At 49.2% G+C, this 66,011-nt stretch overlaps 1 protein-coding gene and 1 pseudogene across 1 annotated transcript; both read right to left on the bottom strand.

Annotated features, from left to right (window-relative positions):
• Nucleotides 1–18,548: 18,548 nt before the first annotated feature.
• On the bottom strand, nt 18,549–18,678 carry LOC119976883 (annotated as a pseudogene).
• A 4,780-nt stretch (nt 18,679–23,458) lies between these two features.
• On the bottom strand, nt 23,459–59,103 carry LOC119976149 (protein CutA homolog). Its single transcript, XM_038816354.1, has 7 exons — nt 58,993–59,103; nt 50,988–51,066; nt 48,152–48,300; nt 44,758–44,817; nt 41,670–41,715; nt 25,854–25,903; nt 23,459–24,075 (listed from the first exon to the last, which is right to left on the bottom strand). The coding sequence occupies exons 2-7, from the start codon at nt 51,060–51,062 to the stop codon at nt 23,967–23,969; spliced, it is 489 nt and encodes a 162-aa protein (XP_038672282.1). The 5' UTR covers nt 51,063–51,066; nt 58,993–59,103; the 3' UTR covers nt 23,459–23,966.
• Nucleotides 59,104–66,011: the final 6,908 nt, after the last annotated feature.

The following is a 66,011-nucleotide window of genomic DNA, read 5'->3' as shown; positions in this document are numbered from 1 at the left end:
ACAGCGGGGACCTGGATTAATGCATGCGCAACTCATTCAAGGTTGCAGGGGCTAGGTTATGAGCACAGATAATAAAGCATACGAGGTCCAGGGCTTTAGAAGGAGGGGCACAGAGTACAAAAGACAGAAGTTACCATGAAACCTGTGCAGAAAACCCACGGCTCTGGCCTTTCTGACCACCGCATTTTAAGGACGAATGCTAAGGCATTCGAGGGAGGTGCCGAATTCATTGGCGAGAATAATAATAATCGCTTATTGTCACAAGTAGGCTTCAATGAAGTTACTGTGAAAAGCCCCTAGTCGCCACATTCCGGCGCCTGTTCGGGGAGGCCGGTACGGGAATTGAACCCGCGCCGCTGGCATTGTTCTGCATTACAAGCCAGCTATTTAGCCCACTGTGCTAAACCAGAGAATGGCTTCAGGGGTGAGGGACTTCAGTTATGTAGCTAGATTGGAGAAGGTGGGTCTGCTCTCCTTAGAGGAGACGGTCTGGACAGGAGTGGATGAGGAGAAACCTTCCCCACCGGTGAAAGGGTTGAGAACGAGAGGACACCAATTCAAGGTGATTGGCAACAGACACAACAGCATGAAGGAAAATCTTTTTTACACAGCGCGTGATCTGGAATGGACCGCCCGCAAGTGCAATAGAGGCAAATTGAACCGTGGATGGCGAAATGGAATTAGATTGGTATCTGAAGAGGAAAGATTCACAGGGTTACGGGGGGGGGGGGGGGGGGGCTAGGGGTGTGGGAAGACTGGGGAATGGCAATAGGTGAATTGCTCTTGCAGTGAGCAAGTACAGATAAAACAGGCCAAATGGCCTTCTGTGCCAATGATCTATGATTCTATGGTAAAAGAACCAGAATAAAAACAATCTTCCCAACAGTAAGACAATACTGAGGGATGAAAATTCATCTTGGGTGGGATAGCAAATAATAATAATCTTTATTGTCACAAGTAGGCTTACATTAACACTGCAATGAAGTTACTGTGAAAAGCCCCTCGTCGCCACATTCCGGTGCCTGTTCGGGTACACTGAGGGAGAATTCAGAATGTCCAAATGACCTAATAAGCACGTCTTTCGGGACTTGTGGGAGGAAACCGGAGCGCCCGGAGGAAACCCAGGCAGACACAGGGAGAATGGGCAGACTCCGCACAGACAGTGACCTGAGCCGGGAATCGAACCTGGGACTCTGGTGCTGTGAAGCAACAGTACTAACCACTGTGCTACTGGGCCGCCCATGTTATTGGGTAAATGGGTGTTATTGTATCCGCTGCACATTATGCATCCTGTTACCGAAGTCAATGGAACTGGACATCGAGTAGGATGTAGAATGGGTAACTGATTCAATATCCTTGGTTTTATGTCTCCGCCCTCCAATTCGCCAGTCGTTGGGACAACCCGTTGAATCTACAAGTTGCCATTGAACTGGATGTTTTCCTGGTGAACGAGACGTGCTGGAGCCAGTCACAACAATCTGACTTCCAGTTTTCATACTTTTGCCAAAACTTTCAGCCAACCATTTGTAAGATTAATTGTTATGTCTACATTTAGAGTGAAAACACTCCTACAAATTGATTTCTGAAACTGGTCGATAGGATGATAATAAATAGGAGCAGGAGTAGGCCCATTGAGTCTGCTCCGCCATTCAATAAGACAATGGCTGATGGGAAGAAGTGAGGGGGAAGGAGGGTTGGAGCGGGGAAGTGGTACTCAGTGAATTGTTCCTTCAGAGAGCCAGCGGAGAGACAATGGACCACCCCTCTTCCACAGCTATGGTCACTAGCGGGGTGTCCCCGGAAAGGGAGCACAGTGTCTGCCGACACCATAGAGGCCCTCTGTGCCTGGTGGGGACAGGGGTGCCTTATCGATTCCTTAAATCACATTTTGTTTCGCCATTCTAAGTTTCCTTTGGGATTCATGTAATGTTCTATGTTCTATAGTGTAGAGGGACTTTAGAGGGGTTTCACAGGACGGCGCAACATCGAGGGCCGAAGGGTCTGTACTGCGCTGTAATGTTCTATGTTCTATTTAGTTTGATGCAATATACCTAGAGGAGACTGCATTTTTAATTTATCCCACAGTGTTACAAGTGTCAGAATAACGTGGCTAAATTGATCCATTATACCATGAAAGCATTCACTTGAAGATTTCAGTCTTTCCCAAGAGCCTGGGCTTGGTGTTGTGACTCTGTGAGCTGAGTTCAGGTTGCCCAGCTCGGCAGCTGACTTAAATGGGCAGTATAATCTTGCAGGGCTTGGCTGATCCTGTACCAGCCACGGTGCGTCGCCAAGACTCCTGAAGCAACTGCTCCACTCGGCAGTCCTTCCACAGCCCAAAGATGTGCAGGTTAGGTGGATTGGCCAGGCTAAGTTGCCCCATAGTGTAGGTTGTGTGGGGCTACGGGGATCGGGGGTGGAGTGGGCCTGGATGGGCTGCTCTTTTAGAGGGTGGGTGCAGGCTCGATGGGCCGAATGGCGTCATTCTGCACTGTAGGAGTTCTGTGGTTCTAAGGCATCAAATCTGTAGAGTCTATTTTGGGAACACACAGAGGTGAAGTTGAGGCATTGGGCACACAAACCTCCCAGCAACTCATTTACCTGACCCGGTAATGCATTTTGGAAGGTCGAATGCAGGTGGGGAAGATACAGTGAATGGTAGAACCCTCAAGAGTATTGAAAGTCAGAGAGATCTAGGTGTACAGGTCCACAGGTCACTGAAAGGGGCAACACAGGTGGAGAAGGTAGTCAAGAAGGCATACGGCATGCTTGCCTTCATTGGCCGGAGCATTGAGTATAAGAATTGGCAAGTCATGTTGCAGCTGTATAGAACCTTAGTTAGGCCACACTTGGAGTACAGTGTTCAATACTGGTTGCCACACTACCAGAAGGATGTGGAGGCTTTAGAGAGGGTGCAGAAGAGATTTACCAGGGTGTTGCCTGGTATGGAGGGCATTAGCTATGAGGAGCGGTTGAATAAACTCAGTTTGTTCTCACTGGAATGAAGGAGGTTGAGGGGCGACCTGATAGAGGTCCACAAAATTATGAGGAGCATAGACAGAATGGATAGTCAGAGGCATTTCCCCAGGGTAGAGGGGTCAATTACTAGGGGGCATATGTTTAAGGTGCGAGGGGCGAGGTTTAGAGGAGATGTACGAGGCAAGTATTTTTACACAGAGGGTAGTGGGTGCCTGGAACTCGCTGCCGGAGGAGGTGGTGGAAGCATGGACGATAGTGACATTTAAGGGACATCTTGACAAATAAATGAATAGGATGGGAATAGAGGAATACGGACCCAGGAAGTGCAGAAGAATTTAGTTTAGATGGGCAGCATGGTCGGCACGGGCTTGGAGGGCCGAAGGGCCTGTTCCTGTGCTGTACTTTTCTTTGTTCTTTGTTCTCGCAAGCACCACCTGCCCTGCCTGTGGCAGAGTCTGCAGATTGCACACTGGACTTATCAGCCTTCTCAGAACCCATCGAACCGGAGTGCAAGTAAGCCATCCTCGATCCTGAGAGACGGCCAAGGTCTTTCTTGATACCCATGATGTGGAGATGCCGGTGTGGAACTGGGGTGAGCACAGTAAGAAGTCTTACAACACCAGGTTAAAGTCCAACATAATGACTTGTCGGACTTTAACCTGGTGTTGTAAGACTTCTTTCTTGATACCAGAATGGAACAGAGCATTAAAGCGTAACAAAAAAATACATTTCAGTCTTTAAAAATATTTCATATTCCTGTGAACATTTCGCATTTTACAGAAAGCTATATCAAAACACATTGTACGGGTGGTACAAATGGTTAGCACTGCTGCCTCACCGCCCCAGGGATCCAGGTTTGATTCTGACCTTGGATGACTGTCGGTGTGGAGTTTACACTTTCTTCCCATGTCTGCGTGGGTTTCCCCCGGGTGCCAGATCCGGTTTCCTCCCACAGTCCAATGACGTGTAGGTTAGGTAGATTGGCCGTACTAAAATTGCCCTTTAGCGCCCGAAGGTTAGGTGGGGTTACGGGGATAGGGCGAGGTATTATACCTGGGTAGGGTGCTCCTTCACAGGGTCGGTGCAGACGTGACAGGCCGATTGGCCTCCTTCTGCACTGTAGGGAGTCTATGATTATATGTCCCTGTGATTCAAGTGTGAGGTATACTGCTGAAGTCCATTGATAATAAATACACTTTGGGCAGTTTCCACTCCCCATTACCCACACTGTGGAGTTTGATGTGCTTCCCACATCTGGAAGGGAAGCAACTCGAGGGACTCCCGTTTACAGTAGATGCTGAAGAAAGAGTATATCTTCTCTGTGAATGTGCCGGTGAAAGTGACAGATCAGACAAGTCATCAGTGTTGCTTATTTACACTTGTCTCCTTCACAATCCAATAAACAAGGAAAGCCCAGCGTCTCGCTTTCAGGTCAAGAGGAGCTGGTGGCAGAGTGTGAGCTATATACGTCCTACCCCACAGCCCAGATTCCAGCCTTGCATAAAGCTCCTTCCGCTCTGTGGTGAATGTATTCACCATAATATAAGTTGTCTGTATAGTACTGTGGCCTATGGCCAGGAATGGTAAATATGATCTCCTTCCACGTATTGTACTGGAACCCTGGTGGACTCCGCCTCAAGCTCCGCCCCTCCCCTGGGACGGTACATAGACCTGCCGCCTCTGGGCGACACTCATTGTTACAGCAGTCACAGGCAGGCAAGTTCTTGGATAATAAAGCCTATGTTCACTCGTTCTCATCGTCTTGTAGTGAATTGATGGTACATCACGCGCGGCACGGACCCCCTTGTCATCCCACTCCCGACCCCGTGACGTCTCCTACCCGCACGCCTCGGTAATATGTCCCCGATGTGAATCCCTCAGACCCCAGGGCGCGGGAACCAGTCGCTGAACCTTCCCGGGTTGCCTGCCCCCTGCTGCTTTCTGTCCTTCAATCGTCGGACAGGAGGAGCCAGGGATTTGCTGCGATTGCTATCCAGGATCAGAGAAGCGGGAGCTGGAACTGAAACAGAGAAATATATCGACAAGTTGTTCCTCGCGAGGCTAACAATTACATAGCCGCTTTTTTTTCTATCAGTGCTTTAAGGGAAGGTGATGGCATAGTGGTATTGTCACTGGACTAGTAAATCAGACACCCAGGATAATGCTCTGGGGACAGGAGTTCAAATCCCACCACTGCAGAGGGTGGAATTTGAATTCAATAAAAATCTGGAGTTGAAGTCTAATTGATGACCATGAAACCATTGTCATAAAAACCCACTGGTTCAGGGAAGGAAATCTGCCATCCTTACCTGGTCTGGCCTACATGTGACTCCAGACCCACAGCAATGTGGTTGACTCTTAACTGTTCCCTCAAGAGCAATTAGGGATGGGCAATAAATGGTGGCACAGTTGGCGATGCCCAATATCAATGGAGCCAAACAGAGTCAGGGCTGTTAGCTGCAGATATCACGTGCACGAGCGTTATATTATGGTTAGACTTTCTAATTGCGGCCTAGCTGGAGACTAGCTGGGAACTTGTTTATAGAAGTAGATGAGGAGAGAATTTGGGTATGGAGTTTGGAGGGTGTTTAAGAGTCAACCTCGGGTAGAATCATATTGGCCCAACAGGTCTGCACCAGCCCTTGGAAAGAGCACCCTACTTAAGCCCACACCTCCACCCTGTCCCCATAACCCAACCTCATCTTTTTGGACACTAAGGGCAATTTATCATGGCCAATCCACCTAACCCGCACATCTTTGGACTGTGGGAGGAAACCGGAGCACCCGGAGGAAACCCACGCACACACGGGGAGGATGTGCAGACTCCGCACAGACAGTGACCCAAGCCAGAATCGAACCTGGGACCCTGCAATTGTGAAGCAACTGTGCTAACAACTCTGCTACCGTGCAGTCCGGGTAGTCACAAGGCCGCTTTCTCTAAGGGACATGAGTGAACTGGATGGGATTTTTTTTAACAGCGCTCAAAAAAAGGTCATCTTTGGACATATTTTCATTTCTGATTTTTTTTTGGGTTCAGATTTCTGCCAAGCTAGGACTCAAACCCCAGCCTCCAGAGCCTTACCCTTGGTCTCTAGATTACTAGTTCGGTGACAATACCACTTAGCCATTCCCTCCCCACAAGGATTGACACTGGGCACGATAGAGAACCGAACGTTCACACAGTGTAGGTGCTGTGCCAGGTGTTGCCAATCGGAATACTATCCCACCAGCGTCACCAATAATGTGGCTCTTTAGAGTCGCCAATATGATACTGAGGCTCTATTTATGATATGAAGTTGTGTCCCAACAGCGTCGCCAATACTGTGGGTGTTTCTATTTCTCTTATTGGACCACAAGGCTTTCCCGTAGATCGGTCAAATGACCACACAACCAGTTAGTCAGTTCAAGTTCAAAGATGGTTTATTTACACACAAGGGTTACTTCGACATACAAGCACAATATACGACAAGTTAAACTACGCCTATCAACTACAATAACCATACTTAACTTCAGGGCGCCCAGCACTGTGCAGATTGATAAAGCCTTTATCTTGATCTCACGTGGTTGGTTTGAAGAAGTGGCTCTGTCTCTGCTGGGCTCATCCGTCAGGTAGCGATTGTTGGTCTTGAATTTAGCTGTCTGGTCGTTATGCTGCAGCTGGGCTGGCACAGGCCGGGTCCAAAGGAGGCCGAACACATGGCTGTGTCCCCCTTTTATCCCTCTCGGGTTTCGCGCTCTTGGGGTGGTCCTTAATCTTGGACCCAATAATTCGACAGGCTTCAATCACTGCCTTCCATTTTGGCCAATAAAGGGGCGGGTGCCTTGGTGGCTGGGAGGGTCCTTAGCAGTCATTGACCTTGGCAGCTGGGCTCTCTGAGTAAAGGGAGTGGCGCCGATCAGTCTGTGTCTGTATCAGTTTCTTCTGTGCAGTCCTATTGTTCTGGGGAAATGGTCCATTAGCATGCAAACAAGCAGGGGTTTCGATCAGGTCCAGCTATCTGCGTTTCAAATACACAGAAACTCTGTATCTGTCTGAGCCCTGGATTGGCCATGATTCCCATGGTCCTTTGCAGGTGGCCATCTCAGCTGGCTACATGGGCATCTGAAACAAACTAAAATTTGCACCATATTTCCTTGACATCATCACGCATGTTACGGAAAGTATTGCTTTTGTTTTACTTTGTATCGAATAAGTGTCTCAAACAATTGCCATTTGCGAACTTTTTGAACTGCACATTGTTTCCAACTAAAATTCTTACATTGATGGGATCTGTTTATCAGTATCTGCCTGTTCTATTTCACCAAGTTCACCATTTTCTCATTCAAAACATAACGCATCTGGGGCGGTATCGCAAAGCAGGGTACACCGCACCAATAGCCTGTTGCAGGCAATGCCCCGTATTGCACTCCATTGGCTTCACTGAAAGTGATTATCAGACACGGCGGTACGGTGGTACTGTGGTTAGCACTGCTGCCTCACCGCGCAAGGGACCCAGGTTCGATTGTGCGGAGTTTGCACATTTTCCCCATGTCTGCGTGGGTTTCCTCCGGATTCCTCCGGGTTCTCCGGTTTCCTCTCATAGTCCAAAGATATGTAGGGTTACGGGAATAGGGTGGGGGAGTGGGCCAAGGTCGAGTGCTCTTGGTAGGGTCGGTGTAGACTTGATGGGCAAAAAGGTATCCTTCCGCACTGTAGGGATCCTATGGATATAAGGGATGCCCCAGAGGCAATGGCGCCTATTTTTTCTATCGCTGGAAATGAATTTCTACAACAACTTTACCTGGCTTGATAATCTTCAACATTTGCTTCCAAGTTGTGTATAGCAGAGAGCTCCATTAGTCTGAGATCAGAGCAACATGGTTTGGGTTTCTGAAGTTGGACACTGGACCTGCAAAAACGATGAATGTAACGCACATCAAAGGTCCTCTCCGGTAAATCTTATCTAAAAATGCCATGTTGTTGGGGCATTAATTTTCAGTTATTTAAATTACAGTTACTGACTAGCATTCAATACTTCACTTCCGCAAAGAATGGTTTTGCAAACGAAACATTGTAGAATAATTTAAGGATGGCATGAATGTGAGCAGGTGTTTTCACAAACAGGTCATTAGGCACAGCTGTGTTGCACTGGTGCGTGGGCCCCATACTAGCCACTTTCCACCCTACTTCACCCAAATTGATCGACCAGATCACCTAATCCTTTCTCTCACATGTACTGATTTAGCTTCATGTTCAATGTGTCTGTGGTGAATATATTATGCCAATAATCCACCATTGTATTTGTATCTGTGCTATGCTGTTGCCCTTGTGGGCTTCTCCTATGGGCCACTGTATGGCATTATCCATAGGGGAACATGTTGGGGCATGAATGGGCTTCGCCCTTGGCTCGTCCCCTTGAAGGGAGGTATAAAGAGCAGACGACCTGTAGGCGGTTCTCAGTATTGGATCAGTCACAGACAGGCACTGTTCCAAGTTGATTAAAGCCACGGTTTACTTCTACTCCTGTCTCGAGTGAATTGATGGTCGTATCAGTATCTGAGGCTATTTGCTTCAAATACTCCTTGCAGTGAAGAGTTCCACATTCTAAACATTCCGAAATAAAGAACTTTGCAGTATCACAGAATTGTTACGGTGCAGAAGGAGGCCATTCGCCCATCGTGTCTGCTCTGGCTCTCCAAACGAGCATTATGACTTGTGTGAAAAAGTTTTTTTCTCACATCACATTTGGTTCTTTTGCAAATCACTTTAAATCTGCGCCCCCTCGATCTTGATCCTTTTATGAGCGGGGACAGTTTCTCTCTCTCGATTCTGTCCAGCCCCGCCTCATAATTTTGAACATCTCTATCAAATCTCTTTGCAGTTCTTCCTGAATTTCTTGTTCGATTTATTAGTAGCAGTCCTATATATTAGGACTGTCCTATATATTAGTGATTATCCTAAATATTAGCAACTATCCTAAATATTAGCAACTATCCTAAACATTAGTGACTGTCCTATATATCAGCAAGTGTCAATAAGACCATAAGACATAGGAGCAGAATTAGGCCACTCGGCCCATCAATTCTGCTCTGCCATTCAATCATGGCAGATATTTTTCTCATCCCCATTCTCCTGCCTTCTCCCCATAACCCCTGACCCCCTTAGTGTCCTATATATTAGTAACTGTCCTATATATATTGGTGACTATCCCATATATTAGTAACTGTCCTATATCTAGGTGACTATCCCGTATATTCGTAACTGTCCGATATATTAGAGACTATCCTATATGTTAATAACTTCTATATGTTTGTGACTATCTACTTTATTAGTAACAATCCTATATATTAGTGATTATCCTATATAAAAGTAACTGTTCTGGATATTAGTGACTATCCTATATATTCATAACTATCTGATACATTTGTGACTATCCTATATATTAGTTACTGTCCTAGATACTAGTAACTATCCTATATATTAGTAACTGTTCTATATGTTTGTGACTATCTACTTTATTTGATTTGATTTGATTTTGAATTGAATTATTGTCACATGTACCGAAGTACAGTAAAAAATATTTTTCTGCGGCCGAGGAACGTACACAGTACGTACATAGTAGATAAAAGAATAATCACCAGAACATCGACAAACAGTGATTGGTTACAGTGCGGAACAAGGGGCCAAACAAAGCAAATACATGAGCAAGAGCAGCATAGGGCATCGTGAATAGTGTTCTTACAGGGAACGGATAAGTCTGAGGGGGAGTCATTGAGGAGTCTTGTAGCTGTGGGGAAGAAGCTGTTCCTATGTCTGGATGTGCGGGTCTTCAGACTTCTGTATCTTCTGCCTGGGTGGGAGGGGTCTCTGATAATGGTGTCTGCCTTCCTGAGGCAGCGGGAGGTGTAGACAGAATCATAAGAACATAAGAATTAGGAGCAGGAGTAGGTCATCTGGCCCCTCGAGCCTGCTCCGCCATTCAATGAGATCATGGCTGATCTTTTGTGGACTCAGCTCCACTTTCCGGCCCGAACACCATAACCCTTAATCCCTTTATTCTTCAAAAAAACTATCTATCATTATCTTAAAAACATTTGAAGAAGGAGCCTCAACTGCTTCACTGGGCAAAGAATTCCATAGATTCACAACCCTTTGGGTGAAGAAGTTCCTCCTAAACTCAGTCCTAAATCTACTTCCCCTTATTTTGAGGCCATGGCCCCTAGTTCTGCTTTCACCCGCCAGTGGAAACAACCTGCCCGCATCTATCCTACCCTTCATAATTTTAAATGTTTCTATAAGATCCCCCCCTCATCCTTCTAAATTCCAACGAGTACAGTCCCAGTCTACTCAACTTCTCCTCATAATCCAACCCCTTCAGCTCTGGGGTTAACCTAGTGAATCTCCTCTGCAGACCCTCCAGCGCCAGTACGTCCTTTCTCAAGTAAGGAGACCAAAACTGAACACAATACTCCAGGTGTGGCCTCACTAACACCTGATACAATTGCAGCATAACCTCCCTGGTCGTAAATTGGGGCAGCAGGGTAGCATGGTGGTTAGCATAAATGCTTCACAGCTCCAGGGTCCCAGGTTCGATTCCCGGCTGGGTCACTGTCTGTGTGGAGTCTGCACGTCCTCCCCCTGTGTGCGTGGGTTTCCTCCGGGTGCTCCGGTTTCCTCCCACAGTCCAAAGATGTGCGGGTTAGGTGGATTGGCCATGCTAAATTGCCCGTAGTGTCCTAATAAAAGTAAGGTTAAGGTGGGGGTTGTTGGGTTACGGGTATAGGGTGGATACGTGGGTTGAGTAGGGTGATCATGGCTCGGCACAACATTGAGGGCCGAAGGGCCTGTTCTGTGCTGTACTGTTCTATGTTCTATGTTCTAAATCAATGGGAGGGTGGCAAGCTTGTGTGATGCGTTGGGCTGAGTTCACCACACTCAGCAGTTTCTTGCGATCTTGGACCGAGCAGTTGCCATACCAGGCTGTGATGCAGCCGGATAGGATGCTCTCTATCGCACATCAGTGGAGGATTGTGAGAGTCGATGCAGAGATGTCGAATTTCATTAGCTTCCGCAGGAAGTATAGAAAAGCATTCGGTCATGATGTTGGTTTGGTGCAGACATGATGGGCCAAATGGCCTTCTTCTTCCCATAACAACTCAATGGTGAGAGTCATAGAGTTTTTACAGCACGGGAAGAGGCCCTTCGGCCCATTGCGTCTGGGCCGGCCATCAAGCACCTATCTATTCTAATCCCATTGTCCAGCCCTTGGCCCGTAGCCTGGTGTGTGCTCTGACGTTTCAAGTGCTCATCTCAATGCTACTTAAATGCTGTGAAGGTTCCCGCTTCTGCCACCCTTTCAGGCCGTGAGCTCCAGATACCCACCACCCTCTGGGTAAAAAAGTGTTTCCTCACATCCCCTCTAAATCTCCTGCCCCCTGGTCACGGACCCCTCCGCTAAGCGTAAAAGTTTCTTCCTGATCACCCTATGTCTCTCAAATGCGTATGTACGGTGTAGGGCAGCACGGTAGCATAGTGGTTAGCACAATCGCTTCACAGCTCCAGGGTCCCAGGTTCAATTCCGGCTTGGGTCACTGTCCGGTCTGCACATCCTCCCCGTGTGTGCGTGGGTTTCCTCCGGGTGCTCCGGTTTCCTCCCACAGTCCAAAGATGTGCAGGTTCTGTGGATTGGCCATGACAAATTGCCCTTAGTGTCCAAAATTGCCCTTAGTGTTGGGTGTGGTTACTGGGTTATGGGGATAGGGTGGAGGTGTTGACCTTGGGTAGGGTGCTCCTTCCAGGAGCCAGTGCAGACTCGATGGGCCGAATAGCCTCCTTCTGCACTGTAAATTCTATGATCTACGATCTATGTCGAGAACACATGTACCCAGCTACAGCCTCAGGACAACCTTTTACAGACCATTTGTCTGTAAACCTTTTACAGACAGCATCGTGTTGTCATGGATGTTTCACACCACTGTGGGGCACTGTTGCACTTCTCGTCAAGCGATGAATAAAATAACACAATTCCTGAATCATGCAATGAAAACCACTTATTGTCACAAGTAGGCTTCAATGAAGTTACTGTGATCTGATGCAAATTAAAGAATATCCAACCATCAGCATCGCTCTCCAGATGCTGACTGGCATATGCTTTTACATGTATTAAAAATAAACGCAATGATGCAAAGCTAAATGTGCTATCGGTCCACATGTTTCGACATTGAAGGATTTGAGAGGTAGGCAATGTTTTTTTTTACTGTCTTGCATTTTAGATATCAAAATGATCATGAGTGGCATTGTGAAGTAGGTAACATGCATTTGTGACAACAAAGAATTGCATTTATATAGCACCCTCACAGCACTAAAATACCCCAAAGCACTTTACAGGATAACGGGCCACGTGAGGCGACGTGAGGGGAAGTGACAACAATCTTGGTGGAAGAGGTAGGTTTAAAGAGGGCATGGAATGAGAAAAGCGTGTGGAGAGGCGACGAGGGTTAAGGAGGGACTGCCCAGGCAACTGCAGACGCCAATGGTGAAACAGTGAAAATCAGGGATGCACGGTAGCATTGTGGATAGCACAATTGCTTCACAGCTCCAGGGTCCCAGGTTCGATTCCGGCTTGGGTCACTGTCTGTGTGGAGTCTGCACATCCATCCCCTTTTGTGCGTGGGTTTCCTCCGGGTGCTCCGGTTTCCTCCCACAGTCCAAAGATGTGCAGGTTAGGTGGATTGGTCATGATACATTGCCTGTAGTGTCCGCAATTGCCCTTAGTGTTGGGTGGGGTTACTGGGTTATGGGGATAAGGTGGAGGTGTTGACCTTGGGTTGGGTGCTCTTTCCAAGAGCCGGTGCAGACTCGATGGGCCGAATGGCCTCCTTCTGCACTGTAAATTCTATGAAAAAGGAGCCCGAATTCTAGAGGTGCGGACATCACCAGGGGTGTTGGACTGGAGGAGATTACGGAGATAGCGAGGAGTGGGACCGTGTAGGGATTTGAAGTCAAGGGTGATAATTTCAAAATTTCTTAACCACCCACAAAATACATTTTTTTTGGGGGGGGGGGAGGGTGTAGAATAAGAGGGGGTGGGGGGTGGGAGTACCAAACAGGATGTCAGCAAACCTGAGATGACTGACGTAGAAACACACATTTTGATCTCGACGTAGAAACAATGGAGGAGAATTCCTCTTGCCACTTTGTGTCAGTCACATCGGAATCATAAACAGAATTTGTTCGGAGGTTTCGACAATTTGTGTAGGAATTGCTGATTTGGGAACTGTTCTGTTCATTAACTTGTAGAATGCTCAAGCCTAGACATTGGCAATCAGTATATCCACTTACCACGCTGCTATCGCAATGCCCAAGATTATATTATATTATGCCCGATATTATTTTCATCACATTCAGCACGCACATCCTGCCAATGTTATTGGATTGGCCATGAACTGCCTTAAATTACCTGAAATGTTGATAGCTTACCCTTATGGTGATATGCATCACTGTAAATACACAAGGGGGGGGCGGTACTCTCCGTTCACGATAAAAATCCGGATGGCCATCGTGAAATCGGCCGAGGTTCACGACAGCCTCGGGGCCCGCTCCCCGCACCTAATTCACCCCCACCCGGGGGGCTAGGAGCGGGCCTCCGTCTTTCCCGGCCGCGACTTCGTCACGCCAGAAATGACGCGCAAAACGCCGGTTCCAACCTGCGCATGCGCGGATGACTTCATCGCGCAGACGGCGCGAATCGCGCATGCGCGGTGGTCGTCTTTCTCCTCAGCCGCCCGGCAAGATGTTGCGGCTTGATCTTGCCGGGCGACGGAGGGGAAAGAGTGCGTCCGTTTTGGACGCTGGCCCGACGCTCGGTGGGCACCGATCGCGGGCCTGTCCCCTCCCGAGCACAGTCGTGGTGCTCCCGTGCCAATCGGGCCCCTAGATGCCCCAAACGGGCATCTGCCACCCATTTCACGAATGCAGCAACCAGGTGTGGTTGCTGCCGTGGTGAAACGGGCGTGAAGGGCCGGCCGCTCGGCCCATCGGGCTCGGAGATTTTTCCGAGCCGGGGGGGGGGGGGGGGGGGGGGAGAATCGCTGGGGGCGCCAGGGGGACGTAAAAAATGTCGGCAGGCCCTCCCGCGATACTCCCACGCCGTGTGGGGAACGGAGAATTCCGCCCGGGGTTAATGTAAATACACTATGACTAAGGAAACACTAGAGGGAGCACCGGGGACCATGACATGCAGACATACAGCTAATGAACACACAGAATAGGACACGACCAATAGGCAGTCAAGACACCCAGAGGTGACACTACCACAAGGGGGCACTGCACAACCCATATAAAAGGCCAGGGCACACATGCTCTGTCTCTTTCCACAGGCGACACTGAGAGAGTAGGACAGGGGCAGATCAGAAGCACCACACCCACCACGTGGCTTAGAGCAGACTGGTTAGTTAGACTGAGTAACTATAGCAAGATTAGCAGGAAAGTCGAACTCACAGAGAACTGTGCTAATGGTTCAATAAATCACATTGAACTTACTTCAACGTCTGGAGTATCTTTTGGTCAAAGCTGCATCGAGTTGCAGCCTGTGTTATCCCAGAGTACATAACACATCAACCATCATAGGGTAAAACTTCCCTTAACCCCCTGTCTAAATTGCCCTCCTTAGCAGGAAGTTTCACTGTGACGATACCTTGCTGAGGCACTCGGCATTCAAATACATGGATTGGGTTTAAGAGCAGCACGGTAGCATAGTAGTTAGCACAGTTGCTTCACAGCTCCAGGGTCCCAGGTTCAATTCTTGGCTTGGGTTACTGTCTGTGCGGAATCTGCACTTTCTCCCCGTGTCTGCGTGGGTTTCCTCCGGTTTCCTCCCACAGTCCAAAGATGTGTAGGTTAGGTGGATTGGCCATGCTAAATTGCCCTTAGTGTCCAAAAAGGTTAGGTGGGGTTTACTGGGTACGGGGATAGGGTGGGGGCATGGGCTTAAATAGGGTGCTCTTTCCAAGTGCAGGTGCAGGCTCGATGGGCTGAATGGCCTCCTTCTGCACTGTAAATTTTATGATTTGTCGTCACTTATTCTCTCTGCTGGAAAAGGAGGTATGTCCAAATGTTTTTGAGTAAACAAAAGGATGGGGGGGGGAGGAGTCAATAGCTCCCTGATGCATTCGCCATGGCAACATCTTGACCAATCCGAGATGGCTGACCAACAAACCTCCTGCAGCGTAAATAGGCATTCACTTTGAAATTGGGCATTCTTGTATCTGCCCTGATCAGTGCAAGATGAAAAGCTTCAACAGCATGACTCTTTTATTCTCTTTTATACGAGTGGAAATTGTTTCTTATTGCAGATGGATCAAAAACCAGGAGATGCAGATTTAACACAATTGGCAAAACAACCGGATGCAACATGAGGGGAAAAAAAACATTCATGCAGCAAGCTGTTGTGATTGGAATGTGCTGCTTGAAAGGGCGATGGAAACAGATCCAATTAAAAAAAAACATTTGAATTTTGATAAATATCTGAAGGGGAAGGATTTGAAGGGTTGTGAGGAAAGAGAAGAGGACGGTTACGCCAAAGTAACAGCGCAGACATGATTGGGCGAGTGACCTCCGTTTGGTCTGGAAGGTTCCAAGCCTCAATAATGGGCAACATTATGTTTGGTGAAATCGAATGGGAATATGCTTAGGACGTTTTGTACAAATGATAAAATGTTCAGGATCATAAAGCCATAGAATTCTGACAGAGCAGAAGGAGGCCATTCGGTCCATCGAGTTTGCAACGACCCTCTGAAAGAGAACCCGACCGAGGTCCACTCCCCTAAGTTATCTCCGTAACCCCACTTAATCTGCACATCCCTGGACACCAAAAGGGCAATTTAGCATGGTCAATCCACCTAACCTGCACATCTTTGGACTGCGGGAAGAAACGGGAGCGCCCGGAGGAAACCCAAACAGACACGGGGAGAAAATGCACACAGTCACCCGAGGCCAGAATTGGAGAGTGCTAACCACTGAGCCACATACCACCCCACTTATTTTAGTCGTCACCTCCATGTCTCTGACCCTCAACATGGATTCACCAGGATGTAACCTGGGTTGGAGCGTTTCAGCTAGGAGGAGAGGCTGGTCAGGCTTGGGTTGTTTGCCTTAGAGCAGAGAAGGCTGAGGGGGGGAACCTGATCGAGGTGTGGAAAATTATGAAGGACATGGATAGGGTGGACAGGAAGGGGCTTTTTCCCTTACTGGAGGGGTCAATAACCAGGGGGCATAGATTTAAGGCGAGGGGCAGGAGGCTCAGAGAGGATTTGAGGAAAATCTTTTTCACCCAGATGGTGGTGGGAATCTAGAGCTCACGGATGGTGAAGGCGGGAACCCTCACAACATTTAAGAAGCATTTAGATGAGCACTTGAAACGCCAGAGCTTACAAGGCTACAGAACAACTGATGGAAAATAATAATAATCTTTATTGTCACAAGCAGGCTGACATTAACACTGCAATGAAGTTACTGTGAAAAGCCCCTAGTTGCCACATTCCGGTGCCTGTTCGGGTACACAGAGGGAGAATTCAGAATGTCCGATTCACCTAACAGCACGTCTTTCTCGCTGCCGGAGGAGGTGGTGGAAGCAGGGACGATAGTGACATTTAAGGGGCATCTTAACAAATACATGAATAGGATGGGAATAGAGGGATACGGATCCAGGAAGTGTAGAAGATTGTAGTTCAATCGGGCAGCATTGTCGGCACGGGCTTGGAGGGCCGAAGGGCCTGTTCCTGTGCTGTACTTTTCTTTGTTCTTTCGGGATTTGTAGGAAGAAACCGGAACACCCAGAGTAAACCCACGCAGACACGGGGAGGATGTGCAGACTTCACACAGACGCTGACCCAAGCTGGGAATCGAACCTGGGACCCTGGAGCTGTGAAGCAACAGTGCTAACCACTGTGCTACCGGGCAGTTAGGTGCTTGATGGCTGGCACAGACAGGATGGGCCAACGGGCCTCTGACTGTGCTGGAATGCTCGATGACTTTATGGTTCATCTGTACATGACTCAGTCTGCAAACCAAAGTGGAATCCAAATTCCTGACAAAAAGCAGAGTCTGCCAGACATTCCAGAGAGGCTGAGCAATCATCGGGCTCTCCTGGCTCCTCATGCATTGACATCAGGGACGCAGTACTGGGAGGGGTGGAATGGAGTGGGACCCAATGTGTGGTGATATGCATCTCTGTATATACACAAGGGGTTCATGTAAATACACTACAACTAAGTAACCACTAGAGGGAGCACCGGAGACGTCATGACATGCAGACAAACAGCTAATGAACACATAGAATAGGACACAACCAATGAGTAGTCAAGACACACAGAGGTGGCACTACCACAAGGGGGAAACCCATATATAAGGACAGGGCACACATGCTCTGTCTCTTTCCACAGGCGACACTAGAGAGGACAGGGGCAGATCAGAAGCATCACACACACCACGTGGCTTAGAGCAGAATGGTTAGTTAGACTGAGTTACTATAGCAAGATTAGCAGGAGAGTCGAACTCATAGAGAACTGTGCTAATGGTTCAATAAATCACATTGAACTTACTTCAAAGTCTGGAGTATTTTTTGGTCAAAGCTGCATCAAGTTGCAGCCTGTGTTATCCAAGAATACATAACACATCAGAATGGACCATTGGAGTGATCAGGGAAGCAATCAGGAGGAAAAGGTTTGCAATCGTTGAAGTCCATTAATGAATATGGATGGTAACTGGAGAAGCAGGATCGCAGAATATTTGCTAAATTCAGGAGTCTGACAGGCCCCTCGAATGCTTACCTGGAGAATCTGAAGTTACTGGAAAGCTGCAACATGACTGGTTTAACTTGACTGTGAAGATAGTCCTGCTTCGTTTTATCACGGCGAAGACATGTGCTACATCTACAGATATCAGTTCAATGAAGAACTTTAACCCATTTGTTTTTCTGCAGGCATGATAAAGGTGGCCACTCAGGAACTATAGATTGTAGCACAAAGTGAAGGTAACACCCAAAGCAATAACCAGTTCTTGATCTTTAACTGTGTAATGGGAGAGGTGTTTTCAGAACCCCAAAATGTATCACGGAGTTCAACCAACCCCCACCTTTAATGGATTGTTGCTTTTGAAGCACACGGCTTGTTCCCCTAGTGCAGTATTACAATTATGTCACGTGGTTTTTAAAACAGAACAGTGTTTATTCCATGAACTTAAATTAACCTTTTAAATAAACATTGGATCTCTTAACACCCCTGACTGCAAAGATGACCCCGGAAATAATACACTACCCAATCTTGCAAACTGTTCCTTTACACATCCAAAAGACTTAACAAACCCTTCAAACAGAAGCACATTAGATTCATATTCAAAACTGAGACCTTTTTACAATTCTAATTTCACCAAAGGATTAAGCGATAGTCCTTCATGGCAGAGATCACCAGCAATGCAGCTCACAGCCGCACCCAAGTTTTCTTCAAACTGAAACTAAAACTCCCAAAAAGCAGAAGTGAGCTCAGCTCCCCCACCCTGTGACATCACTTCAGTAATATGGCCAGCTTCATTTCTTAAAGGTACATTTCTTAAACATCCTATTTTTAATGGGTCTCTCACATAACGACTGTACTTTATTCAATAAGCAATAATCGCGCCTCGGTTACATCTCATCGGCTACGATACTGCCACTGCGCAAAGCTACGACTGTACTTTATTAATGCACGACTTATACAGTAGTGCTTTACATTTTACGGAGAGGTTACAGTGCAGGAAGAGGCCATTCAGCCCGCCTTTGTGCTTCACACAAACCTCCTCCTATCCCTCTTCATCCAACTCAGTGATGGGCAACCTAGGCTAGTGAGTGGGCCACAGGAGTGGGCCTCCTCCATCCTCGGTGGGCCCCCAAGATTGAAATTCTGCATTTTCCCTAGCCATGACCCCATGAATAAAAATTAAAAACATTTAACAGAGGCCAAAAAATTCGCAATGAGTTATAGCCATTCATGCTTTCACCAACTTCAAATGGTAAACAAAAAGATGTATGCTCTGATTGGACACAGAGGGAGCGTACAGTTCTCACAGTCAATATTGTGTGCAATCACCTCACACCCCACCACGTGCCCTTGCTTTACGTGTAAATCACTTTAGTCCATGCCGGTAGGGGGAAAAAAGCTGCATGGTCAAAAACCAACCAAATCTGGCAACCCTGCGTGTGCTTAACGGTCAACATAATGGCTTTTGGGCCGCACTCAGTACCCACATGGGGCCCACGGACCGCACGGTGCCCACCACTGATCTAACCCCATCAACACATCCTTCTACTGCTTTCACCATCATGTGCTTCGCTAGCTTCTCCTTAAAAGACATTCGCTTCGACTTTTTCACGAGGTAACAAGTTCTACATTCTCATCACCAAATTTATTAATAACTACGCCAAGCTGCCGGTTTTGTTTCAAACAATGCTCGGCAGTTTTCATAGAATCCCTACAGTGCAGGGGGCCATTCGGCCCATGCACCAACCCTTTAAAAGACCACACTACCTCGGCCCAATCCCCCCGCCTTTTTCATGCATCCCCACCCTGAGGGGCAATTTAGCATGGTCAAAGCACCGAACTCGCACACTTTTGGGCTGTAGGAGGAAACTGTAGGAGCACTGGGAGGAAACCCACGCAGACATGTACAGAACGTGCAGACTCCACACAGGCAGTCACCTGAGGTCGGAACAGAACGCGGGTCCCTGGCACTGGGACACATAGTGGTAACCACTGTGCTGCCCCAACTTTCTGACAGTCACCCTAACTGGCGCATTCTCCATGGGAAAGGCTCCACTAATCAGCGATTTCAGCCAATCAGCACTCTCTTCTCATACAGAATAAATTGTTGTTTCCCCATACATGGGTATTCTTGCGAAGCGTCCTGATGAGTGCAAGATAAAAAACTTTGGCATGTGTTTCTGAACAATACTCAAGTTCTGTTCGTGACTATGTTATATTTATGGCCCCCTCCCCAAAGTTTTGCGCTGTCTCACAATTGGAAAATTATTCTCTGTGTTGATCCTGTCAATAGATAGTGGATATGGAGAGCCTGTTCCCCCTCGGAAATCAAGGGATCAAGAACAAGAGGGCACAGATTTCGTCCGCCGTAAATCAGGTTTCCACGATTTTTATTCTGCGGGTTCAAAGGACGTTGGCTGTGAGTCAGGTCTGTCCTGGAAACTAGCTGTGCCCCAGAATCAAATTAATCACCACGGGGTAAGAAATAGGAATCTTCTCAGATAAACAGCTCAATATAGTACCTTTACCGCACTTCCTAAGCAGCATTGATTGTTCCCCCCCTAACCCCCCGGAAAGAGAATTTTTAAACACTTTGACCCCTGAATGGTCTTAGTTCAGGCTGCCACAGTGACATTTCTAAGTTGTTAGATGCCGCCCTGTGCACCCCCTTACCTCCAAAGTGTTTAGAAAAGACCGAGGCACAGCCCCTCAGCAGGGGGTAAACAGGAAAGCTGACCTGCGGCAGGGTGACGAACAGGGGAGGCAGTAGCCAGTCGGACATTTGGAGTACTCGTCCAGTATCCATTGGTTAGAATAGTTACAGGTGATTGACACTGGGTAAGCTACCATGCCTCAAATAATGGTTCATACATTGGTGCATGGACTGAGTTGCTGGTGAGGTGGCAATGCTTGTTGGGCAGCTGCCTTCTTCAATGGAAGGTGGGCCAGAGGAGGAGGCGGATCGAGGGAAGACTAGAGAGAAGACTGCTGTCGTCACAAGCTGTTATGGATCATGGACCTCTATCTAATTAGTTCATGTATCATGGGCTGCAAGGTCAATTTGGCAGTCTATGTTCTCCTGCCAGGGATCGTCTGATTTGCGCTCGCGCTGTCCGTCCCTTGCCATGCATATTCACGGATGGTGGGGATTGTGAGGGACTCCCCCATGAATCCCGCTGTCGGGCAGCCATTTTGAGGGACTCCCCCATGAATCCCGCTGTCGGGCAGCCATTTTGAGGGACTCCCCCATGAATCCCGCTATCGGGCAGCCATTTTGAGCAGTTGGCCCAATAGTGAGGTCCGACAGCTGACCCCCCCCCCTCCATGGCATTAGGAAAGTCCCCCCCCCCCCCCCACCATGATGGTGACCAGACAGCCCCCAATAAGAGAGACCCCTTTAAATAAGAGACCCCCACCAGTAACCTCCATGAGACACCCCCCCCCCAAGAGGCCCTGGCCAGATGCCCCCCCATAAGAGACCCCACCCCCATAAGAGACCTGACCAGAGTCCCCCACCCATTACTAATATCTCCCCATTACAGAGGCCCCAGCCTGGAAGCTCGAAAGCAGTCCAGATAGAGACAGTGGAAAATATCACTGCTTTAACTCACCTGGTGCAGTACAGCTGCTGGCTCAGACAGAGGAAGCAGCAGCTGTAAACTCCTAAACCACACCAGCTGGGTTTAAGCCCCCTCAGATCTTTGATCTGCCAGGCTTTCATTCGCATCAGTCGGAATTGGCTTTACTAGGCCGTGATTGACAGTTTATACACAGCCACCTGTCTGGATTATTTATTTTCACTGCCCTTCACGCTTCAGCTGTGAAACTAACAGCCAATGTTTATGAATAGCTGGCTGACTGACAGCTCTTGGACCACACAAAAGGCAGTCAAGTGCTCTGGTCTTTTTCTCTGCAGAAAGCACTAATTGCTTTCTCAGCAATGATGGGTCTATGGTTGGGGTCTCGCTTATCGATGGTCTCTAATTGCGGGGGAGGGTTCCCGTGGAGGGGATCTCTCTTCTGGAGGGGGGGGGGGGGCTTTGGTGGGGTTCTCTGATGAGTGGGGGCGTCTGTCTTATGGGGGTCTCTGGTGGGGGGTGGGGTGCAATCCAATGGACTTTTAGGGGCAACTCATTTAAAGCATTATCCCTTTGCCCCACCCCGCCAGGTCCTCGCTGGGCAATACCAGCTCCAATTCCCGCCCACCTGAATCCTGGCCCAGAAGACCGGAGAATTACAGAGGTGTGGAGAATCTGGTGCCCAGCCAGTTAGTAATAATAATCGCTCATTGACATGCATAGGCGTCAATGAAGTTACCGTGAAAAGCCCCTAGTCGCCACATTCCGGCGCCTGTTCGGGGAGGCTGGTACGGGAATCGAACCCGCACGGTTGCCTTGTTCTGCATTACAAGCCAGCTATTCAGCCCACTGTGCTAAACCAGCACCTAGTAAGCTGCTAATGGGTTAATTTGACCTATTTGCATCCTCCTGCTGGCACGGGAGGTGAACCGTGATGCATGCGCCAGCAAAGGGGGGGGGGGGGGGGGGGGGGGAGCAGCATCGGAGACTGCTCCCATCCCGTTTTCTGGAAAGACATTGGATTTTCCACCGCATCAGGAACTCCGCTACTGGCTGCGGCGGCAGAGAGTCCAGCCCCTTATCAAAATTTGTGTGTCTTAAAAAAAAAACTTTTTCAACCATCTTCAAATTACTTCTGGCTAGTTGACTGCCTCTTCAGGTACCTGTGGCCCCCAAATCTGGGGAATCTTAGATTGGTGACTTTGTGCCAAACCAATGAACCGCCAACCAGGATGAGGGCAAGGGCAGGTTCAATGGGTCAACGGCCCCTCCAGCACAGATTGATAATCCTTAAGGTTACATATCCAGGTGGAGAGATTAAGGTGGATCTGCACCTCCGCAGGGGCTGGTGTTCACACGAAGCATTAAAACGATCGATAGGGCAGTACTGCAAATAAAGGTGCATTTGTACGGTATGAATATGTTGTGAAAATAATAAATGCGTGGCAGGCTCAGCTTGATACAGTTTAAGGTTGTTCACCGGGCTCACATGACAGTGGCCCGGATGAGCAGATTCTTTGTGGTGGAGGCCAGGTGCGCAAAATGTACGGGAGGACCAGCGAACCATGTCCACGTTTTGGACATGTCCAAATCTTAGGTGATTCTGGCAGGGGGTTTGCGGACGTCATGTCCACGGTGTTAAAAACAAGGGTGGTGCTGAGTTCAGAGGTGGCGATTTTCGGAGTGTCAGAAGACCCGGGAATCCAGGAGAGAGGTTGACGTTCTGGCCTTTGCTTCCATGGTAGCCCGGAGACAGACACTATTAGCTTGGAGGGACTCAAAGCCCCTGAAGTCGGAGACCTGGCTATCTACATGGCTAGCTTTCTCTGTCTGGAGAAAATCAAGTTCACCTTGAGGGGGGTCACTGTTAGGGTTCACCCGGACGTGGCAACCATTTGTCGACTTCTTCGCGGAAAATAATCGTCAGCAGACCCAGGGGGGGGGGGGGGGGGGGGGGGGGGTGAAGTAATTTAGATTAGAGGAGGGGTCAATAAGGGTGAGACCTGTACAAAAGGTAAATAGCTTTTGCACTATGTTTATGGTTTCATGTATATCGTTTATTTTGTTGTTACTATACCGAAAATACCTCAATAAAATGTTTATTAAAAAAAATAAATGCACACTAAAAGTAGAAGATTAATCAGATTGAATTTTTAATCAGAAATGAACAGAGGGACTACCACTAAACAGGATAGTGTGGTTAGTGAGGCCCGTGCACATGATAAGTCATCGCACCACCAACATTGTCCAATGTCCTCAACGTCCTATATTGCTCGGCAGGTGACTGGAGCAGCAACATCACCACCACCACGTGTCCGGCAATGGGATGAGTGACCAGACCCCAGTGTTTTGCTGCGGGTCAAGGCCTGGCCGGCTGAGGAAATGATGAGACCCGCTCAAGCTTTTCAAACCTCAAGACGGACCGCGGATAGGAAGCAGGAATTATACCAGGTTGCTGAGTGCAGGGGGAAAGCAGGGAGCGGGGGAAAGAGAGCGATAGACTTCAAAAGAAAGGGAAAAAGACAAAAGCGGCAGGCACGTTGAGGACCAAAACAAACAAACAAAAAACCACCGGGCTCAAGAGCATGCCCGTCTCTGGCAGCCACTGCGCCCGCGTCCTTCCCTTCGGCCAAGCGCTCAGGGTTTTTTTTCCGGTACCATCTCACTCAGCCATTTCAAGTAAGGTGGGTTTCCCTGGTCGATGGGCAGACTGATAACTTCCGCCACCTCGTAAGGGTGAACTGATCTAAGAGAAGAAAGGAGGCGAAGGAGAGAGAATGGTCACTAACACGTTATCATTAAACAGCTTCTAGGCCCAGCAAACACAGGAATGGGAGGAGGCCATTCGGCCCGCTGGAGCCTCTTCTATCCGTCAATGAGATTGTGGCTGATCTGTGACTTCATTTCCTTTCCCCACCTTCCATCACATTTCTCCGCTGATGGGCAACAAATGCTGGCCAAACCGTGAAAGAATAAAAAAAAGTCCCCTCACCCCCCCGCCCCAAAATCCTCAAGATTTCCAGCACCCTTTGACCTTGATTGCAAGAAGTGCGTGGAATATAACAGTTGCATTGGAAACAGCAGAGAAGGCCCGACTAGGATGATTTCTATGATGAAGGGGGTTTGTCTTTTGAGGATAGATTTTGAAGGTTGGGCCTATACTCGTTGTAGTTTAGAAGAATGGGAATTGAAGCAGAGGATGCACGGGCAGCATGGTAGCATGGTGGTTAGCGCAAATGCTTCACAGCTCCAGGGTCGCAGGTTCAAATCCCGGCTTGAGTCACCGTCTGTGCGGAGTTTGCACGTTCCCCCCGCGTGTGCGTGGGCTTCCTCCGGGTGCTCCGGTTTCCTCCCACGGTCCAAAGATGTGCAGGTCAGGTGGATTGGCCATGCTAAATTGCCCTGAGGGTCCAAATTGCCCTTAGTGTGGGGTGGGGTTACTGGGTTATGGGGATTGGGTATGGGCTTGGGTAGGGTGCTCTTTCCAAGAGCCAGTGCAGACTCGATGGGCCGAATGGCCTCCTTCTGCACTGTAAATTCTATGATGTTGAGGGGGCTTGATAGGGTGGATATTCCCTGCCCCTCGCCTGCAACATGGTGGAAATCCAGAACTGGGGGCACCGTTTAAAAGTGAGGCCTCTCCCATCCAGGAGGAGATGAGGAGGAATTTCTTCTCTCTCAGGGCTGTTCACCTTTGCAACCCTCGTCCCCAGAGAGCAATGGGAGCTGAGTCAATGAGCGTACACAAGGCTGGGTTCGGCAGAGTTTTGATCCACAAGGGAATCAAGGGTCATGGGGGAGTGGGGTTAAGGCCAAAATCAGGCCAGCCACAATCATATTGAATGGCGGAGCAAGTTTAGGGCCGAATGGTGCACTCCTGCTCCTCTTCCTTATGGTGTTATGATCTTTGTGCAAAGGAGTGCTTAATGTGTGTCCTGGCCTGAATTTTAACACTATGACCTTGTTCTGAACTCCTCCACTGGAGGAAATTGCTTCTATCTCCCCTAACAAGTCCTTTAATCATCTTAAAAAGCTTGGGGGAGATGGTGGCACAGTGGCATTACAGTTGGATAGTAATCCAGAGGCCCAGCCCAATACTCTGGGGACATTCAATTAATAAAATCTGGAATTAAAAGTCAGTTTCAGTAATGGTGACCATAAAACCTCCCCCATCTGGACGGCGACTGTCCTTTAGGGAAGGGAACCTGCCAACCTTTCCCCGGGAGCGCAGATCCACCACAAAGCAGTTGATGCTTAGCTGCCCTCCGAAATAGCCCAGCAAGCCATCAGGTCCAAGGGCAATTAGGGATGGGAAATCAACTCATGGGAGTTTGGCAGGACGGACATACCCCACAGCAGCTTCTCCACCCCCAGAGGAAGCGCCAGGGTGGCCTTTGCAGGCACGTGCTGCATGGACCGACCCGCTCCGCTCTATTCTGGGCATCTCCGTGCCAGCTAAAGGGTTCAACGGTGACCACCCGATACAGGTTTGTGGCAAACTGAGGTGCCACCTCCCCCACTTACCGCACATACTCCGCTAAAACGCCAACCGTGGTACTTCGTGTTTTAATCATCTGTTTGAAAGACAAATAGAGGAACTGTTATAAAAACATATTTGCAGGCTTTGCCGGATTTTAATCTGTAAATTACCGGCCCCGACCCGGCGTTTTAACTCTCTTGCTTCTCGCGGTCATGGGGATCAAGGCCCAATTCAGAAACTAGAGCCTATCTCTCTAGGTTGACACTTCCAGTGTGACATTGAGGGACTGCTCCACTGTGCGAGGTGGCAGATGGATGCTAAAGCGAGACTAACCCATTGGAAAGAGTAGAAGGCATCTTCCCCCGTGACCTGGCCCATTAGCTGGCCGACATCGCATTGCTGACTGGGAAACGTTACCACGTGCCGACTGGCTTACGGGTGTAGGCCGTGTGTTGGCAGTCCGCATCACTCTTCTTCAGAGCTCACATGGACCCGAAACGCAAACTCTGTTTCTCTCCCCACAGGTGCTGCCAGGTGCTCCGAGGCTTTCCAGCATTTTCCGCCTCGATTTCAGATTTCCAGCATCCGTGATTCGATCGGTGGCATTAGAATCAGATTCATAGATCACAGTGTAGAAGGAGGCCGTTTGGCCCATCGAGTCTGCATCGACCCTCCGAAAGAGCACCCTACCGTGGCCCACCACCCCCCCCCCCCCCCCCCTTACCCCCTCCCACCCCACCTAACCTGCACATCTTTGGACTGTGGGAGGAAACCGGAGCACCCGGAGGAAACCCACGCACACACGGGGAGAACGTGCAGACTCCGCATAGACAGTGACCTAAGGCCGGAATTGAACCCGGGTCCCTGGTGCCACTATGGTGCTGCCCCTTCGCCGACAAACATGCTTCAGGTTTCAGACTCACTCCAGTCCCTGAGCACCCCCCCCCCCCCCTCCCCCCCCCCCAAAAAAGCTGACACTTAAGTGCAGTGCTGTGGGGGTACTGCACTATTGAAAGTGCTGTCTTTTCAGGAGACATTGAAAATAAATGGTCGCTCGGTTGGATGTGAAAGAAGCAACAACGCTATTATGAAGAGCAATGGATTGAGTTCTCCCCAGCCAGCATTGCTCCTCAATCAACATTGTAAAAATAGATTATCTCGTCGTTAGAGTAAGAGAGAGGCCTTTTGGCCCACGTTGTCTGTGCCGACCATCAAGCACCGCTCTACTCTAATCAGACTTGCCAGCAGTTGGTCCGTAGCCTTGTGTAAGCTCAAGTTTCAAGAGCTCATCTAAATGCTTCTTAAATGTTGTGAGGGTTCCCGCCTCCACCGTCCTTTCAGGCCGTGAGCTCCAGATTCCCATCATCCTCTGGGTGAAAGAGTGTTTCCTCAAATCCCCTTTAAATCTCATGCCTCCACCTTAAATCGGTGCCCCCTGGTTACTGACCACTCAACTAAGGGGAATAATTTCTTCTCATCTACCTTATTTATGTCCCTAATAATTTTGTCCTCCTCAGCCTTCGCTGCTCTGAGGAAAACAACGGCGGCCTAACCAGCCTCTCTCCACGGCTGAAACGCTCCAGCCCAGGCAGCATCCTGGTGAATCTCCTCTGCAGTCTCTCCAAGTGCAATCACATCCTTCCTATAGTGTGGTTTCCAGAACTGCACACAGTGCTCTAGCTGTGGCCTAACCAGCATTCTATACAGCTCCATCATAACCTCCCTGCTCTTACGTTATATTGCTTGTGGAGCTCTTTCGGAGGGTAGGTGCAGACTCAATGGGCCGAATGGCCTCTTTCTGCACTGTAGGGAGTCTATGAACTGAAGGAAGGAAGGAGGCATGGAAGCTCGTCCTGTGCTGCAGGTGCTGTGTCCGAAGTCAGCCATTTCCCAGGTGAGCTGATGGGGCTTGGCAAATTGCTCCAGACGGGTAGTCCAGATCAGTGTCACGCCTCTGCTCAAAACGGACGTTTCGGCAGGCTCCATTTTGCAAACAGTTCAAACGGAATTCTCGTCAAGTGTGACAGGTTCTCGCCTCCATGAGCAGCTGCCACCTCAGGAGGAAGAGGGAGAAACTTGCAAGAGCCACAGTGAGTGGCAGTAGTTGGTTAAGCCGTGCAAAACCCAGCCGCCTGCAACCCGAGTGGCCCGCAAGCCCCACTCACCCATCGCCCGCTGTGCTGACCCCACACTGGCTCCTCGTCTGACATCACCTCGATTAGAAAGTTTTCATCCTCCTTTTCGAATCCCAAACATGGGCTCAAACCCGGCTCCCCCCCGCCCCCCGCCCCCCGCCCCCCTCCCCCCCCACACACACACAATCTCTGAAACTATCTCCTGCTCTGCAAACCACTCAAGACATCTGCATTCCTTTTGCATACCCCTGCGGCTGATAGCCATGGCTGCAGCGGCCTGGGCCCCGAGCTCTGGAATCATCTCCCAAAACCTTCCCATCTCTCTTCCTGCCACTTTCAGACGCTCTGTAAAATCGTAGCACCCCCGACCAAGCCTTTGAAGTCATCTGTCCTAATGTTCAGGCTCAGTGACAAATCTGCTCATGAAGTGCCTTGGGGGGTATATATTGTTATGTTAAGGGCGGCGCTACAGGAATGCAATTTGTACAAATTGCGATAAGATCAGAAAATGCTGGAAAACTCAACCAGGACCCACGAAGAGAAAAGGTTGGTGATTGTTTAGGGTTCAATCCTTCACCAAAAAAAATAAATGAGCAAAACCCGATAAAGGTTGGGTAGATCGGCACCATTGGGAAGGAAACATTCAAAGGATTGGAAAGAGATACAACAGCCAGCGAGACGAGGCTGAGTGGCCTGAGATTAATGCAAGAACATATGCACAGACCATGAACCCGAATCTTCGCCACACAAGTGCTGAGTGGCTTGCTGTATATTTCTGGCACCATCTGTTTTTCTTGCGCATCTCAAGTGTCAGGCAGTTTGTTTCTAGTTTTGCTCCTAACGAATTCTGCCCCTGTGAATCAGAAACTGCAGAGGTGGCATGAAATACCCGCCAGTCGCTCATCAGTTGACCTTCAGTGCGTCCGAACTCAGAGAGAGACATGGTGAAGGGACCGTGCCAAAGCGGAGATCATTGGCGGGTGGGCTGGCTTCCTGGGTAAATCCTCTCCAGTGGCTGGAGCCACATCTGACGCGCAAGCACTAACAAAGGAAACAACTTGCATCTACATCGCGACTTTCACAACCTCAGGGTGTTAGTAAATGTTTTACAGTCAATGGGAGTACTTAAGTAATTAAGGGGCAATTTAGCGTGTTCAATCCACCTAGCCTGCACATCTTTGGGTTGTGGGGGCGAAACCCACGCAAACACGGGGAGAATGTGCAAACTCCACACGGACAGTGACCCAAAGCCGGGATCGAAACTGGGAACTCGGCGTCGTGAGCTAACCACTGCTCCACCGTGCTGCCCCTGGGATTTATCTTTTAGAAAGGACAGGCAAAACCTTTTAAGTCTCAATCAAAAGACGCACCTCCGACAGTGCAGCACTCCATCAGTGCTGCACAAGGTGTGTCAGCCTGGATTAGGGGCTGTGGAGCAAGGTTTGAACCCATGACCTGCCGGCTCAAGGGGGGAGGGGGGGGGGGGGGCCTGGAATGGGGGGCTGGTAACGACAAAGCCATGGAGATGTTCGTCGGAGGTCAGTAGTGGCAGACTATCCATATCGCTGTCTGGAGCTCCTCGGGGCTACTTTGCATTGGGCGGGGCCGTGAGCGGGACCGAACACCCGGGGGGGGGGGGGGGGGGTCATCGGTGAACAGCGCCATCTATACTCTCATCAACACAGAGAAGGCTTGGGCCAGTGGTGGCCAACCTCGGCTAGTGAAGGGGCCGCACGAGTGGCCCTCCTTCACCTTAGTGGGTCGCAGGATTGAAATCAGACTTGTTTACGAACCGTGACGCCATGGGTAAGATTGAATATATTTAACTCACGTTGAATATTTCATCACGAATTATCGAAAAGTTTAAATCATTCGGATATTGATAGAACTATCAAATTGAAATGGTGAAAGCAACAGAAATATTTACATGCAGAGGGAGCGCACGGCTCTCATCGTCAAGGTTGTGAGCAATCAGCACGCACCTCACTTTCCCTCACTTTACACATGGGTCACTTCAGTCATACCGGGAGGAAAAGTACAAGGATGCAAATCAGCGGAATGTGGTGACCCTGCGCCTGGGTAACGGCCAACAAAATGTCACATGTGCCGCACTCAGTACCCAGATGGGCCCCGTGTGGCCCCCAGCAGCCCACCAGTGGCCTAGGCACTTCAGGAAGACCCCGACTGGAACTCCGGTACTGCTCCACACCCTTAGGAATGGCCTCCCGCCCAGATTGCTCCGTTTTTCACACGTGGCCCGATGAAGACAGCACGTCCCTTCACGTGGGAGCTGGAGTTCGGCAGGCCACCTACCCATTGTCAGGGTTCTGCTCGTGTGAGCAGGCAATTTGCTTCAACAACAACAACTTGCATTTATATAGCGCCTTCAATTCAGTAAAAAAAAAACAACGGTGCGTCACAAGAGCGTTTCAAATCAAATCGTGCAAACTTGCCTCAAGAAGATATCACAAGAGGTGAGCGAAAGCCTGGCCATAGATTTTAAGCAGCGTCTTAGAGACTGTGGTAAGAGGGGCGGATAATAATAATCGCTTATTGTCATCATTGGCTACGGGAATAGTGCCAGAGGACTGGAGGATAGCAAATGTGGTCCCTTTGTTCAAGAAGGGGAGTAGAGATAACCCCGGTAACTATAGGCCGGTGAGCCTAACGTCTGTGGTGGGTAAAGTCTTGGAGAGGATTATAAAAGATACAATTTATAATCATCTAGATAGGAATAATATGATTAGGGACAGTCAGCATGGTTTTGTGAAGGGTAGGTCATGCCTCACAAACCTTATCGAGTTCTTTGAGAAGGTGACTGAACAGGTAGACGAGGGTAGAGCAGTTGATGTGGTGTATATGGATTTCAGTAAAGCGTTTGATAAGGTTCCCCACGGTCGTCTATTGCAGAAAATACGGAGGCTGGGGATTGAGGGTGATTTAGAGATGTGGATCAGAAATTGGCTAGTTGAAAGAAGACAGAGAGTGGTAGTTGATGGGAAATGTTCAGAATGGAGTTCAGTTACAAGTGGCGTACCACAAGGATCTGTTCTGGGGCCGTTGCTGTTTGTCATTTTTATAAATGACCTAGAGGAGGGCGCAGAAGGATGGGTGAGTAAATTTGCAGACGACACTAAAGTCGGTGGAGTTGTAGACAGTGCGGAAGGATGTTGCAGGTTACAGAGGGACATAGATAAGCTGCAGAGCTGGGCTGAGAGGTGGCAAATGGAGTTTAATGTGGAGAAGTGTGAGGTGATTCACTTTGGAAAGAATAACAGGAATGCGGAATATTTGGCTAATGGTAAAATTCTTGGTAGTGTGGATGAGCAGAGGGATCTCGGTGTCCATGTACATAGATCCCTGAAAGTTGCCACCCAGGTTGATAGGGTTGTGAAGAAGGCCTATGGTGTGTTGGCCTTTATTGGTAGAGGGATTGAGTTCCGGAGCCATGAGGTCATGTTGCAGTTGTACAAAACTCTAGTACGGCCGCATTTGGAGTATTGCGTACAGTTCTGGTCGCCTCATTATAGGAAGGACGTGGAAGCTTTGGAACGGGTGCAGAGGAGATTTACCAGGATGTTGCCTGGTATGGAGGGAAAATCTTATGAGGAAAGGCTGATGGACTTGAGGTTGTTTTCGTTAGAGAGAAGAAGGTTAAGAGGTGACTTAATAGAGGCATACAAATGATCAGAGGGTTAGATAGGGTGGACAGCGAGAGCCTTCTCCCGCGGATGGAGGTGGCTAGCACGAGGGGACATAGCCTTAAATTGAGGGGTAATAGATATAGGACAGAGGTCAGAGGTGGGTTTTTTACGCAAAGAGTGGTGAGGCCGTGGAATGCCCTACCTGCAACAGTAGTGAACTCGCCAACATGAGGGCATTTAAAAATTTATTGGATAAGCATATGGATGATAAGGGCATAGTGTAGGTTAGATGGCCTTTAGATTTTTTCCATGTCGGTGCAACATCGAGGGCCGAAGGGCCTGTACTGCGCTGTATCGTTCTATGTTCTATGTTCTAAGTAGGCTTCAATGAAGTTACTGTTAAAAGCCCCTAGTCGCCACATTCCGCCGACTGTTCGGGGAGGCCGGTACGGGAATTGAACCCGCGCTGCTGCCTTGTTCTACACTACAAGCCAGTTGTTTAGCCCACTGTGCTGAACCAGCCCCGGATAGGTTGAAGGAGGGATCTCCAGGGTTTTGGGGGCCCCTGAGCAGCTGAAGGTGCAAACAGCAATGGCAGAGAGATTAAGGTCAGTGGTGCACAAGAGGCCAGAATTGGTGCAGAGGCCTTGGGAGGGTTGAAGGACTGGAGGAGATTGCCAGGATTATCATAAAATTTACAGTGCAGAAGGAGGCCATTCGGCCCATCGAGTCTGCACCGGCTCTTGGAAAGAGCACCCTACCCAAGGTCAACACCTCCACCCTATCCCCATAACCCAGTAACCCCACCCAACACTAAGGGCAATTTTGGACACTAAGGGCGATTTAGCATGGCCAATCCACCTAACCTGCACATCTTTGTGACTGTGGGAGGAAACCGGAGCACCCGGAGGAAACCCACGCACACACGGGGAGGTTGTGCAGACTCCGCACAGATAGTGACCCAAGCCGGAATCGAACCTGGGACCCTGGAGCTGTGAAGCGATTGTGCTATCCATAATGCTACCGTGCTGCCCCAATCGGGAGGGTCGGGAGTGAAGAGCCAGGAAGGGATTTGAAGGTTGCGGACGAGATATTGCCAGAGTGGTAACTGATGGGGGGTCAATGAGCACAGTGGGTTATGGGTGACTGGGACCTGGCGAGTGTTAGGCTGCAGAGTCCAGGATGAGTTAAAGCTTAGAGAGCAAGACGGGGAGTTGGACAGGAGAACGTAGGAATAGTCAAAGTTTGAAAGTGAAGCCTCAAGGGCAGGCTGCGTTCTGCCCACAATCAATCCCATTTGCCACAGCGAGACCTTTCTTCAGAGATGAAGCCTTTGACCCATGACCCATTGCTCCAGACATGCCAGTACGGGCAGCTCTGTACTGCCAACCACAGTGTAATGGCTCAGTGGCTAACCGGACTGTCCAGTATGGTCCTGTGTTAACTCTGTTCTCTCTCAGCGGATGCTGCGAGACCTTCTGCGTTTCTATTTCGGAAACAAGGATGCCTTCGAGAATTGTCCGAGCTCAGCGACCCGGTGATGTTGCATCACCCCCGACCTTTAGCATGCCTTCCGCGCATCCCAGACAGGGAGAGAGTTTTCCTCCCCAGGAAAGGGGACCGTCACTGGGACTCGTGCATGAACCAAGCAGCTTACACTCGGTCACAAATTGGGCAGTTTATTTAGTAGCAGGAATAGGTGATTGAGGCAACAGCTGCATGCCAATACGTCAAGATTAATTTCACCCCCAATCCCACTTTAAACGCTCCATTATTTGCCACAATCCCTTCATCCTCTGCCACGCGTCAGAGGGCATCCCGGGTAATTAATTCCCCAAGCTCACTGGCCTTTCGATGAAAGCTTCCAGCCATTGCTAACAGGGCACGTTGTGCTGAATGTGCGATTTCTCTAACAGCACCCTTTCGGCAGCTCTGAAAACAGAAAAAAGTCCTGGCTTTGCAGTTTTATATCAATTACTAGTCAGATGTGAATTCATGTGAATCCGCTGACAAGCATGCTGGAAGTGGCTCAGAGTGGAGATTAATCGGACTAATTATTCCAATTTTTAACAACACTAATGATTTTGCCTGGCCCAGGTGCCAGTGCCTTGCAGGTTCAAATCTCGTGACAGGTTTCAGCACCTCACCTGGCCTTCCGCCACAGATCGCTGCGGTGGGGAAAGACTGCACAAGGCTTGCATCTATACAGCCACGGCCTTCGGACGTCACGCAGAAAGTGTTTGCACGTTTAGAAACATGTGCACACGGGATGGGCGTCTCATTTACTTTAAAAAAAAAAAATTTAGAGTACCCAATTTCTTTTTCCAATTGAGGGCAATTTCGCGTGGCCAATCCACGGACAGTGACCCGGGGCCCGGGATCGAACCTGGGTCCTCAGCGCCGTGAGGCAGCAGTGCTAACCACTGCGTCACCGTGCCGCCCAGGGCCAGAATAGATACATAGAAAATAGAAGGAGGCGGCTATTTGGCCCTTCAAGCCTGCTCTGCCATTCATTATCATGGCTGATCATCAAGTTCAATACCTTAATACCGCCTTCCCCCCCGTCCCATATCCCTTAATTCTGTCGGCCCCAAAAGCTATATCGAATTCCTTCTTGAAATCACACAACGGTTTGGCCTCAACTACTTTCTGTGGTAGTGAATTCCACAGATTCACCTCTCTCTGGGCGAAGAAATGTCTCCTCGCCTCAGTCTTAAAAGGTTTACCCCTTATCCTCAAACTATGACCTCTAGTTCTGGCCTCCCTGAATCTACCTTGTCTAATCCTCTTTGCGTTTTATAGGTTTCTATGACATCCTCTCTCACACTTCTACACTCCAATGAATATATTCCTAACCAATTTAGCTTCTCCTCATATGACAGCCCCGCCTTCCCAGGATTCAGCCTGGGAAACCTTCGCTGCACTCCCTCCATAGCAAGAACATCCTTCCTCAGATAAGGATATCAAAACTGCGCGCAATATTCCTCACCAATGCCCTATACAATTACCGTAAAACATCTCTATTCCTGTACTCAAATTTTCTCGCTATGAAGGTCAACATATAATTTCCCTTCTTCACTGCCTGCTGTACCTGAGCGCTTACTTTCAGCGACTGATGCACAAGGACACTAAGGTTTCGCTGAGTATCCACCTCTCTCAATTTACATTCATTCAAATAATCTGCATTCCTATTTTTGCTACCGAAGGGGATACCCCCACATTACCCATCCTTGATTGCCCTGGAGAGGGCGGGGGTGGGGGTGGGGGGAGGGGGGGGGGGGGTAAAGGTCCTCCCACACTGCCGTTAGCAACAGCGTTCCAGGTTCTTTTTTTGACCCAGCAATGACGAAGGAATGGCAGCATATTTCAAAGGCAGAAGGATGTGGGATTTGGGAGAGGCACGTACAGGTAGTGGCGTTCCCTCGTACCTGCCGCAAACACAGCAGCCATCCTTTGAGAGCAAGGTGCCACGTACAGCGATGCGCTGGTCAATCTGACTCGGTACTGGTGGCCAATGCTGACCCAGGATATTGAACTAAAGTACGAATCAGGCGCAGGAGGCCACTAAGTCCCTCGAGCCCCTCCGTCACTCATGTAGATCATGGCTGATCTGATTGTAACCTCACCCTGACGTTGCTGCCGGCCACCTTTCACCCCCTTGTCAATCAAGAATAGCTCCGCCATAAAAACATTCAAAGCTCTGCTCCCGCTGCCTTTTGAGGAAGAGAGTTCCAGAGACTCTGTGAGAGAAAAAGATTTCTCCTCCTCGCCGACTTGAATGAATGTTGTTGAAGCCAGTGTGCTCATGAGCGGGACAGTCCATCTTAAAATATTATTTTTGTTATTTTTTTTAGAAAAGGGGCACAATTCTTCGACCAGGCCCGGCGGCAAGAGGAAGCCCGGAAAAGGAGCCCGAGAAAGGAATACCAGCAATCTCGGGCCAATCCCAACCCCCGGAAGCACCTGCCAAGTGTGCAGTCGAAGATGCGGCTGTCGGATCATCAGCCATGCAAGGACCCACAGAACCCATGGCCAGTAACGCAGTTTCTTCGATGGACAATCATACTCGTCAGAGAGATGGCCGAAGAGAATTTTTTAGGCAGCAACCCCATAGTTCTGGAGGCAATCTCCAACACTCGTCTTCAACAAAAACAGGCTATCTGGTCATGATCACATTGCTGCTTGCGTCAATGGACTGACAATCTTTCCTGTATTACGCCACTGACTCAAAGGAATATTGGGATGTAATAATAATAATCTTAATTCGTGTCACAAGTAGGCTCAACACTAACACTGCAATGAAGTTACTGTGACAATCCCCCAGCCGCCACATTCCGGCGCCTGTTCGGGTACACAGAGGGAGAATTCAGAATGTCCAATTCACCCAACAGCACGTCTTTCGGGACTTGTGGGAGGAAACCGGAGCGCCCGGAGGAAACCCACGCAGACATGGGGAGAACATTCAGACTCCGCACAGACAGTGACCCAAGCTGCGAATCAAACCCAGGTCTCTGGCGCTGTGAAGCAACAGTGCTAACTAAACACTAAGCTCTGAATATCTTTTTTTCACTGACACTCCGGCGTCACAGCATCAACAAACTCCCCCACCGTCCTTGCACTTCCCAAAGGACAGGCCATTTTCAGCGCAGTTACTTCTAACTGACTGACAGCTGGCTGAGGCAGTGGGGAGTTGCAGGGTATCGCTCACAGCAGGGTTCTTCACCCCATCTGGGTGCTCTTATTGCGACAAGACAGGCCCCGCGTTGGCCCAATGCCACCTCGTGTTTAGAGTGGCAAACCAGCTGAGCGCTGTGCCGAAAACACCAAACGCCCGGCTCACGCGTTTCAGGGCGCTTGGGAAACCGGTGAGCAATCAATCGGGCAAAAGTGGAGGTGTTGCAGGTGCTGCCAACCTCGACTTAAATGGAGGGGAAGACGGTGGGGGTCAGCTAGCCACTACGGAGTGAGGAAACAGATGTTGTCGGCCCTGCTGAGCCTTTGCTTCATTCCGACTCTGACTGAAGTAGTGATGCTGAGCATTGCAATGTTGGACCCTCTTCAAAATTCAGCATTCGGAGGACGTTGGTGCGCTGGATTTGCAATAGCACAGGGAGGCCAAACAGGTAGAAGTAGATTTGTCAGTCGTTATGCAACAGGTGACCAATATTCAGTGGAGGTGAAGTCGGGAGAATATGGCCGTCGGCATCCAACTTCGCCGCTCCTGACCCCACCTTTCATTTCACTCAATATAACTTTTCCTGTCAGTCTCTCTCTCTCCAAATTACCCAGTATGCCTCTAGTTTCCTCTCCTCAAAAGAGCCAGGACTGGATTCCCTACAGTGTAGAAGGGGCCCATTCGGCCCATCGAGTCTGCACCGGCCGTCCGAAAGGGCACCCGAGCAAGACCAACTCCCCCGCCCTATCCTCATAACCCCACCTAATCTTTGGACTGTGGGAAGAAACCGGAGCACCCGGAGGAAACCCACGCAGACACGGGGAGAACGCGCAAACTCCACACAGTCACCCAAGGCCGGAATTGAACCCAGGCCCCTGGCGCTGTGAGGCAGCAGCGCATCATGCCCAAGTTCCCTTGTCAAAGTGAACAGCCACAGCCGTCTGTCAAATCCACGACTCAGGCTCCTTCTATTGGTGTACGGGCGGCCTGGGTCGACTTTCACTGTTATGTTGAAACTAAGTGATTTGAAACATAGAACATAGAACACTACAGCGCAGTACGGGCCCTTCGGCCCTCGATGTTGTGCCGACCTGTGAAACCATCTGAAGCCTATCTGACCTACACTGTTCCATTTTCATCCATATGTCTATCCAGTGACCACTTAAATGCCCTTAAAGTTGGCGAGTCTACTACTGTTGCAGGCAGGGCGTTCCACACCCCTACTACTCTCTGAGTAAAGAAACTGCCTCTGATATCTGTCCTATATCTATCACCCCTCAATTTAAAGCTGTGTCCCCTCGTGTTTGTCATCCACATCCGAGGAAAAAAACTCTCACTGTCCACCCTATCTAACCCTCTGACTATCTTATATGTCTCTATTAAGTCACCTCTCAGCCTTCTTCTCTCTAACGAAAACAACTTCAAGTCCCTGAGCCTTTCCTCGTAAGACCTTCCCTCCATACCAGGCAACATCCTAGTAAATCTCCTCTGAACCCTTTCCAAAACTTCCACATCCTTCCTATAATGTGGTGACCAGAACTGCACGCAGTACTCCAGGAGCGGCCGCACCAGAGTTATGTACAGCTGCAGCATGACCTCGTGGCTCCGAAACTCAATCCCCCTACTGATAAAGGCTAGCACACCATAAGCCTTCTTAACAGCCCTATTAACCTGGGTGGCAACTTTCAGGGATTTATGTACCCGGATGCCGAGATCCCTCTGTTCATCTACACTACCAAGAATCTTGCCATTAGCCCAGTACTCTGCATTCCTGTTACTCCTTCCAAAGTGAACCACCTCACACTTTTCCGCATTAAACTCCATCTGCCACCTCTCAGCCCAGCTCTGCAGCTTATCTATGTCCCTCTGTATCCTATAACATCCTTCAGCACTATCCACAACTCCACCGACCTTCGTGTCATCTGCAAATTTACTAACCCATCCTTCTACACCCTCTTCCAGGTCATTTATAAAAATGACAAACAGCAGTGGCCCCAAAACAGATCCTTGCGGTACACCACTAGTAACTGAACTCCAGGATGAACATTTGCCATCAACCACCACCCTCTGTCTTCTTTCAGCTAGCCAATTACTGATCCAAACAAACCTGTTGGACTTTAACCTGGTGTTGTAAGACTTCTTACTGTGCTCACCCCAGTCCAACACCGGCATCTCCTCATCGTTGAAACTAAGGGCAGCGGATGACTGCACCTCTCAGCTGCATTAGGTTAAAGACCGTCAACATTCACAGTTGCCAGTCTTCAGCTAATTCTATTCACTCCACATGATATCATTAAACGGCTGAAGGCTCTGGATACTGCAAAGGCTATAGCCCCTGACAATATCCTGGCAACAACATTGAAGACTTGGGCTCCAGAACTTTCTGCGCCCCCCCTAAGCTTTTCCAGTACAGTGACAACACTGGCATCTACCCGACAATGTAGAGAATTTCCCAGGTATGTTGTGTAGACAAGAAACAGGACAAATCCAACCCGGACAATTACCGCCCCATCAGTCTACTCTCAATCATCAGCAAAGTGATGGAATCGGCCATTAACAGCGCTATCAAGTGGTACTTACTCGGCAATAACCAGCTCACGGATACTCAGTTTGGGTTCCACTAGGGTCACTCAGCTCCTGACCTCATTACAGCCTTGGTTCAAACATGGACAAAAGAGCCGAATACCAGAGGTGAGGTTGACCTTGATGACATCAAGGCAGCATTTGATCAAGTATGGCATCAAGAAGCCCTAGCAAAACTGGAGTCAATGGGAACCAGGGGGGAAACTCTCCACTCGTTGGGAGTCAAACCTGGCACAAAGGAAGGTGGATGTGGTTGTTGGAGGTCAATCATCTCAGTCCCGGGACATCACTGCAGAAATTCCTCAGGGTTGTGTCCTCGACCCAACCATCTTCAGCTGTTTCATCAATTACCTTAATTCCATCATCAAATCAGAAGTGGGGATGACTGCACAACGTTCAGCACCATTGGCCTCCTTCTGCACTGTAAATTCTATGATTCTGTAAACTCCTCAGATGAAGCAGTCCATGTCCGAATGCAGCAAGATCTAGATAATATTCAGGCCTGGCCTGATAAGTGACAAGTTACATTCACGCCCCACAAGTGCCAGGCAATGACCACTTCCTACAAGAGAGGACCACCATCGCCCCTTGACATTCAAAGGCATTACCATCGCTGAATCCAATACCGGTGTCCCCGAACAGGCGCCGGAATGTGGCGACTAGGGGCTTTTCACAGTAACTTCATTGAAGCCTACTCGTGACAATACGCAATTTAAAAAAAAGAAACCCCCAAAATCAACATCCTGGGGGTTACCATTGACCAGATATTGAACTAGACTATACATATAAATACTGTGGCTGCAAGAGTAGGTCAGGGGCTGGGAATCCTGTGGTGAATAACTCACCTCCTGACTCCCCAATGCCTGTCCAGCATCTACAAAGCACAAGTCAGGAGTGTGATGGAATACTCTCCACTTGCCTGGATGACATAAGCTCACACCTCCATCCTATCCCCGTAGCCCCACCCAACCTTTTTGGACATTAAGGGCAATATAGCATGGCCAATCCACCCTAACCTGCACATCTTTGGACTGTGGGAGGAAACTGGAGCACCCGGAGGAAGCCCACCCCCCCACACACTCCACCCAGCCCCACGTCCTCACACCACCCAGCCCCACCCCCTCACACTACCCAGCCCCACCCCACACACACACCACCCAGGGACAAACACACTGATTGGTGTTTTCACCTCTCGCCTGCTGAATAGACAGGAACCGCAGCTATAAAACAAACACTCCCAACTCAGGTCTCTCACTGGGTACGCAGCGCACAAACAGGCCATTCAGCCCGACCAGTCCCTGCCCGTGTTTTCCCTCCCCTTGAGCCTCCTTCCACCTTTCCGCATGCAAAATTTCCCCTTCGTGTCCGAGGTTAGGTGGGTGGGTATAGGTGCTCTTTCAGAGGGCGAATGCAGATTCGATGGGCTGAATGGTCTCATTCTGCACGGTAGGGATTGTACCAATTCGGAATCCATCACTGGTGAAACTCTATTCCCTGCTCGCACCTGTGTTTTATCTAGCTTTCCATTCCGTGCATCTATATTATTTGCTTCAGCCATTCCTTGTGGCAGCGAGCTCTCCACATTCTCACCACTCTCTGGGTATAAAAGAGGTTTCTTCACAATTCTCTTACTTTACCAGCTGCAATGGATTTGCCTCATTTCCTCTGGCCCTATTTTTCCTGTCTGCACCCTCTTCAAATCTGGCCTCCCACATCTTCCCTCCTTCAGCAATCAGATCCGTACAGTCATTAAGGTAGGGGAGGAATGATCTTATAATCTTATTAGTGTCACTAGTAGGCTGACATGAACACTGCAATGAAGTTACTGTGAAAAGCCCCTAGTCGGCCACATTCCGGCACCTGTTCGGGTAGACAGGGAGAGAATTCAGAATGTCCAAATTCACCTAACAGCACGTCTTTCGGGACTTGTGGGAGGAAATCGGAGCACCCGGAGGAAACCCACGCAGACAGGGGGAGAACGTACAGACACCGCACAGACAGTGACCCAAGCCGGGAATCGAACCCGGGTCCCTGGCGCTGTGAAGCAACAGTGCTAACCACTGTGCTACCGTGCCGCCCGTTCAGAAGCCATTCGGTGCATTCGATTTCATGTCAGCTCTCTCCTGTTGGAAGCAGAGACGATGAATGATTTAATTGATCCCCTCTCCCGCGAGATGATCAATGAAATCATTGATCATCTGTTTCCAACACGAAAGAGACAGCAATCAAATCAGTCCCACTCCCCCTCTCAATCTCCACAGCTCAAGCACCTGTCCGAATTCGTTTTTAAATCATTGATCATCTCTGCTTCCAATATCCTCTTTGTGGGCTGCGCAAGTCAAAACTCTTCCTCCCATCCCCCCACATTCCTTTCCCAATAACTTAAATCTGTTCCCCCGCCGAGCCCTTGCACAACCAGCTAATGGGGGCCACATTTCTTTGACGCCCTTTATATAAACCTGTCTTAATCTTGAGTACATCTCTGTAAAATCCCCCTTAATTTCCTCTCCTCCGTGGAGAAGAGGATCTTGCTCCCCACTCCGACACGCTGCCTACCAATCCACCCCCCCTCCTCCACACTCCCATTACCAGGCCATATCCCCCCCCCACCTCTTCGAAGGCTCCCTTTATAGTCAACCTCTCTGCCCACACCGTCAGCCCCCTCCCTTCATTTCCCCACGCGGGCTCGGATCGGACTTCCAGCTGTGTAGCTCGTTCAAGTGTTTTGCCACAATAAGGGCGCAGTCTTTAAATGCAGATTTGTCAACGTGCACTTCATCATTCCGAATTTGTCCCAAAAAAATATGTTAAGTGAAAACTCACAAGCAGAACTTCGTCGTCTTCCTCGATATTCCCTTTCCACTCATATCTGGAGGTGGAAGTAAAGAAAATTAAAAACATTGTGAGATCAAATATACATCCAGGCAAATAAAACATGTACCCTCAGGATGAAAAAAAAGTTTTGCATTCAGATAGCGCCTTTCACTACCATAAGGTGTCGTAAGGCGATTAAGTACATTTTGAATTATCGTCGCTTGTTCAGCACCATGGGCTAAATTGCTGGCTTTTAAAGCAGACCAAGGCAGGCCAGCAGCGCGGGTTCAATTCCCGTACCAGCCTCCCCGAACAGGTGCCGGAATGTGGCGACTAGGGGCTTTTCACAGGAACTTCATTTGAAGCCTACTTGTGACAATAAGCTATTTTCATTTCATTTAATTTCACATAACATCGCCAATCTGTGCACAGTAGGCTCCCACAAACAGCCTTGTAGTAATGGTCAACTAATTTGTTTTTGAGATGTTGATTAAGGATTAAATATTCGGCCACGACACCGGGGTTAACGCCTTCGCTTTCTTTGAAATCGTGCGGGATGTTTTCTGTCTAGCTGATAGGGCAGGCCGAGTTGAATGTTTCATCTAAAAGGTGGCGTGTCCAACAGTGTAGCACTCGCTCAGCACCGCACTAGACGGCAAGTCTTGATTTTTGAGCTCAAGTCCCCAAGAGTGGTACCTGGACCCAAAACATTCTGCCTCAGAGGCAAGAGCCCTAACCAAGTGAGCCACAATTGATACATAAGAGAGAGTCACGTGGGTTTTGAAGATGCGCCAGTGGGCACATTGCATTGTCAAACGAGTGCATTGAAATATTTGGGTCATAGAATTTACAGTGCATTTGGCCCATCGAGTCTGCACCGGCCCTTGGAAGGAGCACCCTACTTAAGCCCACACCGCCACCCCATCCCCGGAACCCAGTAACCCACCTCACCTTTTTGGACACTAAAGGCAATTTAGCCTGGCCAATCCACCTAACCTGCACATCTTTGGACTGTGGGAGGAAACCGGAGCAGCCGGAGGAAACTCACGCGGACATGGGGAGAATGTGCAGACTCCGTAGAGAGTGACCCAAGTTGATACCCTGGAGCTGTGAAGCTACCGTGCTGCCCGGTCCTCTCAACTACCTCAACAAATGGGCAGCACAGTGGCGCAGGGGTTAGCCCTGCTGCCTCACGGCACCGAGGTCCCAGGTTCGATCCCATCTCTGGGTCACTATCCGTGTGGAGTTTGCACATTCTCCCCGTGTTTGTGTGGGTTTCGCCCCCACAACCCAAAGATGTGCAGGGTAGGTGGACTGGCCACGCTAAATTACCCCCTAATTGGAAAAAATTAATTGGGTACTCTAAATTTATAAAAGAAATTTTAAAAACCGATTTCAACAAAGTGTCGCCACATCAAACTGAACAGATGAGAGTCGACTGGATTAATTTTCCGGCCCACGCAAGCAGGAGACTCAACAGATCACGTTGGCCGTGTCATCTTTTGGATAAGAATTTAAATTGTCTAGTCTGGCCTCTTAGTTGTGTCATGTGATTGTATCTTTAAGAAATTGGTGTTTATAAATGGGTCTGTAAATAAATATCTGTAGTGAGAGTACCTTTAAGAAATGCGTGTTTATTACTGCAGTGATGTCAGATAGTGGGTGGTGCTGGGCTGTCTGTCAGCTTTTTACTTTTGTTTTAGGCTGTTTGCTGCAGGGTGTGTTTTAGTTTCGTTTTCAGAGCTGGATAGCTGCAGTCACAGCCAGAAGGTGTATGAATCTCTCTCTGCAACCTAAAGACTGTAAATCGATCCTGGTGATTTAAAACTAATAACAGTAGTGACTTTAACCTGATGTGCTTCTGATAAAAGGTGTTTTAAGTCTTCTGGATGTTAAAAGGAAAGCTTAAAGGATGACTTAGTGTTGTAGTCTTTGGGGGTTGTATTTGAATTAATGGTTACTAAGATGTTCACTGTATGTTTTAAAAAGGTTAACTTGAGTTCATAGAATAAACGTTGTTTTTGCTTTAAAAATACTTTTCCATTTCTGCTCTACCACACCTGTATGGTGTGGGCTGTGTGCTCCCCATACCACAATCTATTAAAAGTTGTGGGTCAGGTGAACTCCATGATACACTTTGGGGTTCTCTAAACCCTGGCCTCTAACAGGTGGATATCTTCCCCAACCTAGAAGGACAAAGTGTACAGGACCACCACTACCTTCCAGTTCCTCTCTAAGTAATGATCAATAAACCAACGCTTGTGGCTCCTCCATAACTTCCCTTGAGTAGGTGGTGATGAATTGCCTTAAGTACAACACATTGGCTCGCTGGGTCATTTCAGAGGGCAGGTAGGAGTCACCCGCATTGCTGTGGGTCCGAAGTCACATATAGGCCAGACCTGGTAAGAAGGCAGATTTCCTCAAATAAAGTTAATCAGTGAACAAGATAGGGGTTGTTTTTTTGACAACTCAATAGTTTCACAGTCACCATTGCTGAGGGCAGCTCTTTTAATGCAGATTTACTTCATGAACTGAATTGACATTCTTCAGCTGCTGTGCTGGGATTTAAACTTCCGTCTCCAGGTCACTCGTTCGGACATCAGGTTGACAAGTCCACCGTGCTACCGTGCCCCCCCCCCCCCCCCCCCCCCCCCGATGCTGGACGAAAAGGCCTGAATGCCCCTGTCTAACAGCATGCTGGCTGCACCTACACCAGATCGACTGCAGAGGCTCGCAGCCCTCTTCTCAAGGGCAATTAGGGATGGACAATAAATGCTGGCCTTGCCAGTTAAGGCACAAGTAAAATAATATCCCATAGCAGGAGAGTTCTTCTGGTGCCCTGGCCAATATTTGTTGCTGAAGCAACAAAGCTGAAACGGGTCAACTGGTCATTTATCTCAAAAAGCTGTGAGTGGAATCTCGACCGATATTCGAGATTGGATCGGGGGAAGGCAATGAAAGTAAAGGAGTTGAAGGGACAACTTGAGGGTGGGTAAAAGTGATGACGGTCACATTTTTGCCCGTGTGGCATAAAAGCGGCCACAGGGACCCCTTGCGTCCAATGGCCGATTGTGGGTGAATGCAAAAACTCACGTACACAGACGTTATCTGTGGGATGATGTTTACACAGGCTGCCAGCTTCTTCTGCACAACGTCCCTGGAAGATTTAAACAGAGCGAGAAATGTTAAATGTTAATGGTGCACTGCAAAGAGTGAATTGCCTCTTTCATTTCCTTAAAGCATGATTTGTGATGGTATCAAAGGGGCTTGTCTCACCGGATGAATCAACAGTAATTAAAAAAAATATCTAGCACTTTTTTTTTTTGCCAAGGGCTCGCTAAACAACGCTGCAGGTCCAAGCAGAAGTGGACCACCTTTACAATTCCCCGGGCCCCCTGGTACAATTCTCCGCCACACTGTGTAAAGCATCCTGAAATTTCCACAAAGATGTTGCCCAATTGGGTGCGTTGCACTATGTTGCAGAAAACGCCGAGTTTTCCAGTGCCTTTTGGTGTAGGGTTCTGCTATCTTCACAGCGCCCCCCCCCCCCCCCCCCCACCCCCCCCCCCCCCCCCCCCCCCCCCACCCACCCCACCCCCCCACCCAGGTAAATCTATTCAGTTGAATTTACTGTCAATCTTAATCCTTGACCAGGAGGGATGTTAAATGATTATAAGAGCTACACTAGCTCTAGAATTAGTCTTAAAATAAAATGTCCTGACTCTCAGGAGTATTTAGAGGAAACAGAATAAAATATACTTACTAGGTGCGTTACAATCAAAATTAAATGAAAAATTTAATGAAAATCGCTTATTGTCACAAGTAGGCTTCAAATGAAATTGAAAAGCCCCTAGTGGCCACATTCCGGCGCCTGTTCAGGGAGGCTGGCACGGGAATTGAACCGTGCTGCTGGCCTGCCTTGGTCTGCTTTCAAAGCCAGCGATTTAGCCCTGTCAAGTTAACCTCTCTCAACACATAGAATTCCTCATTGAAGGATTCCAGAGAAATTAGGGTCTTGAGGGTCAGGGGCAGCACGGTAGCATAGTGGTTAGCATCAATGCTTCACAGCTCCAGGGTCCCAGGTTCGGTTCCCGGCTGGGTCACTGTCTGTGCGGAGTCTGCACGTCCTCCCCGTGTGTGCGTGGGTTTCCTCCGGGTGCTCCGGTTTCCTCCCACAGTCCAAAGATGTGCGGGTTAGGTGGATTGGCCGTGCTAAATTGCCCGTAGTGTCCCAAAAAAAGTAAGGTTAAGGGGGAGTTGTTGGGTTACGGGTATAGGGTGGATACGTGAGTTTGAGTAGGGTGATCATTGCTCGGCACAACATCGAGGGCCGAAGGGCCTGTTCTGTGCTGTACTGTTCTAAATTCTAGAGGGGTACAAAGCAAGTCTACTTTTTAATAATGGTTGTTTAATTATTGTATTGGAAGCCGAATCATTACATTACAGTAATTATTGCAATATTGCAAAGTAAAATAAAATCATCCATCCAAAATATAAATGCAAAATAAACCAATCTACTTGCAAGCAAATGCAAGATATAAATCCACCTGAAATAAATGTAGGATATTCAAACAAATAACAAACTAAATGTATACGCCCAATCCAAGTATTAAGCATAGTCTCTGTTTTATCTCAGCTCAGAGGTCTATAAGGTTTCAGTTGTGTCTGCCAGACAGATCAAACCTAACATTTAACCAAATTTAAAAGAAACCATTTGTTTTAAGGATAACATAATCATTGTCCATCTTACTCTTTAGTTTCTTTGTTTTAGAATTATTAAGATGATCAATCAAAGTGTTTTTTGCATATGCAGGTATCCTTAGCCTGATGTAAATATTCCCAAGGCCCCATATGGCAAAAACCTTGTCAAGGTTTTCGGAGTTTTAACACGTGTGATATTCTCTCTCTCTGCTCTTGGCAAGGATTCAAATTTTTCATTAGCCGAGTTAAATCCTTAACACCTTAATGCATTCCCACAGCATTGCAAAGTGTTTCAAGACAAGAAAATTGCTTTTGAAGTATATTTATTTTGTAGGCAGCCTGCTTCCCACGGGAAGTTCTGTAACAGCAATGAGATGGAGAAAATGAAGACCCGGTGTGTGTGTGTAAGTGAGTGTGGGGATTGGGGAGGGGGGGGGGCAGTAAATCTGACTAACAATGGGTCAAAAGAGAGCAAGATTGAAGGCCAGTTTCTCAGAAGATCGTGGACAGTCGTGACACCCAGGATTCTGTTCACGGTAGTACAGTGGTTAGCACTGTTGCTTCACGGCGCCAGGGCCCCGGGTTCGGTTCCCGCTTCGGTCACTGTCTGTGCGGAGTCGGCACGTCCTCCCCGTGTCTGCGTGGGTTTCCTCCGGCTGCTCCGGTTTCCTCCCACAAGTCTCGAAAGACGTGCTTGTTAGGTGAATTGGACATTCTGAATTCTCCCTCCGTGTACCCGAACAGGCGTCGGAATGTGGCGACTTGGGGCTTTTCACAGTAACGTAATTGCTAATGGAAACCTACTTGTGACACTAATGAAGATTATTACTTTGATGTGTCAGTGATTTCGTCCAAGGACTGGAAATTAAGTGGCGACCACGGCTGCAGTTGATAATAAAATAGGAAGCATAAAAAATAATTCCGGGGGGTAAAGGAATCTGAAAGAGGATAGCCACACACCATCCTGAACTGGAAACGTATCGCTGCCATTCCTTCACTAACGCTGGATCAAAATCCTGGAATTTCCTCACAAACATCATGGACTGCAGAGGTTCAAGGCAGCGATTCACCACCACACCTTTTCAAGGACAATTAGGGATGGGTCATCAATGCTGGTCTAGTCAGCGATACCCACATCCCATGAACGAATATTTAAAAAAAAGAACATATTTAAAGCCACTAGCAAAAGAATCAGAGCCGACATTGTGACAAAAAAGACAAAAACGGTGTGATTTTCTGATCTGGAATGAATTATCTTTTTTTTAAATTTAGAGTACCCAATTATTTTTTCCAATTAAGGGGCAATGTAGAGTGGCCAATCTACCTATCCTGCACATCTTTGGGTTGTGGGGGTGAAACCCACGCAGACACGGGGAGAATGTGCAAATTCCACACAGACAGTGACCCAGGGCCGGGATTCGAACCCGGGTCCTCAGCGCCGTAGGCAGCAATGCTAACCACTGTGGCACTGTGCTACCCGTGGGAATGAATTATCTTAAAGGGCAGTGGAAAAATATTCGGCAGTAACTTTCAAAAGGGAAAACTAAAGGTCTCTGGGTTTGGGAGTGGGACTAGTTGGGTAGTTCTATCAGAAAGCTAGCACGCGCCTGAGGGACTGAATGGCCTTTTCCTGTGGTGTGATGTTGATGCCCCTTGGGCAGTTACGGAGGGGGGGGGTGGGAGTGGAGGAGAAAGTGGTTAATACCAGCTACATGCCAACACACATGGCATCATCCATCAACCTAAACACAAGAACTGGAAAGGTGTAGATGAACCGGCTCCGATCTCACCGTGCAATCTCTTTGGCAACCTTCATGTTGGGGCAGGTAATGAAGGCCGCGGAGTGGGTGCCGGACACGTAGGTTTCCGTCGCCATGGAGAACAGTCTCAATCCCACACTCCTCAGGCCGGAGAACATCAACAGTGTAAAAAGCAGAGCCTGCGGAAGGTAAGAGGATGAAGGAGATCAGCGTGCTATCTTCACATGGTGTTCTCTGTGAAGCACCACCAGTTACAGGAATCTACAGGCTTCTTACAAACATACGCCAAGGGGCCTCAATTATTTGGTCTAGACTGCATCAGTGAGCAGGTGATGCTCGCAGACACCGATACCTCAAGTCAGGATGGCCAGAGACCCAGGGTCATATCTGGGGACCCGGGTTCAAATCCCACCATGGTGGAAAGCGAATCCAATAAATATCTGGAATTAAAAGCCTATCGATGACCATAAAACCATTGTCGATTGTCGCAAAGAAAACCTAGATTAGATGAAGAAGGATGGAAGGATGGGAAGGAAATCTGCCACTCTCATCTGGTCTGGCCGACACGCGACTCCAGATGGGACTGACTCTTAAAAGCCCTCAGAACTGGCCCAGCAAGCCACTCAGTCCTATCAAAAACCGCTACAAAGTCAATAAAAAGGAAATAAACTGGACGGACCAGACGAAGACTTGCGCTCCAGAACTTGCCACGTCCCTATCCAAGCTCTTCAAATACAGCTGTATCGCTGACATCACCGGAAATGTGGAAAATTGCCTGTACACAGAAAGCAAGACAAATCCAACCCAGCCAATTACTGTCCTATCTGTCTACTCTCCATCATCAGTGAAGTAATGGAAAGGCCCACCAACAGTGCTATCAACTTACTCAGCACCAACCTGCTCACGGACACAGTTTAGGGCCCATGAGGATCATTCAGCTCCTGACCACATTACAGCCTCGGTTCAAACATGGACAAAAGAGCTGAATGCCAGAGGTGGGGTGAGAGTGACTGCCCTTGACATCAGGGCAGCATTTGACCAAGTGTGGCTTCAAGGAGCCCTAGCTAAACTGGAGTCAATGGGAAACAGGGGCATCAGATATATGGGAACACCACCACCTGGAGGTAATAATAATAATCGCTTGTAGTCACAAGTAGGCTTCAATGAAGTTACTGTGAAAAGCCCCTAGTCGCCACATTCCGGCGCCTGTTCGGGGAGGCCGGTACGGGAACTGAACGCGCGCTCTGCCTCGTTCTGCATTACAAGCCAGCTGTTTAGCCCACTGTGCTAAACCAGCCCCAGGAGGTTTGCCGCCTCCAAGTCACTCACCATCCCGACTTGGAAATATATCGGCCGTTCCTTCACTGTTGTTGGGTCAAAATCCTGGAGCTTCCTCCCTGACAGCACAGTGGGTGTACCTACACGAACTGCAGCGGTTCAAGACGGCAGCTCACCGCCAATTTCTCAAGGCCAATTCGGGTTGGGCAACACCATATCCCGTAAAAATGAAAAAATAAATAAATAACAGCAGCTCCCCTCAGCCAAAGGAATTCTGGCAGATCACATGCTAGCGGTCCTGCCCAGCAGTAAGTCTCCTCACACCCAAGTGCAGCATGCTCGGAACGTTCACCAGTCATCCAAATCACAGAATCTTTACCACGCAGGAGGCCATTCAGCCCATCGTGTGTGAACCGGCTCTCATGACCCAGTGCCGCCCCCCTTTTCCCTTTTCCCCCATACCCCTGCACATTACTATTCCAATAATTATCTGTCGCCCTCTCCAGTGCCTCGATTGAACCGGCCTCCGCCGCACTTCCAGTCGGTGCACTCCAGACCACAACCACTCGCGGTGTCTTTTTCTCACATCACAGTTACTTCCTTTGCAAATCGCTTTCAATCTGTGCCCTCTCCTTCTGCGAGTGGGAACACTCTCTCCTGATCTACTCTGTCCAGCCCACCCTCCCCTGATTCTGAACACCCTCAACGGCTTAGAGAACGAGGAGGTGAAAATCCTGACACCCTGTGCCATCTAAGTCAGGCAATACATTTAAAAAATATATACCAGGAGTTGAAGAGATCGTAAACATTTGATTCATTCATTAGAAATGGACATCCCCCCACCCGAAACCATTCTCTTCGCCCTGTCTCCCTGGTGTCAGAGAGGCTCAGTGGGCTGCACTCTCACCTCTTGAATCAGAAGGTTACAGGTTCAAATCCCACTGCAGAGGCTGTATAACCTACGTTGGCCGCTAGCATGCTCAGCGCGGTATTGAGGGAGCACGGCGCTGTCGTAGGAGCCGTCTGCCGGATGAGACGTCAAACCCTCTCAGATGGACTCATCGATCCCATGATCCCAGACTGGCGGCGGGAAGCAGGGTGGCATAGTGGTTAGCACTGCTGCCTCACAGCGCCAGGGACCCGGGTTGCTGCCACTAATGCTCCCATCCTTCTTCATCTAACCTCAGCAGCACATCCTGCCACCTCTTTCCCCATGTATCTATTCGGCTTCCCCTCAAGTGATAATCACCTCAACCAGTTTTTACAGCAGACAGCTCGACATCCTAACCGCTCTCTGGCTAAAGAGGCTTCCCCAGACGACCTCCTTATACTTCATGGTCCCTTCGTTTTGGTGTGTCCCCACCCCGGAGCGGAGGCATTTACCCCTAAGCAAACCCTTTCAGAGCTTTAAAAGGTTGCTCATCACTTCCCACCTCAGCCCCTCACATCCAGAAAAACAGTCACTAAGGGACAATTGGAAGGAGGGGAGGATGGAAATGGGAAACTGTGTTCAATGCACCCCCCACCCCCACCGAGGTGGAGTGAGAGGATCAGGCTCGTTAGAGAATAAAAGAAAAAATGAACTTACAACCATGGTGGTTTTGAAGGGGCTTTGCTCAAGGCGTAGTCTCAGGCTGCCCAACGCCTGATTGAAGTCACTCATTACCCTGTGCAGACACCAGAGAAGAGGCGTTGGAAACAGGCACAGGAACAGTACGCACAGAAAGTGACCACTCGGCCCATTGTGCGCGCACACCGGCTCTTTCGGTAACGTTCGGTTAAAAAAAAAAACGATTAAAAATTATTTCCCCTCCTCCAACCCAAATTTCCTCTCAACAGTTGGCTGCGGCCCAGCGACTTTCATTCTGACCCCCAAATCAGATTGTGCGTCTAAGCCCCAATCCAGAGATTGGAGATCTCAACAATCTGGGCCGAGGCCGGTGGGGGGGGGGGGCAGTGCAGCGGGAGAGCTGCACTGTAGGAGGTGCCGCCTTTCATCTGAAATGTTAAACAGAGAGCCTTCTTGGTGGGGATGTACGAGATACCACAACACCGTTTTGAAGAGGAGCAGGGGAGTCACCCCCTAAATCCTGGACAATACTTAGCACTTGATCAGGGTCACAGGATTATCTGATCATTTGCTGATTGTGGGGGCTCAGTGTGCGCGCATGTTTAACTGATCCATTTCATAAATTACGACAAGAACACCACTTTGGAAAAGTACCTCATTGGCTGTAAAGCGCTTTGGTAAGTAGAGGTTATGAAAGGCACTGTATAAATGCAGATCTCTTTAATATTTTGCCTATGCGAGTTTTGTTGGGGAGTAATTACCCGACAGGTTATTTCACTAGTCTCAGGGCAGGTCTCAGGAATCACAATGGGATGAAAGACCGATTGATTGTTATGTTGATAACATAAGTTCTCTTGTTATATCAAGAGATTTCTGGTCTTAAAGGTGACATCTTTTACATCCAACTCCAAATGGGCAGACAGGACCCTGTTTCAGTGGCCATCAGAAACATCGAACGTCCAACGGTGCAGCACTCCCTCGGAACTGCAGTGTTGGACTAGGTGATGGGTTTGAAGCCACAACTTCCTTGTTTCAGGAGTGAGTGCCAACAACTGAGCCGAACCAACACTTTTCATTTCCTGCTTTCCTTATACCTGCCAGAAGAGCGAAAGGCAGTCACTCCGAAACACGGCAGCTACCAAACTCAGTCAGACAACTAGACAAGAATGACGATAATCGGGCTTCGAATAAAGGATAGATATTGGCCAGCACACAGGTGGGGGGATAACTCCCCTCTGCTCATCTCTAAAATAGTGCCAGAGGATCTTTCACATCCACCTGAGCAAGAAGGTGGGTCCTCCATTTAATATCACGTCTGAAAGATGGAACCTCCAACCATGCAGTGCTCCCTCATTACTGCACTGGAGCATCAACCTTGATTTTCGTGCCAAAGCCACTGTGGGCAGCACGGTAGCGCAGTGGGTAGCATTGTTGCTTCACAGTTCCAGGGTCCCAGGTTTGATTCCAGGCTTGAGTCACTGTCTGTGCAGAGTCTGCACGTTCTCCTAGTATCTGCGTGGGTTTCCTCCGAGTGCTCCGCTTTCCTCCCACAAGTCCCGAAAGGCATGCTGTTCGGTGAATTGGCCATTCTGAATTCTCCCTCTCTGTACCTGAACAGGCGGCGGAATTTGGCGACTAGGGGCTTTTCACAGTAACTTCATTGCAGCGTTAGTGTGAGCCTACTTATGACAATACAGATTACAAAAAAAGGGTGGAATGAAGGGTACAGGGTAAAATGTTGAAAGTGAGCAGCAAGAAGGGGGAGTGAGGTGGAATCTTTCCTGCCAACGGGTCCAGCCCTGTGGGATAACTTAGCAGGAAAGGATACTGAAGCAGGAGGATTGAGGCAGCTGGGGTGGTGGGTGCTGACTTTCTGTCTTGCCATCAGGATGTTACTGGACTATTTCCTGACTGGTGCAGAGACCTACCATACAGAAGGTATTCTCCTGTGTATAGAAGATTAAGGGCAGATCTAGTTGAGGTGTTAAAGTTGATTAAAGGAATGAACAGGGTAGAGAGTGAGAAGCTATTTCTGCTGGTGGCGGTCATCCAAAACAATGGGCATAGCGTTAAAATTAGAGCGAGGCCTAGTCAGGGTCACCTGGACAACATTCAGGCTTGGACTGATGATGTTCATGTCACACAAGTACCACAGCGTTCCTATCTCCAACAAGAGATAATCTAACCATCTACGTGTGGCAATCAACAACACAGCCATTGCTGAACCCCACACCATGTAAATCCAGCGGGTTACCAGTAACCAGAGACTTGACCAGACCAGCCATACAAATACCATGGCTACAGAAGGTCAGAGGTTAATTCACCTCCTGATTCCCCAAACCACATCCAATATCTACAAGGCACAGGTCAGGAGTGCGATGGAACAGCCTCCACTTGCCTGAATGAGGGCATCACCTACACTCAAGAAGCTCGACACGATCCAGGACAAAGCAGCCTTGATACGCACTCCATCCATCTTCCTCCCTCCATCGCCGACACACAGTGGCAGCAGTGTGTACCATCTACAAGACCCACTGAAAACAATTCACTGAGCCCCCTTCACCAACAACCCCCCCCCCCCCCAACTCGCAACTTCCACTGACAGGAAGGACAAGGGCAGCAGATACATGGGAACACGGCCACCTGAAGTTCCCCATCCAGGTCACACACACACCCTCCCGATTTGGAAATATATCATTGTGCCTTCGCTGTCACAGGGTCGAAATCTTGAAACTCCCTCCCCAACAGCATTGCAGGTGTACCTACAGTGCTGTGATGCAGCGAGTTCAAGATGGTGGCTCACCACCACCTTATAGGGCACTTAGGAATGGGCAACAAATGCTGGTCTGACATCCAGATCTCATGAATGAATGGGGGGGGGGGGGGGGGGGGTGAAGTAGTGGGAATCTGGGAACTCTCTCCTCCCAATAAGCTTTGGATGCTGGGGGTTATTTGAAAATTCCAAGACTGAGCACGATAGATTTTAGTTGAGTATGAAGAAAGTGTATGAAGCGAGTTAAGGATCAAATCGGCCATAATTTCGCTGAAAGGTGAGGCAGGCTGGAATAGCTTATTCCTGTTCTCTGGGGCTGATCTCGATGGCCTGGGGCCTTCAAGAGAGGAATACGTTTTTGAGTATTCTTTCCTGATTTTGGTCCTGATTTTTTTTGTCCTCTCCCAGAAGATTCCATGGGCCTTGCAGGGGACAGAGGGAAGCTCCAGTCATCATGGAGAGGGGCCAGCTTGATGCACCAACTTGCCTTTCCCTGTTAATTTTCTATGTTCCTGGAAGGGGCAACGCATGCACTGTCAAATAAAGAGAATAAAAAGTGAGGCTGACAACAGACTAGCTAGTGGGACAACACTGCTCCCCCTCCTTTACTCCTCCCTTTGGGAGTCAGTGCGCAATGGGAGGCATTGAGTGGTATCAAACCCACATTCTCTCCGCCCCCCCCCCCCCCCCCCCCCCCACTGCTCCAGGCGAGACAATCCATTGACGTTTGTTTTCCAGAAGCAGTTAAGACATAGCACTTGGGGCCAAGGGATCAAAGAATAGGAAGGGAAAGTGGGATTAGGTTATTGAGTTTGATGGTCAGCCATGATCAGAATGAATGGCAAAGCAGACTCGAAGGGCCGAATGGCCTCCCCCCTCCCCCCTCCCCCACTCCTATTTTACTATGTTGACACTCAGGGTCACAGAATAAAGATTCACATGTGTCCGCGGTTGTACCTTTTAGTGTGAATGAATGTTTTCACTTGTTTGCTAATGATCTAAATCTGCTTCCTGGAGCCTCGAGGCAATGAAATGGCCGGAGTGTTGGGCCTCCTGCAGCTAACTCTTCAATCAGCTGAAATAGCACGGCCCGAGGCTGATTTAGATGTTGAATTTGCATTTAGCGGAGCTGCTGCTCAGCTGGGATGTCTACTCAGAAGAGGTAATTAGTGTTCACGAACACAGCGGCTAAGCCTCATTACTGATAAGATGCGTCAGCAGCCGATTTTCAGCCCAAAGTCCGAGCACGGAAACCTGAACCTACGGGCTCTCCGAAGGTTTAGTGGGTTGACCGCGCCATTCAGTCAGATACTGAGCCGGTGTGATTCCGAGCTGGTACGCCTGTCAAAAGATCCCAGGGCACTATACAGCAGACATGGGAGCTCTGGGCAATATTTGTTAAAACAGGTTATCCGGTTACAATCGTGTTGCTGTTTGAGAGTTGCTCAAGGTCAAGACCATACTTGGCTACAGTTCCCCACCACCACCCGAAGGTCAAACAGCTCACCAATCCTTCTGAACCCAAGACCTCTACCACCTAGGAGAGCAAGGGCAACAGATGCATGGGAACACCACCACCTGCAAGTTCCCCTGCAACACACACACCAACCCGCACTCGGAGCTATACCTTCACTGTCACTGGGTCAAAACCCTGGAACTCGTTTTCTAACAGCACTGTGGGTGTGCCGACACCACGCGGACTGCAGCTCACCACCACCATCACAAGGGCAATCAGGGACGGGCAATAAATGCTGGCCCAGCCAACAACAGCCACAACCCATGAACGAATAAACAAAAAAGTAAAATCCCCATGCCTCACAGTAAAGATGGTTGTGAACGGCATTGGTCCCCTTATCCAATGAATCCTAGAAAGCCGACAGTGCAGAAGGAGGCCGCTCTGCCCATCGCGTCTGCACTGATCGTCCGAAAGAACATCCTACCTAGGCCCACCCTCCCCCACCTAACCTGCACACCTTTGGACTGTGGAGGAAACCCGCGTAGCCATGGGGAGAATGTCCAACAACAGTCACCCAATTGAACCCGGGTCCCTGGTGTTGTCAGGCAGCAGTGCTAACCACTGTGCCACCCTTAAAATCTCCCGCAGGATGTGGTACCGCTGTGGCCACGCCAGCATTTATTGCCCACAAAATGGCCCTTAGGAATTAACCATCAGGTCGTGGGGTGGGTTTCGAGCCCAAAGCCTTTACCTCAGAAGCCGGGACACTACCCACCACACCACAGAGTGGTGTGAGATATATTGGCATTGGAGGCAGTCCAGGGAAGGTTCACCCGGAGGGATTTTCTTATGAGATGTCTAGGTTGGGCCTGTGCTCATTGGAGTTTAGAAGAATGAGAGATGAGCTAATTGAGACATATTGGGTTCTCAGAAGGCTTCAGAGCAGAAGTAGGCCGCTCGGCCCATCTAGTCTGCTTCGCCATTCGATGAGATCATGACTAATCCGATATTATCCTCAACTTTCCCTGCCTTATCCTCATAACCCTTGATTCCATTCCTGATTAAAAAGCTGTCTATCTCAGCCTCCACAGCCCCGAGGTAAAGAATTCCACAGATTCACTACGCTCCAAGAGAAGAAATTCCTCCCAATCTCGGTCTGAAATGAGTGACCCCTCACTCTGAGATTATACCCTCTTGTCCTAGACTTTCCCCACAAGAGAAACATCCTCTCAGCATCTACCCGGTCAACCCCCGCCCCGCCCCCAAGAATCGTATTACCATTCCTTCATTGTCGCCGTGTCAAAATGTAGGAACTCCCTACCTTGACAACACTGGTGGTGGTGGTGGAAGGGAGTGGGGGGGGGGGGGGGGGGGGGGGGGGGGCTTCCTTTACAGAGGCTGCAATGGTTCAAAAATGCAGCTCTCAGCACCCCTTCTTCAGGGCAACGAGAATTGGACAATAAATGCCAGCCTTGCCGGACGCACAATTGAATCCAAGCGAGAGAATTTTAAACATATCAGATGTGCCGTTTCTGAGGGACATGAGCACAAAATTACACCTCAGAATTCCGCTCTCACACATGGATCCAGCGCGTTGGCAACTCTTGTATAGCTCTGGGGGATACGTAGGGGTAATAGTTCTATCAGAAAAGTCTTGTTGTGTCACTACGAAGACGGGGACAAACCTGCCTCCAGGATGTGCGATTGTTTTGCTCTAGCTAGGCAGGGAAGAAAGTTAAAGAGAGGATGGAGAGATTTGGCCGTTTGGCTGTCCCTGTGTTTGAACCAGATTGCTGACTTCTATCAGGCCACACGTACGAATCTCAAAAGATCTCATGGACGACTACGGCAAATGCTGACCCCAAACGAAAATTACCCTGTCACATACAAGGGGCTTTTGGTTATGGTGCGCGCTCACTTGAACTCACCCACCATTCGTTTGATAATGGCTCAGATTAAACATTTCTCCTTAAAGCCCATCTCCGAGTCTGTGCAACGTGCCCCAATGCTTGTTGTGCTTCATCCTGTCATGGGAAATGTGGGTGTTGCTGACTGGGCCAGCATCAGGGGCTGTTTAGCACACGGCTAAATCGCTGGCTTTGAAAGCAGACCAAGGCAGGCCAACAGCACAGTTTGATTCCCGTACCAGCCTCCCCGAACTGGCGCCGGAATGTGGCGACTAGGGGCGTTTCACAGTAACTTCATTTGAAGCCTACTCGTGACAATAAGCGATTTTCATTTAGGGGCTGGTTTAGCACACTGTGCTAAATCGCTGGCTTTTAAATCAGACCAAGCAGGCCAGCAGCACGGTTCAATTCCCGTACCAGCCTCCCCGGACAGGCGCCGGAATGTGGCAACTAGGGGCTTTTCACAGTAACTTCATTGAAGCCTACTCGTGACAATAAGCGATTTTCATTTCATTTCATTTGTTCCCCATCCCGAACTACCTTTGAATTGAGTGTCTTCATTCATTTCAGAGTCAACCACATTTGCTGTGGCCATTAAGACTTTTCATTTCAGATTGTTATTGAATTCAAATTTCACCACCCACCGTGGTTGGAATTCTAACCCAGGTCCCTAAAGCAGCACCTTAGGTCTCAGGATTGCTCGTCCAGCGACAATACCACTCCACCGCCACCTCCCCTAAATGATCCGCATCAATCCAGGCCATGTTGACAACTGATATTCATAACTTGCTTCCTTAATGGCAACTGCTAGAGGTTTGGCCAGCTACTTATTTCTCAGTTTTTTGGTTTCCATTCTCAGGCTCTCCCCAGCAGTACCACAAAGTGCATTAACTTTCAACCCCGCCCACTTGTCCACCACCTGGGTCTGTATTAATACTGTAGAGGGATTTGTCAGCCACTGATGCTTTCTGCAAAGTCTGGCTAACAGCAAACATCAGAACTCAAAACCATTGACCTGCTGCCAGCCGGGTTCAGCTCCGGATGGAGCTGTTAGCAGGAAGATGGGATCAGGAGGAGAGTGTTCATTGCCATTGAGGCTGTTCCACCATTCAATCAGATCCCAGTTTATACGTCGACCAATTTAAATTGCCAGCATATTCATCATTCGGTGAATAACTATCGATCTGGGAGGTGACAATTCTCTCCTCGGAGCACATTCTAGTAAGGGGTAAGTCCTGGAGCAGGAATATCACATTGCTGAAAGGTAACAACTGCTGCAATGTTTTGCCGAAGAATCTCACTCCTTTTGACTATGCGCCTCTGACTCCCAAAAGGTACACACAATAACTCTCCCAGATTAAAAAGAGCCTGCCCTTCTGAAACGCACTCCAAAAACCAAAACCTTTTACAGCCAATGAGTTGTTTCTGAAATGGTGCACCCCTAGCTCCCAGACCCCGGGACCCATCAGCACCCTGACCCCGGGCTCCCCCAGCACCACGGCTCCCAGGCCCAGGTATCCACCAGCACCCTGACCCCGGGCTCCCCTGGCATCCTGACCCCGGGCTCCCCTGGCATCCTGATTTTGGCCTCACCCAGCACCCTGACCCCAGGCTCTGCTGGCACCCTGACCCCAGGGTCCCCCCAGCACCCTGACCCCGGGCTCCCCCAGCACCACTGCTCCCAGACCCAGGTATCCACCAGCACCCTGATTTTGGGCTCCCCCAGCTCCCTGACCCCGGGCTCCCCCCAGCACCCTGACCCCGGGCTCCCCCCAGCTCCCTGACCCCAGGCTCTGCTGGCACCCTGACCCCGGGCTCCCCCCAGCACCCTGACCCCCCCCAGCACCCTGACCCCAGGCGACCCTCCGCGCGCTCCGGGTCTCTCACCGCGTCAATCGGTCCGGTTCCGTGACGTCATCACGCAGAGCGCGTGGCTGGCGGGTAAAGCACGTGACTCCCCTGAGTGACAGAGTGGGAGGAGGGATAGAGAGAGGGTGGGAGGAGGGATAGAGGGAGGGTGGGAGGAGGGATAGAGGGAGGGTGGGAGGAGGGATAGAGGGAGGGTGGGAGGAGGGATAGAGGGAGGGTGGGAGGAGGGATAGAGGGAGGGTGGGAGGAGGGATAGAGGGAGGGAGGGAGGAGGGATAGAGAGAGGGAGGGAGGAGGGATAGAGAGAGGGAGGGAGGAGGGATAGAGAGAGGGAGGGAGGAGGGAGGGATAGAGAGAGGGAGGGATAGAGAGGGAGGGAGGAGGGATAGAGGGAGTGAGGAGGGATAGAGAGGGTGAGGAGGGATAGAAAGGGAGTGAGGAGGGATAGAGAGGGTGAGGAGGGATAGAGAGGGAGTGAGGAGGGATAGAGAGGGAGTGAGGAGGGATAGAGAGGGAGTGAGGAGGGATAGAGGGAGTGAGAAGGGATAGAGAGGGAGTGAGAAGGGATAGAGCGGGCGAGGAGGGATAGAGAGGGTGAGGAGGGATAGAGATAGAGAGGGAGTGAGGAGGGATAGAGAGAGAGGGAGTGAGGAGGGATTGAGAGGGTGAGGAGGGAGTGAGGAGGGATAGAGATAGAGGGTGAGGGGATAGAGGTAGAGAGGGAGTGAGAAGAGATAGAGGGAGTGAGGAGGGATAGAGAGAGAGGGTGAGGAGGGATAGAGGTAGAGAGGGAGTGAGAAGAGATAGAGGGAGTGAGGAGGGATAGAGAGAGAGGGATTGAGAGGGTGAGGAGGGATAGAGAGGGAGGAGGGATAGAGGGAGTGAGGAGGGAGTGAGGAGGGATAGAGAGGGAATGAGGAGGGAGAGAGGGAGTGAGGAGGGATAGAGATAGAGAGGGAGTGAGGAGGGATAGAGATAGAGAGGGAGGGATAGAGAGAGGGAGTGAGGAGGGATTGAGAGGGTGAGGAGGGATAGAAAGGGTGAGGAGGGATTGAGTGAGAGGAAGTGAGGATAGAGAGGGTGAGGAGGGATAGAGAGGGTGAGGAGGGACAGAGAGGGTGAGGATGGATAGAGAGGGAATGAGGAGGGATAGAGAGGGTGAGGAGGGATAGAGATAGAGAGGGAGTGAGGAGGTATAGAGATAGAGAGGGAGTGAGGAGGGATAGAGAGGGAGTGAGGAGGGATTGAGAGGGTGAGGAGGGATAGAGGGTGAGGAGGGATAGAGGGAGTGAGGAGGGATAGAGAGGGTGAGGAGGGATAGAGATAGAGAGGGAGTGAGGAGGGATAGAGATAGAGAGGGAGTGAGGAGGGATAGAGAGAGAGGGTGAGGAGGTTTTGAGGGAGTGAGGAGGGATTGAGAGAGGGAGTGAGGAGGGATTGAGAGAGAGAGGGTGAGGAGGGATAGAGAGGGAGTGAGGAGGGATAGAGAGGGAGTGAGGAGGGATAGAGAGGGTGAGGAGGGATAGAGGGAGTGAGGAGAGATAGAGAGGGTGAGGAGGGATAGAGAGGGAGTGAGGAGGAATAGAGATAGAGAGGGTGAGGAGGGACAGAGATAGAGAGGGTGAGGAGGGATAGAGAGGGAGTGAGGAGGGATAGAGAGGGAGTGAGGAGGGATAGAGAGGAAGTGAGGAGGGATAGAGAGGGTGAGGAGGGTTTGAGAGAGAGAGGGTGAGGAGGGATTGAGAGAGAGGGTGAGGAGGGATAGAGAGAGGGAGTGAGGAGGGATAGAGAGAGAGGGAGTGAGGAGGGATAGAGAGGGTGAGGAGAGAGAGGGAGTGAGGAGGGATTGAGAGAGAGAGAGGGTGAGGAGGGATTGAGAGAGAGAGGGAGTGAGGAGGGATTGAGAGAGAGAGGGAGTGAGGAGGAATTGAGAGAGAGAGGGTGAGGAGGGATTGAGAGAGAGAGTGAGGAGGGATTGAGAGAGGGAGTGAGAGAGAGAGGGAGTGAGGAGGGATTGAGAGAGAGAGGGAGTGAGGAGGGATTGAGAGAGAGAGGGAGTGAGGAGGGATTGAGAGAGAGGGAGTGAGAGAGAGAGGGAGTGAGGAGGGATTGAGAGAGAGGGAGTGAGGAGGGATTGAGAGAGAGAGGGAGTGAGGAGGAATTGAGAGAGAGAGGGTGAGGAGGGATTGAGAGAGAGAGGGAGTGAGGAGGGATTGAGAGAGCGAGGGAGTGAGGAGGGATTGAGAGAGAGAGGGAGTGGGGAGGGATAGAGAGGCAAGAGGAATAGTGAGGGAGAAGGGATGGAGAGGGAGTGAGGAGGGACAGAGGGAGGGAGATGAGTGCTGCTTCGGAGCTTACTCTGAGCTGCTGCTTTCTCTCCATGATTGAATATTTTATAAGCGATGGCCACTTGTACCTGAGTTTCCTGTGGTTGGTGCGTAGAACTCCACCACAAGACCAGAATCTGGTCATGTCCTCGATGGAAAAGAGATGTTTGAAACTAGACTCTAAAGGCACTGGAATCCCTTTCATTTCAGCCAAGTTGTTCCACCTTGTTCTGAGCTATAGTGGAGGGCACAGCTTGTATTTGAAGTGGGGGATAGATTCAAAACTAACCTGGCGAAGCGATTTTCAGTGAGCGAGAGAGAGGTCAATCTATGGAACAAGCCCCCTCGGAAGGCGGTGGAAGTAGTTAGTGTTGATTCATACAAACACAAATGAGATGGATTTCTGTCAGAATATAATATTTTGACTTCGGTCATTGATAAAATTTTAGAGTCGGTTATTAAAGATGAGATCGCTGAGTACTTGGAAGTGCATGATAAAATAGGACTAAGTCAGCACGGTTTGTCAAAGGGAGGTCACGTCTGACAAAGCTGTTAAGAGTTCTTTGAGGATGTAACAAGGAAGTTAGACAAAGGAGAACCAGTGGACGTGATTTATTTAGATTTCCAGAAGACCTTTGACAAGGTGCCGCATAGAAGATTGTAATATAAGTTAAGATCCGGGTATGGATAGAGGATTGGCTGACTGGCAGCAGGCAGAGAGTGGGGACAAAGGGGTCTTTTTCAGGATGGCAGCCGGTGACTAGTGCTGTGCCTCAGGGGCCTGTGCTGGGACCACAACCTTTCACAATATACATCAACGATCTGTAACAAGGAACTGAAGGCACTGTTGCTACGTTTGCAGATGATACAACGATCTGTAGAGGGACAGGTAGTATTGAGGAAGCAAAGGGCTGCAGGAGGACTTGGACAGGCTAGGAGAGTGGGCAATGAAGTGGCAAATGAAATACAATGTGGAAAAGTGTGAGATTATGCACTTTGGAAGGAGGAATTTAGGCATAGACTATTTTCTTAATGGGGAAATGCTTATGAAATCAGAAGCACAAAGGGACTTGGGAGTCCTTGTTCATGATTCTCTTAAGGTTAATGTGCAGGTTCAGTCTGCAGTTAAGGCAAATGCAATGCTCGCATTCATCTCTAGAGGACTAGAATACAAGACCAGGGATGTACTTCTGAGGCTGTATAAGGCTCTGGTCAGACCCCATTTGGAGTATTGTGAGCAGTTTTGGGCCCCGTATCTAAGGAAGACCATGGAAAGTGTCCAGAGGAGGTTCACAAGAATGATCCCTGGAATGAAGAGCTTGCCGTATGAGGAATGGTTGAGGACTCTGGGTCTGTACTCACTGGAGTTTAGATGGGTGAGGGGGGATCTTATTGAAACCTACAGGATACTGCGAGGCCTGGATAGAGTGGACGTGGAGAGGATGTTTCCACTTGTCGGAGAAACTAGAACCAGAGGACACCATCTCAGACTAAAGGGACGATCCTTTAAAACAGAGATGAGGAGGAATTTCTTCAGCCAGAGGGTGGTGAATCTGTGGAACACTTTGCCGCAGAAGGCCGTGGAGGCCAAATCACTGAATGTCTTTAAGACAGAGATAGATAGGTTCTTGACTAATAAGGGGATCAGGGGTTATAGAACGATACAGCGCAGTACAGGCCCTTCGGCCCTCAATGTTGCACCGACATGGAAAAAAAACTAAAGGCCATCTAACCTACACTATGCCCTTATCATCCATATGCTTATCCAATAAACTTTTAAATGCCCTCAATGTTGGCGAGTTCACTACTGTTGCAGGTAGGGCATTCCACGGCCTCACCACTCTTTGCGTAAAAAACCCACCTCTGACCTCTGTCCTATATCTATTACCCCTCAATTTAAGGCTATGTCCCCTCGTGATAGCCACCTCCATCCGCGGGAGAAGGCTCTCGCTGTCCACCCTATCTAACCCTCTGATCATTTTGTATGCCTCTATTAGGTCACCTCTTAACCTTCTTCTCTCTAACGAAAACAACCTCAAGTCCATCAGCCTTTCCTCATAAAATTTTCCCTCCATACCAGGCAACATCCTGGTAAATCTCCTCTGCACCCGTTCCAAAGCTTCCACGTCCTTCCTATAATGAGGTGACCAGAATTGTACGCAATACTCCAAATGCGGCCGTACTAGAGTTTTGTACAACTGCAACATGACCTCATGGCTCCGGAACTCAATCCCTCTACCAATAAAGGCCATCACACCATAGGCCTTCTTCACAACCCTATCAACCTGGGTGGCAACTTTCAGGGATCTATGTACATGGACACCTAGATCCCTCTGCTCATCCACACTACCAAGAATTTTACCATTAGCCAAATATTCCGCATTCCTGTTATTCTTTCCAAAGTGAATTACCTCACACTTCTCCACATTAAACTCCATTTGCCACCTCTCAGCCCAGCTCTGCAGCTTATCTATGTCCCTCTGTAACCTGCAACATCCTTCCGCACTGTCTACAACTCCACCGACTTTAGTGTCGTCTGCAAATTTACTTACCCATCCTTCTGCTCCCTCCTCTAGGTCATTTATAAAAATGACAAACAGCAACGGCCCCAGAACAGATCCTTGTGGTACGCCACTCGTAACTGAACTCCATTCTGAACGTTTCCCATCAACCACCACTCTCTGTCTTCTTTCAACTAGCCAATTTCTGATCCACATCTCTAAATCACCCTCAATCCCCAGCCTCCGTATTTTCTGCAATAGCCGACCGTGGGGAACCTTATCAAACGCTTTACTGAAATCCATATACACCACATCAACTGCTTTACCCTCGTCCACCTGTTCAGTCACCTTCTCAAAGAACTCGATAAGGTTTGTGAGGCATGACCTACCCTTCACAAAACCATGCTGACTATCCCTAATCATATTATTCCTATCTAGATGATTATAAATCGTATCTTTTATAATCCTCTCCAAGACTTTACCCACCACAGATGTTAGGCTCACCGGCCTATAGTTACCGGGGTTATATCTACTCCCCTTCTTGAACAAAGGGACCACATTTGCTATCCTCCAGTCCTCTGGCACTATTCCTGTAGCCAATGATGACCTAAAAATCAAAGCCAAAGGCTCAGCAATCTCTTCCCTGGCTTCCCAGAGAATCCTAGGATAAATCCCATCAGACCCCGGGGACTTATCTATTTTCACCTTGTCCAGAATTGCCAACACTTCTTCCCTACTCACCTCAATGCCATCTATTCTAATAGCCTGGGTCTCAGCATTCTCCTCCACAATATTATCTTTTTCCTGAGTGAATACTGACAAAAAGTATTCAATTAGTATCTTGCTTATCTCCTCAGCCTCCACACACAACTTCCCACCACTGTCCTTGACTGGCCCTACTCTTACCCGAGTCATTCTTTTATTCCTGACATACCTATAGAAAGCTTTTGGGTTTTCCTTGATCCTACCTGCCAAAGACTTCTCATGTCCCCTCCTTGCTCTTCTTAGCTCTCTCTTTAGATCCTACCTCGCTTCCCTGTAACTATCAAGCGCCCCAACTGAAACTTCACGCCTCATCTTCACATAGGCCTCCTTTTTCCTCTTAACAAGAGATTCCACTTTGGTAAACCACGGTTCCCTCGCTCTACCCTTTCCTCCCTGTCTGACTGGTACGTACTGATCAAGAACACGCAATAGCTGTTCCTTGAACAAGCTCCACATATCCAGTGTGCCCAACCCTTGCAGCCTACTTCTCCAACCTACACATCCTAAGTCATGTCTAATGGCATCATAATTGCCCTTCCCCCAGCTATAACTCTTGCCCTGCGGGGTATACTTATCCCTTTCCATCACTAATGTAAAGGTCACCAAATTGTGGTCACTGTCTCCAAAGTGTTCACTTACCTCCAGATCTAACACCTGGCCTGGTTCATTACCCAAAACCAAATCCAAAGTGGCCTCACCTCTTGTTGGCCTGTCAACATATTGTGTCAGAAAACCCTCCTGCACACATTGTACAAAGAACGACCCATCCAATGTACTCGAACTATATCTTTTCCAGTCAATATTAGGAAAGTTAAAGTCTCCCATAACAACTACCCTGTTACTTTCGCTCTTTTCCAGAATCATCTTCGCCATCCTTATGGTTATGGGGAGAAGGCAGCAGAATGGGGATGATAAAAATATCAGCCATGATTGAATGGCGGAGCAGACTCGATGGGCCGAGTGGCCTAATTCTGCTCCTATGTCTTATGGTCTTATGAGATAACAGTTTCAGTAAATTGTGACATGGCAGGTGTAACCTCTGGTGAGGAACAGAAACCTTGAACCTGTGTTTTCTCTCTACCACTGGGAGTTGTCTCCATCTGCTCCTGTCTGCATCTGTTGTGGATGAATTGATAGAGACTGATTGCTGCGATTAGTCAACAAATCCATCATCATATCATCCTGCCAGTTCGAGTCCTACGGGAGAGATACAATGAGGCAGGGGAGGAGAGCGAGTGAAAGATAGCAAGGAGAGAAAATAGGAGCAACGGCAGTCAACAGGAATGGAAAAAGGAGTGATGGGAGAACGGAGAGGCGGGAGAAAATAAGGGGGCCAGGTCTGGAGAAAAAAAGGGGGAGCAGCCCAGAGGGAGAGGTGGCACGAGAGAGAGGGAAGGGGCAGAGGAGGAGGGATGACGAGGAGGACAATGCGATGGGAAGATGA

Source organism: Scyliorhinus canicula, chromosome 13, assembly GCF_902713615.1.
Source record: "Scyliorhinus canicula chromosome 13, sScyCan1.1, whole genome shotgun sequence".
NCBI classification, from domain to species: Eukaryota; Metazoa; Chordata; class Chondrichthyes; order Carcharhiniformes; family Scyliorhinidae; genus Scyliorhinus; species Scyliorhinus canicula.
The sequence above is the reverse complement of the archived record's forward strand: the minus strand, read 5'-3'. Positions and strand labels throughout refer to the sequence as shown.

What these genes read in the sequence shown, in the direction of transcription:
- LOC119976149 (XM_038816354.1), bottom strand. Translation starts at nt 51,062, where the DNA reads ATGAGTGACTTCAATCAGGCGTTGGGCAGCCTGAGACTACGCCTTGAG. An exon ending in AAGACGACGAAGTTCTGCTT is followed by an intron (nt 25,904 to 41,669) that starts GTGAGTTTTCAC and finishes TCTTTCAAACAG; the next exon opens with ATGATTAAAACACGAAGTAC. An exon ending in GTTTTAGCGGAGTATGTGCG is followed by an intron (nt 24,076 to 25,853) that starts GTAAGTGGGGGA and finishes TTCTTCTCTTAG; the next exon opens with ATCAGTTCACCCTTACGAGG.